The sequence below is a fragment of the Schistocerca americana genome, chromosome 10 (assembly GCF_021461395.2).
Source record: "Schistocerca americana isolate TAMUIC-IGC-003095 chromosome 10, iqSchAmer2.1, whole genome shotgun sequence".
Classification (NCBI taxonomy): domain Eukaryota; kingdom Metazoa; phylum Arthropoda; class Insecta; order Orthoptera; family Acrididae; genus Schistocerca; species Schistocerca americana.
The window spans coordinates 109414598-109486686 of record NC_060128.1 but is presented as its reverse complement, the minus strand read 5'-3'; the positions used below and the strand labels follow the sequence as shown (position 1 = coordinate 109486686).

At 46.4% G+C, this 72089-nt stretch overlaps 2 non-coding genes across 2 annotated transcripts; one reads left to right on the top strand and one right to left on the bottom strand.

Moving 5' to 3' along the window:
- Positions 1-47691: 47691 nt before the first annotated feature.
- On the bottom strand, positions 47692-47766 carry Trnat-ugu. The gene has a single exon. It is a non-coding gene; the product is annotated as a tRNA-Thr (tRNA).
- Positions 47767-52826: 5060 nt separating this feature from the next.
- On the top strand, positions 52827-52899 carry Trnat-agu. The gene has a single exon. It is a non-coding gene; the product is annotated as a tRNA-Thr (tRNA).
- The last annotated feature ends 19190 nt before the right edge of the window (positions 52900-72089 follow it).

Below are 72089 nucleotides of genomic sequence, written 5' to 3'. Positions count from 1 at the left end.
GTTCTAGGCGCTTCAGTCCGGAACCGCGTGACTGCTACGGTCGCAGGTTCGAATCCTGCCTCGGGCATGGATGTGTGTGATGTCCTTAGGTTAGTTAGGTTTAAGTAGCTCTAAGTTCTAGGGGACTGATGACCTCAGATGTTAAGTCCCATAGTGCTCAGAGCCTTTTGAACCATTTTGTTAAAGATTAGTGACCGAGGGCTGTTTTCCTTTAATTGTAACTATTCACGGTCTCTGAACGTGCAGCCATGTACAAAATTTTGTAATGCCTTGTCTCATTTTTTACGTTCCGCTGGGCCCGCAGCATACTATAGACACAATGAAAATGAAATCTCCAATAGTACCTGCAGTAAGGTCACCCATATGTTTTTTACGTGACATCGCTGTTTCACCTTGTTGTCATTATCACGTGACCTGCGAAAATAACACTGATAAGATTCTCTGTCCGCAAATTGTGATTGCTTTACGTGTGCGTTTGTATTGATACTTATGTCTAGTTGGAAGTGACGGCCGCACTGCATCTACACTATTTTCTTTTGTTTCTTTTCTGTCGAATTGCGACAAGTACAATATTTTTTTTTTGTAGTTACATAACGTAAAAAATATGTTTTTTATATAATTTATAGAGTGCAGCAATGCAAAGAACTGTATTCAAAGAACTGTGACTGACGCCCGACAACAGGGACTTACATGCATTGAGAATAAAAAATAGCGCATTAAGAATACCTAGCTAGTAGCCGAAATCTGGATTTGCGTAATAAAATCTAAAAAGGACGACTGATTGCTGCGCTCTATAATTTATAAGTTACATACAGTCGCTGAGTGCATCCGCTTTCCGAATGGAAGGTAACCTAGTAAAAAAAAATGTTTTTCGTAGTTCAATAATTCGACTGTTCTTTACTGCGGTGCTATATGTTTACATTTTACCAGAGGTTACGTCACATCTCTTTGTTATTTTATCTATGGTCTGTGCATGTTTCGTTTTCCATATGACTATCCCTTTATCGTATTCTCTTATATCAGTAAAGTTTTCCATATAGTATTTACGTTTAAATACTGTGTGTTGATTTAGAATTTCTGTGGATATTTTCTTGTGTGAATGTATATTTCCAGTTCTTTGAGAATGTTCGTATTAAGTCCGTATTAAGTTCGTATTAAATTGTTTCAATCGTTACAGGTGAATTTGTATATACCAGAAGTGCGATATTCTGAGATTTTGTTTGTTCTTGAACGTAATTTCCTTATAAGATTGTTATTTGTGCGCAATACCAATTATATTATAACTGCCGTAACGTAATAATTGCGGCAGTTCCCAAAAGATGTTGCTTGCCGATATTTAGTCTAATTTTAAATCACCAAGAACACACGCCACTTGCCTGCTTAAGACTTCTTTATTGACTTTTTTGCTTAGCAGCTATCTCCGAATCATCACATCTTTGCTACCAAAGAATAAACAAAAAATAAATAAAATTTTAAAGATATTACATCATGTTATGAGTAATGAACTATAACCATCAACGGTCTTCGCAACTTCATAAAATACAAAAATTCCATCTAACGCTGTAGAAATGCTGCGACAGTAACTGGCAGGATGTCGACCTTAACTGTAAATATTGTTTCTGTCATCACTCAAATAGTGATGTCGGCTGACAAGATTAGGTGATCTCCATTGAAACACTCATTCTTTGGATGCTCCGACGGAGCTGTCGGTTAAGAAGTGTTTATGAGCTATTGATAATGACTAGTCAGTCGAAAACCGATGTAGGCATTAGGAAATTTATTATTTCTTTTCTAATTTCGATCTACAGAATAATATTGTCAAATACAGTGTCTATTAAGCGATACCTGTGCTACAACTACAGTTCTTTTAATGCCGAAAATAAATTTCTCAGGCAAGTCACAGATATCCATTCAGTTAAAAATAATTACTCGTGTTAGGCCAAAAGTAACTAAGACTTGCCAGTGTGGAGATATTAAGCACACACGCTGTTTACAGAATGAGTGGCCAGTTCGCTGAAAGCTGAAAAACATTAGCCATTAAGTGATACTGACAATGAAGATAGTCACAGTGTGCGATAATTACCTGTTATGTGGGTTGCTAGCCTTGCTGGCGATGAAGTGTACTAAAGAAATGTAATGGACTTGGAAATAGTCAGAATGATAGTTGGCACCAAACAGTTGAACTAGTGGCAGCAATACATAGCGGGGACTACGTTCGCACGTAGCTGATGAAGCAATGGGAGACAGTAGACTCAGAGGGGTAGCGCGCCAACTCGTCACGACCGATTTCATCCACATTTGTGGGACTCACAGAACTGGGAGGTTCAGATGGCCAACTTTGTAGAAAAAGACAGCATTTCTGGTACGGGTGGGATGAGATGTGAGCAACTTATGTTAGGGCGGTTCGGTAGGGTAAGCCGACGGTCTTGACCTTTGCTGAAACTTACTTTCGATTTTTACATTATATCTACTGCAAATAAACCGAAACAGTGCTAAATATATTGTACATTAATATCTTCATGGAAGTCATGAAAAGAAAAAAAGAAAAAGTAAACTCCGTCCGAACAGGCCTTGGAAGACCCAACGGTACCGACCGGCCGCCGTGTCATCCTCAGTCCACAGGCGTCACTGGATGTGGATATGGTGGGGCATGTGGTCAGCACACCGCTCTCCCAGCCGTATGTCAGTTTACGAGACCGGAGCCGCTACTTCTCGATCAGGTAGCTCCTCAGTTTGCCTCACAAGGGCTGAGTGCTCCCCACTTGCCAACAGCACTCGGCAGACCGGATGGTCACCCAACCGAGTTTTTGCCCAGCCCGACAGCGCTTAACTTCGGTGATCTGAGGGGAACCGGTGTTGCCACTGCATAGGAAAATTTGGGAATGCAAACGAAAATCCACGAAAAGATTGAAATTCGTGCTCGAGAACTTCGTATACAGGGTGGTCCATTGATCGTGACCGGGCCAAATATCTCACGAAATAAGCATCAAACGAAGGGGGAAACCGGATGGCGCTATGGTTGGCCCGCTAGATGGCGCTGTCGTAAGTCAAACGGATATCAACTGCGTTTTTTAAATATGAACCCCCATTTTTTATTACATATTCGTGTAGCACGTACAGAAATATGAATGTTTTAATTGGACAATTTTTTTCGCTTTGTGATAGATGGAACTGTAATAGTCACAAACGTATAAGTACGTGCTATCACGTAACATTCCGCCAGTGCGGACGGTATTTGCTTCGTGATACATTACCCGCGTTAAAATGGACCGTTTACCAATTGCGGGAAAGGCCGATATCGTGTTGATGTATGGCTATTGTGATCAAAATGCCCAACGGACGTGTGCTATGTATGCTGCTCGGTATCCTGGACGACATCATCCAAGTGTCCGGACTGTTTGCCGGATAGTTACGTTATTTAAGGAAACAGGAAGTGTTCAGCCACATGTGAAACGTCAGCCACGACCTGCAACAAATGATGAGGCCCAAGTAGGTGTTTTAGCTGCTGTCGCCGCTAATCCGCACATCAGTAGCAGACAAATTGCGCGAGAATTGGGAATCTCAAAAATGTCGGTGCTGAGAATGCTACGTCAACATCGACTGCACCCGTACCATATTTCTATGCACCAGGAATTGCATGGCGACGACTTTGAACGTCGTGTACAGTTCTGCCACTGGGCACAAGAGAAATTACGGGACGATGACAGATTTTTTGCACGCGTTCTATTTAGCGACGAAGCGTCATTCACCAACAACGTAAACACGCATAATATGCACTATTGGGCAACGGAAAATCCACGATGGCTACCACAATTGGAACATCAGCGACATTGGCGGGTTAATGTATGGTGCGGCACTATGGGAGGAAGGATAATTGGCCCCCATTTTATCGATGGCAGTCTAAATGGTACAATGTATGCTGATTTCCTACGTTATGTTCTACCGATGTTACTACAAAATGTTTCACTGCATGACAGAATGGTGATGTACTTCCAACATGATGAATGTCCGGCACATAGCTCGCGTGCGATTGAAGCGGTATTAAACAGCATATTTCATGACAGGTGTATTGATTGTCGAAGCACCATACCATGGCCCGCACGTTCACCGGATCTGACGTCCCCGGATTTCCTTCTGTGGGGAAAGTTGAAGGATATTTGCTATCGTGATCCACCGACAACGCCTGACAACATGCGTCAGCGCATTGTCAATGCATGTGCGAACATTACAGAAGGCGAACTACTCGCTGTTGAGAGGAATGTCGTTACGCGTATTGCCAAATGCATTGAGGCTGACGGACATCATTTTGAGTATTTATTGGTATTAACAGGTAATCACGTTGTAACAGCATGCGTTCTCAGAAATGATTAGTTCAGAAAGGTACATGTATCACATTGGAACAACCGAAATAAAATGTTCAAACGTACCTACGTTCTGTATTTTAATTTAAAAAACCTACCTGTTACCAACTGTTCGTCTAAAATTGTGAGCCATATGTTTGTGACTATTACAGCGCCATCTATCACAAAGCAAAAAAAGTGGTCCATCTAAAACATTCATCTCTCTTTATGTACTACACGAATATGTAATAAAAATGGGGGTTCCTGTTAAATACCGCAGTTGATATGCGTTGGACCTATGGCAGCGCCATCTAGCGGGCCAACCATAGCGTCATCTGGTTTACCACTTCAAGGTAGGCGGATTTCGTTCTTCGTAGTTTTTTTCGTTTGACGTTTATTTCGTGAGATATTTGGCCGGTCACGATCAGTGGACCACACTGTATAAGGTTAGAGACTTTTATTGTTTTACAGTTGATGACTTACAAGTGCTAGGTTGATATTCATCGTAGAAACAGGGAAAGCCATAATTTTTTCGGCATCTTACGCTATAAACGTCGCATTTTTACATTTACATGCTTGTTTTAAAGATTACATACAAAAAGAAACTTAGTCTACATCATCATTATCATCATCATCATCATCATCATCGTTATCATCACACAGTTCGGTTATAACGCATTATTTCGTCGAATATGAACGAGGATAGGTGGCGATCTGCAGGGGAACGTATTATGACGCAGTCTTCTCGGCATGTGCTTACTTTTTTTCTGTCGGTGAGAAGAGTTTTGAAGGCTTTGGGTCAAATTGTGTACCTGACGATGAAACTAGACATCGCAGGATTTCCCCATGCACCGCGGGATTCCATTAGATGCCGAGGGCTCCTCAAATGTCGAAATGAAACTAACGGAACACCAAGTCCTGCAGGCTTTAATTGCTGTGACTTCTTGGGAAATTATTTGCAGAGACCTTCTGGACTGTTCAGGTATAATTCTTTCTCTCAAATCTATTTGTAATCTAAAATTTTCCTTATGTGAAGATGGTATCTGTTCTTCGGGCCATCTTGATATAGATAAGGCTTACCGGCCAATGATCTTCTTCAGTGCGGATGCACCCACATTGCTCAAACTCATACAGGAATTGGTAGATTGGCTGCCGCGAGTAATGAATATAGTGGACGTGGGCACTGCAAATGTAGTGTGTGGACAGTAAGCTGGGAATGTGCGTCTCACGCGGAGGGTCCCAGAGATAAGTCCATGCAGTCGCGCTATGCTCTGTGTCCTCGGTGGCTCAGACGGATAGTTCAGTCAGAGGCCCTCTGTAATAAAAAAATAAAATAAAATAAATAAAATAAAAATAAAATAAAAAAAAACTGAATGGATCAACAAACAACTTCAACGGGTGTCATGGGACGTCCACCCCCAACAAATGCAACGATCAAAATGAGAGTTAAAAATAAAAAAGTGTCCGCCATGTAAGCAGGAGGTCCCGGGTTCGAGTCCCGGTCCGGCCACACATTTTCAACTGTCCCCGTTGATATGTATCAACGCCTGTAAGCAGCTAAAGGTCTGGATTTCATTGTAATTTCAAAATTTTCCTTTGCCTTTCCTATTCAAGCCCGTTATGAAAATATTAATTAATGCAATATATTGAACAGTATTTCGTTTTATTCACAGTGTAAGTAACGTAAAAATTGATGACAAAAAGTTTGAGCATCCGGAGTCGACCACACGACTCTCTGATTTCCGTTCAGCAAATTTCCTTCCGCCGCCTGAAAAGTACGCTAACGTAAACGGCTCGCGCCTCGCCCGAAGCCGCGCTAAAAATGCTGTTTTTTTTTTCTTTTTTTCTCTCTAAACGCTTGGGCACCTGGAGCTGCCACTTCTGTCGCTTTTATTTATGACCCCGCCCTGCACATGGCACAAATATGGAAGAGAGCAGTGACGATGATCAGGCCGTGTCCTCGTTGTTAGACGATGTAATTTGCAGGACAGCAGGGAAACTATTTAGCATAAAAGTAGCGAGGACAGAATAAGAAGGAATGAAGTGTGGTTGGCATTATTTTTTTCCTACTTCGGGGTATAACAGAAGATGCGGGAAACAATGCTCACAATGGAAAGGAACACATGGTGGGTTGCAATGCTTAGAAATGAACAGAGTAAATATTGAAAGGAAAAAAATTGGAATAATGAAAAAAAGAAGCATTTCTGCGTTAGTACGAGGGTTATTCGGAAAGTAAGGAGCGATCGGTCGCGAAGTGGAAACCACAGTGAAAATCCGATGAAGTTTTTGCACAGGTGTGTTGGCAGTGGCTCCAGTATGCAGATGGATCGCGTTACGTCGTTCTTTAGTTCTGAGCACACAGGGAGTACATGAAGATACCTAGAACAGTAGTGTCTCCCGCCAAGTACGCGGGCGTGGTGAGAAATTTCGCCTGAAGCTATGCAGCCAACATTACATAACTGTCGTGCGTTTGCTTCTTCAAGACAACTGTCAGCCGCATTCTGCAGGGGCAATGAAGATGCTCCTACATCGTTTGCAGTTGCAAATTTTTGATTACCCACAATACAGCTCGTAATTGTCTCCCTCTGAGTTTCATCTCTGCTCACATAAACCGCTGGCTATGAAGACAACATTTTGGCACATACCACGAACTGTATGCCAGTGTAGAGAATTGACGGAAAGCACTGGCGGCTGCCTTCTATAACGAGGGTGTTGGAAAGTTGGTACAACGCTACGACAAACGTCCAAGTCAGATAGGCGACTATGGAGATAAGTAGCTGGAAGTTGTAGCTAACTGTTGCAGTTTTTGATTTTCACTGTGGTTTCCATTTCGCGACTTATCGTTCCTTACTTTCTGAATAGCACTCGTATTATACACTCCTGGAAATGGAAAAAAGAACACATTGACACCGGTGTATCAGACCCACCATACTTGCTCCGGACACTGCGAGAGGGCTGTACAAGCAATGATCACACGCATGGCACAGCGGACACACCAGGAACCGCGGTGTTGGCCGTCGAATGGCGCTAGCTGCGCAGCATTTGTGCACCGCCGCCGTCAGTGTCAGCTAGTTTGCCGTGGCATACGGAGCTCCATCGCAGTCTTTAACACTGGTAGCATGCCGCGACAGCGTGGACGTGAACCGTATGTGCAGTTGACGGACTTTGAGCGAGGGCGTATAGTGGGCATGCGGGAGGCCGGGTGGACGTACCGCCGAATTGCTCAACACGTGGGGCGTGAGGTCTCCACAGTACATCGATGTTGCCGCCAGTGGTCGGCGGAAGGTGCACGTGCCCGTCGACCTGGGACCGGACCGCAGCGACGCACGGATGCACGCCAAGACCGTAGGATCCTACGCAGTGCCGTAGGGGACCGCACCGCCACTTCCCAGCAAATTAGGGACACTGTTGCTCCTGGGGTATCGGCGAGGACCATTCGCAACCGTCTCCATGAAGCTGGGCTACGGTCCCGCACACCGTTAGGCCGTCTTCCGCTCACGCCCCAACATCGTGCAGCCCGCCTCCAGTGGTGTCGCGACAGGCGTGAATGGAGGGACGAATGGAGACGTGTCGTCTTCAGCGATGAGAGTCGCTTCTGCCTTGGTGCCAATGATGGTCGTATGCGTGTTTGGCGCCGTGCAGGTGAGCGCCACAATCAGGACTGCATACGACCGAGGCACACAGGGCCAACACCCGGCATCATGGTGTGGGGAGCGATCTCCTACACTGGCCGTGCACCACTGGTGATCGTCGAGGGGACACTGAATAGTGCACGGTACATCCAAACCGTCATCGAACCCATCGTTCTACCATTCCTAGACCGGCAAGGGAACTTGCTGTTCCAACAGGACAATGCACGTCCGCATGTATCCCGTGCCACCCAACGTGCTCTAGAAGGTGTAAGTCAACTACCCTGGCCAGCAAGATCTCCGGATCTGTCCCCCATTGAGCATGTTTGGGACTGGATGAAGCGTCGTCTCACGCGGTCTGCACGTCCAGCACGAACGCTGGCCCAACTGAGGCGCCAGGTGGAAATGGCATGGCAAGCCGTTCCACAGGACTACATCCAGCATCTCTACGATCGTCTCCATGGGAGAATAGCAGCCTGCATTGCTGCGAAAGGTGGATATACACTGTACTAGTGGCGACATTGTGCATGCTCTGTTGCCTGTGTCTATGTGCCTGTGGTTCTGTCAGTGTGATCATGTGATGTATCTGACCCCAGGAATGTGTCAATAAAGTTTCCCCTTCCTGGGACAATGAATTCACGGTGTTCTTATTTCAATTTCCAGGAGTGTATAATGCCACGTGTTTCGAATAAAACCCGCTGGAGCTGCTGTATAATGATTAACCGTCTCACTAGGATCCATACAAATTATAAAAATGGCTGTACATATGTATATATGTCTGTATACAGTGTGTCTCTCCTGTGGGTCGCCAGACGTATTTTCTCTGGTATTTCGGTATATATCTGCGACTTAGTTTTTGCACCATCAGCCTGAACAAGTGCTGCTCTGCGAGTCTTTCGTGCGAGGCCCAATGCTGACGGAAAGACTCGGTCTGCTTCCCGTTACGAGAAACACGATTTTTACAGCGGAATATTACGTTCTCATTCGATGGAGCTGTTCAATATTAGCCTACTTCTATATTCGCCTTATCGGTACGTGTTAACAGGGACGGTAAAATACGGGGAATAGCCAGTACTCCACCAGTGACAGCACTGCCGTGGCCCGCGCTAACTGCTGCCGCCGTGCAGCAGTGCTGCTCAGTCGCTGCTGGAGTACTGTCCCTCTTAACATGTATCGATAAAACCAATATAAAAGTAGGCTATTTTGGTGCGTACAAAAATATATCACTGTAGGACACACAATTCTGGAGATGTGGCACCAAATACTGAATGCGAGGAAAAACTGCCGCATCATGTGCGACGTTTTAATTTATTACTTCTTTGCTAAAAACTCTATTTCCAACACTTTTTCCGTACAGTATCCACATTTGGTGTTGAATGTACCTACAAAAATGTATCATTGTACAACTACACGTTCAGGAGGAATGACATCAAATACAGAGAGAGATGAAAAATTTCCCACATTGTGCATAACGTTTTAATTTATTATTTCTTTTCTACTAACTCTATTTACAACGCATTTCGCAGACGCCACATATAACACTGAACGTACCTGCAAACTTGAATAATTGTACAGCACATTGTTCATAAGATGTCACTTCATAAACATTTAACTGCATGACAAGCTGCAGGGCGAAATTCGCTAGACATATAGATGAAATATGTGTAGAAACACGTGTGAAATATGTTAAATGTATGTGAAATATATTTGACGTGTGTGTATCTGGGCAAAGCCACAGGTAAAAATCTCGTCCTAAGTCCCTGAAACTATTTCAATCAAACTTTGTACACATATTAGTTATAATCTGAAAAAAAAAAAACTTACAGCTAAGAATGCCAGCCTCCTCTTGGAGTGTGATAGTATAGAGAGAGAAGTCGGGAAGGAGGAGATGGAGAGACAATCAGGGCGAAGTGGAGACAGGCACAGATAGGAGGAGGAGGCAAAGGAGGTGGACCGAGGTAGGAGAGAGGAAAAGGGATGGAAAGATGGGAGAGGAAGAGACAGACAGAGAAAGAAAAGAGAAGGAGACGGACAGAGACAGCAGGGTTGTAGGGTCTGAACACTATGGGACTTAACATCTGAGGTCATCAGTCCCCTAGAACTTAGAACTGCTTAAACCTGACTAACCTAAGGACATCACACACATCCATGCCCGAGGCAGGATTCGAACCTGCGACCGTAGTGGTCGCACGGTTTCAGACTAAAGCGCCTAGAACCGTTCGGCCACAACGGCCGGCCAGAGACTGCAGGGTGAAGAGAGAAGCAGGAAGAGGAAGGAATAGGAGATGAGCAGACAGAGGTAGGAGTAAATGGACAGAGAAATGGAAGAGAAGGAGATGGACAATGAGAGAAGATGGGCACAGGGGTGATGAATAGGAAGAGACAGAAGATGTGGACAGAGAGAGAGAGGGAAGTGGAAGTGCAGACAGATAGAGAGAGAGAGAGAGAGAGAGAGAGAGAGTGGGGGGGGGGGGGGGAGGAGGAGGAGGTAGAGAGGTGGGAGATGGATGGAGGAAGAAGAAGCAGATGGACAGAACTGGTGGGAGCAAATTAACAGAGATTGTTGGGAAGGAGAAGGAGGAGGGGATTCACAAAGAAAAGGGGAGGGGCACGTGGACAGAGAGAGGGCAGAGAAGGGCACGTGTATGCAGTTCCCATACACAATAGAGACGTGCGCTTGCTCTTTTCTTTGTTTTCCATTTAGGCAGACTGCGCCGCAGCAGTGTGTGGCCCGGTACAGTTATTCGTCAATAACTGGCTTAGGCCGGTATTACACTATCAAATTTCTTTGTCAAAGATTTGATCAAAGATGTGATCCAATATTCCGTCCAATAAATTTGACAAAGATCTTTGACGGAGCGCTAGAAGGGGTATTACACTGTCATCAAATTTTTCGTCAAAGTTCAAGATGGCTGACAACAACTTGTTATTAACCGCAGCAGTTCTACATATTCCAATTGCATTGTGTGCACATGCGGAAAAGAAGTGGGGGGAAAAAATGGAACCATATATACGAGGTTGACAGTCTTAAAAGTCCTGGGATTACAACTTGATAATAAATTCAGTTGGGAGGAGCACGCCACAGAACTGCAGAAAGGCCTTAACAAATCTGTATTTGCAATTCGAGTGTTAGCAGACATAGGCAACATAAAAATGAAAAAGCTTGCATACTTTCATTCCATAATGTCATATGGGATAATATTTTGGGGGTAAGTCTTGAAGTCAAACAAAAGTTTTCAAGGTCCAAAAGCGTGTAATACATATTATTTGTTGAGTAAATTCACGGACGTCCTGCAGAAACCTCTTCAAAGAACTGGGTATACTAACTACTGCCTCTCAGTATATTTACTCTTAATGAAATTTGTCGTAAATAATATATCTCTTTTTCCAACATCAACTCAGTTCATACATACAATACCAGGAACAAAAATGATCTGCACAAGGACTTAAAAGCACTTACTTTAGTTCAAAAAGGGGTCCACTACTCAGGAACACTCATCTTCAATAATTTGCCAGGAAACATAAAAAATTTAGTTAGAAATAAAGATCAGTTTAAAAGGAGCCTGAAAGACTTACTACTGGCCAACTCCTTCTACTCCATTGGCGAAATTTTTAATAGAAACAAATGATGTATTGTATTTATTCATACTATTAGTATTGTTATTTCAGCTTAAAAAAAATCGACATGTTCCACATCCACGAGGATCTCCTCAGCACGGATCTATGGAACGAAAAACTAATCTAATCTGGGTGAAGCCGTGGGTTTTACGACGACACGATAAAAGCATTCAACAAAACTTGTTACGTGAGCTTACAGTGGAAGACGTCAAGTCGTACATCAATTACTTAAGAATGGATGAGCATACATTTCTGTATGTGCTCAATGAAGTGTATCCTCATATCACAAAGCACAATATTCACTTAAGAACTGCTACATCTTCAGAATACAGGCTCACTATAACACTCCGATTCCTTGCTACAGGAGAGGGTTATGTTAGGTTAGGTTAGGTTAGGTTAGGTTAGGTTAGGTTAGGTCAGGTTAGGTCTCCAATCTTGTTAATCTATTTTTGTATTCAGGGTGCCTCACGTTGTAAAGCGCCTCATCAGCTTCAGACATCTCTATTAATTTTGTAGTTGTCGGCACACACCAATTGTATTTACCGGCAATGGTTATAAAAACACTACAGACGACAGAGCGCTGCAGCGATGCTAGCGCTCCATGTGGTAACATGTTACATTGCAGTGAACAGAAGACAAGCGGTTTCTTTGATCAAATATACAGCGAGGCCCTAGATTTGATCAAATATTGGAAGACATTTGACAAAGTCCCTATTACACTATCAAATATCTTTGACAAAGATATTGGACAAAGATAATGGACAAAGAAATTTGATAGTGTAATACCGGCCTTAGCGCCTGCTGCTTCCTATGGATATAAGTGCAGGTACTGTGATCGCTGGTGGTGTAATATGTACCCACTTCAGTCAGTCGTTTCTTTTTCTCTACATCTACACTGTGTGATCAAAAGTATCCGGACACTTCGTGGCGCCCTACGTCGGTTATGGTGTTGGCCCACTCTTAGTCTTGATGACAGCTTCCACTCTCGCAGGCATACGTTCAATCAGGTGCTGGAAGGTTTCTTCGGGAATGGTAGCCCATTCTTCACGGAGTGCTGCACTGAAGAGAGGTGACGATGTCCGTCGGTGAGGCCTGGCACGGAGTCGGTGATCCAAAACATTCCAAAGGTGTTCTATAGGATTCAGGCCAGGACTCTGTGCAAGCTAGTCCATTACAGGGATGTTATTGTCGCGTAACCGCCCCACCACGGGCTGTGCATTATGACGGATGCCCGATCGTGTTGAAAGATGCATTCAACAGTGGAAAGCAAAAAGATCCCTAAATCTTCAATGTAGGTCTGTGCTGTGATACTGCCACGCAGAACAAGAAGGGGTGCAAGGCCCCTCCATGAAAATCATCTATGACTTTTTCTGTCTGTTTCCTGATTCAGTCCTTTAGCACTGATTTACTTCACCTACAATCTGTTACCTTTCTTTTACTTTTCTCGGTACCTCCTCCACTGACCGCCTGTTATTAGCGTCCAGTAGGCTGTGCACTCGATCGGTTGCAGGCAGTGTGCGCTCGGGCATCTTAACGAGGTGAGGGTTACCAGAAATCGACACCTGCGTGGAGAAAAGAGGTGTCTGCAGCACGCGTCTCCAATTTCACGGTCTCCCCAGGGGGACGCGGTCAAGGCGTGCCTCGCGAAATCGCCCCAGGGCTCAGTTTCAGACGCTGCGCCCGTAACGCTACGAAAGGAATGTCGCAGCAGTTCACGGACGCCTACTGCCCGTGACACGTAAGGAGGGCTATGCGTGAAGCGTTCAGTGAATTCGAAAGTAAAGTGGATTCGAAAGTAAAGTGGATCGAAACAGCATATCCAGACACTCTGGGATGATAATGGCATTGGAACAGAGGATGAAACGCGTAAAGCTGAAATACTACACACCTTTTTCCAAAGCTGTTTCGCAGAGGAAGACCGCACTGCAGTTCCCTCTGTAAATCCTCGCACGAACGAAAAAATGGCTGACATCGAAATAAGTGCCCAAGGAATAGAAAAGCAACTGAAATCACTCAACAGAGGAAAGTCCACTGGACCTGACGGGATACCAATTCGGTTCTACACAGAGTACACGAAAGAACTTGCCCCCCTTCTGACAGCCGTGTAACGCAAGTCTCTAGAGGAACGGAAGGTTCCAAATGATTGGAAAAGAGCACAGGTAGTTCCAGTTTTCAACAAGGGTCGTCGAGAGGGTGCGTTTCTGGATGAGGTATCGAATATATTGCTTCCCCCTACTTATACCTCCCGAAGAGATCACGAATGTAAAATTAGAGAGATTCGAGCGCACACGGAGGCTTTCCGGCAGTCGTTCTTCCCGCGAACCATACGCGACTGGAACAGGAAAGGGAGGTAATGACAGTGGCACGTAAAGTGCCCTCCGCCACACACCGTTGGGCGGCTTGCGGAGTATAAATGTAGATGTAGATGTGGACACGGTTGGACCACCGTTCCCGAGTGAAGTAACGAGCTGGCAGTTGTGGCCGAACGGTTCTAGGCGCTTCAGTCCGGAACCGCGCTGCTGCTACGGTCGAAGGTTCGAATCCTGTCTTGGGCATGGATGTGTGTGATGTCCTTAGGTTAGTTAGGTTTAAGTAGTTCTAAGTCTAGGGGACTGATGACCTCAGATGTTAAGTCCCATAGTACTTAGAGCCATTTGAACCATTTTTGAAGTGACGACTGTGTAGCGGTGTACTTAAAAGTCTCGCCTGCTGCCTTAACGATCCCTGGCCCTCCCTTTAGTGTTCATTCCCGATGTTGGTTTCCAGCAGTACACCATCCCTCTCTTCTGCCTGCCTTCCTCTTCATTTTCGCGCATGTAGTGCATCCCACGTCTTTCACAATCCGCTGCATGTATGACATTCTTGGTCGTCTCCGGCTGTTCTTTCCGTCAACCGCTCCTTCTGGTATTCTTCCAATGACGTCGTGTCTTAAAATGTGCCCTATTGCTTTGTCTGGATGTGCCTCCACAGAGACCTGGCTTCCTGTACCCTTCTCAGCACTTCTTCGCTGGCAGTTCTGTCTCTTCAGCCGAGCTTCATCATCCATCTGCACGACTTCTACCTGCTTCTCTCTTCTTTGACAAGTGTCCAAGCTTCACATCCCCATAGGACTACAATCCGAAAAAGGGCTTTCATTATTCGTTTCCTTATTTCCAGACTTTGTTCTTGCTGGTCCATCCACAACCACCTACTGGATTACTCTGCGATTCACAGTTAACTGCCTGCACTTCAAGGTAATGATCGAAGCAGACGAAATGAATTAAAATCTGTGCTGCGGCCGGGACTCGAACCCGTGTCTTCTTGCTTGCTCGACAGAAATGCTAACCATTACACCACCTCTGTACGGTGGTCAACATTGCTGCACGAACTACTTAAGCTGAGTGCCCTCCCCAACACAAACTTCAGTTCATTTTTCCCTTACATATTGTCACTACTGCCAGGGCTCCCCGATATTGGCAAGCACCCCAGCATTGGACGTAATGGGACGTCCTGTACCATTGGTGAACTTACAGATCTTATAAACAAATGTTTCCCTGAGACTTTTAAGTCTCTTTTTATTGTCTACGATAATGATCGAAACAGGGAAACATTTAATTATAAGATCACCAATGGTACAAAGACGTCCCATTACGTCCAATGCAATATCGGAGAGCCCTGGCAATAGTGACAGTATGTAAGGGAAAAATGAAATTTGTGTTGGGGAGAGCACTCAGCTTAGGTAGTTCGCGCAGGTGTAATGGTTAGCATTTCTGCCTGACAAGTAAGAAGACCTGCGTTCGAGTCCTGGCCGCAGCACAAGTTTCAATTCATTTCGTCTGCTTCGATTATTATCGTAGATAATGAAAAGAAAGTTAAATTTCACAGGGAAACAATTATAACTTCAAGGTGTTTCTCTACCCTTCCACTCTCGAACAGCGCGCGGGATAAACAAACACTTGTCGCGCGGGATTAGCCGAGCGGTCTCGGCGCTGCAGTCATGGACTGTGCGACTGGTCCCGGCGGAGGTTCGACTCCTCCCTCGGGCATGGGTGTGTGTGTTTGTCCTTAGGATAATTTAGGGTAATCAGTGTGTAAGCTTCGGGACTGATGACCTTAGCAGTTAAGTCCCATAGGATTTCACATACATTTGAACATTTTTGAAACAAACACTTGGATCTTTCCGTGCGACCTCCGATTTTACTTTCTTAGTTACAATGATCATTTCCCCCTATGTAGTTTGGCGTCAACAACATATTCTTGAATTCGGAGGGAAACGATGTATATTGAAATTTTACGAGGAGATCCAGAGTCAACGAAAAACTCCTGTGTTTTACTGATTGCCATTCTAACTCGTAAGCCATATCCGTAGAACTCCTTCCCCTATTCCGCGATAATACAAAACGACCCCCTCTCTTTGAAATTTTTCGATGTCCTCCGTCAATCCTATCTGTTACGGATCCCCACACCATACAGTAGTACTCCAGAATAGGTCGGACAAGAGTAATACAGGCAGTCTCTTTAGTAGGCCTGTTTCATCTTCTGTTTTGCCAATCAAATGCAGTCGCTTTCAGTTCGTAATTTTCGTTCCCACGTATCTAGCAGAACTTCCAGCCTTTAGAGTTCTATGATCTATCGTGTAACCTGAATTTCGCGTGTTGCTTTCAGTACGCGTGTGGATGACTTCACGCCTTTTATTGTTTAGAGTGAACGGCCACTTTTCACGCTATACCGAAATCTTGTCTAAGACATTTTGCAATTGGTTTTGATCTTCTGATGGCTTTGCTAGACGGTAAATGACAGGGCCAAAAAAATGATTCAAATGGCTCTGAGAACTATGGGACTTAACATCTGTGGTCATCAGTCCGGCCGGCCGGTGTGGCCGAGCAGTTCTAGGCGCTTCAGTCTGGAACCGCGCGACCGCTACGGTCGCAGGTTCGAATCCTGCCCCGGGCATGGATGTGTGTGATGTCCTTAGGTTAGTTAGATTTAAGTAGTTCTAAGTTCTAGGGGACTGATGACCTCAGAAGTTAAGTCCCATAGTGCTCAGAGCCATTTGAACCATTTTTCTTTTGTCATCAGTCCCCTAGAACTTAGAACTACTTAAACCCAAATAACCTAAGGACATCTATTGATCAATTTTCACACAAGTTCTTTTCACCTGCCATGTGTTTTCCCTCTTTTCCGATAATGTTCCGTTGCAATTTGAAGTCATTCTGAGCAGTGCTGTCATTTCTACATGCAGGATTCGAACCTGCGACCGTAGCGGTCGCTCGGATCCAGACTGTAGCGCCTAGAACCGCACGGCCACTCCGGCCGGCATGATCAATGGACCACCCTGTATGCTGCGCCGTCTATTGATCAATTTTCACACAAGTTCTTTTCACCTGCCATGTGTTTTCCCTCTTTTCCGATAATGTTCCGTTGCAATTTGAAGTCATTCTGAGCAGTGCTGTCATTTCTACAGGCAGGATTCGAACCTGCGACCGTAGCGGTCGCACGGCTCCAGACTGTAGCGCCTAGAACCGCACGGCCACTCCGGCCGGCATGATCAATGGACCACCCTGTATGCAGCGCCATCTATTGATCAATTTTCACACAAGTTCTTTACACCTGCCATGTGTTTTCCCTCTTTTCCGATAATGTTCCGTTGCAATTTGAAGTCATTCTGAGCAGTGCTGTCATTTCTACAGGCAGGATTCGAACCTGCGACCGTAGCGGTCGCTCGGCTCCAGACTGTAGCGCCTAGAACCGCACGGCCACTCCGGCCGGCATGATCAATGGACCACCCTGTGTGCAGCGCCATCTATTGATCAATTTTCACACAAGTTCTTTTCACCTGCCATGTGTTTTCCCTCTTTTCCGATAATGTTCCGTTGCAATTTGAAGTCATTCTGAGCAGTGCTGTCATTTCTACAGGCAGGATTCGATCCTGCGACCGTAGCGGTCGCTCGGCTCCAGACTGTAGCGCCTAGAACCGCACGGCCACTCCGGCCGGCATGATCAATGGACCACCCTGTATGCGGCGCCATCTATTGATCAATTTTCACACAAGTTCTTTTCACCTGCCACGTGTTTTCCCTGTTCTCCGATAATGTTCCGTTGCAATTTGAAGTCATTCTGAGCAGTGCTGTCATTTCTACAGCGTTTTGAACGTTTAACTTTAATCACAATCGCTCTGTGTGTTGGTGCGTCGGCTGTCCCGCCTCCCTCGCTCACCCCCTGCACTCGAAGTCTCCTCGTCCGGGAACGCGTCGGCCACCTGTTAGACAACTCCGGCCTCTCAGGGACCAGGAAGAAGCCGGCACCGCCTTCTGGGTCAGTGCCTATCGCGGCGTTTATTTACGGGTATCTGCGTCCACACTGCGACACGTCACACACGGCCAGATAACCTCCGCCTTCTAGTCGCTCGCACTCTTCCAATAAGAAACACGCGACACAGCCGAAGGCAGTTCTGTATGTTGTTCCGGTCGACGACCGTGTGACGAATCAAAACAGTGAAACCAGAGTGCTTTAATTCCATCTTTGAAATTACAAGAAAATGCGTGTTTTGCCACCAAACGGGTCATCAGTGGTCTGTTGTCAAAGATATTTACGACTTCACTTGCTAGCCGGTTGGGGTGGCCGAGCGGTTCTAGGCGCTACAGTCTGGAACCGCGCGACCGCTACGGTCGCAGGTTCGAATCCTGCCTCGGGCATGGATGTGTGTGATGTCAGGTTAGTTAGGTTTAAGTAGTTCTAAGTTCTAGGGGACTGATGAACTCAGAAGTTAAGTCTCATAGTGGTCAGAGCCATTTGCACCAACTTCACTTACTTTCTAGATCGAAAAAGCAGTTTCGTACAAAAGATGTTGATTCAGTAAACACGTATGACGAAATGCTGAAAAAACTTTTGGACCAAAGAATAATAGTGGTAAAGGCGATAAAATGCACAAAACACAAACGATAGAAAAACGTACAAATAAACCGTAGTACTGCTACTGCATGCTGTGTTCGACAGTAAAAAAAATGCATAGTACTGCAAGGCAGTGTGGGGTTGGGCGAGAATCATCAGAACAAGTAATCCAAAATTGTGTAAGCAGACCCCGTCTCCTGTCGTAGCGAATGAAATATCTTCAGTACTTTAGAAAACATTTCAAGTTATGTTTGAAGACCGTTGCAAGTAGCTCACCGCTCTCATTACCAAGTACTAGATGAGTACAGTAGGGGTCTGTCTTCAGCAAAAATTAGTTTTCCACTCATCTCAATTTTTCTCACGTCATATCTCGTAAACTATGTGTCGTAGAGTGATGTAATTTTGCGGCTATGTTCGATGGTATGTATAGGTACTGTCTGCAAAATGTGCAGCGAATAGAGTAAGTAGTAAAGAAGTAATAAATTATAACGGCACGCATGATGTTAGTTAATTAGTAACGTGTTCCACTGATCAATTTCACGTAACCATTATCATGTGCAACGTCTCAAGTGCATAAGAAATCCACACATGAATCAAGGTTCTTTTTTATTAAGCTTCAAATTTTTATTACTTACACGACTCCCTTGAATGGCAAAAAACGCATATACACACATCAGAAAAAGTCCTGCATCAGCTCGGTTCCCAGAACTCCTGGTTCAAATGGCTCTGAGCACTATGCGCCTTAACTTCTGAAGTCATCAGTCGCCTAGAACTTAGAACTACTTAAACCTAACTAACCTAAGGACATCACACACATCCATGCCCGAGGCAGGATTCGAACCTGCGACCGTAGCGATCGCTCGGTTCCAGACTGCAGTGCCTGGAACCGCACGGCCACTTCGGCCGGCCCAGAACTCCTGAAGAAAGACGTTGACTGTGGATATTGTATCAGAGGCACAGTCCCACTGACTGTTCAGAGATGTCACTAAACCCGCCCAAATATGTCAACAACGATGCATGAGCAGCGCCTATTAGACGAAGGGGGTCCGACAGCCGATCAGTTCCAGTCATTCCACCTGGAAGGAGGTACACGGCTCGTGTTGTTTGTGGTTCAACCATTCCTAGACGGTCAATACTGCGGTTCGATCGCGTCCGTTTGTGCCAGGAAGGGCTCTCTACAAGGGAAGTGTCCAGGCATCCCGGATGAACCAAAGCGATGTTATTCAGACATGGAGGAGATACAGAGAAACAGGAACTGTTGATGACATGCCTCGCTCAGGCCGCCTGAGGGCTACTACTGCAGTGGAGGACCGCTACGTACAGGATTATGGCTCGGAGAAACCCTGACAGTAACGCCACCATGTTGAATAATGCTTTTCGTGCAGCCAGAGGACGTCGTGTTACGACTCAAACTGTGCGCTATAGGCTGCATGATGCGCAACTTCACTCCCGACGTCCATGGCGAGGTCCATCTTTGTAACCTCGACGCCATGCAGCGTGCGACAGATGGGCCCAACAACATGCCGAATGGACAGCTCAGGACTGGCATCACGTTATCTTCACCGATGAGTGTCGCATATGCCTTCAACCAGATAGTCGTGAGAGACGTGTTTGGAGGCAACCTGGTCAGGCTGAACGCCTTAGACACACTGTCCAGCGAGTACTGCAAGGTGGACGTTCCCTACTGTTTTCGTGTAGCATTATGTGGAGCCGACGTACGCCACTGGTGGTCACGGAAGGCGCTGTAACGACTGTACGATACGTGAATGCCATCCTCTGACCGATAGTGCAACCATATTGGCAGCATACTGGCGAGGCATTAGTCTTGACGGATGACAATTGGCGTTCCATCGTGCGCATCTTGTGAATGAGTTTCTTCAGGATAACGACATCGCTCGACTAGAGTGGCCAGCATGTCCTCCAGACACGAACCCTATCGACATGCCTGGGATAGACTGAAATAGGCTGTTTATGGACGACGTGAGCCACCAACCACTCTGAGGGATCTACGCTGAATCGCCGTTGAGGAGCGGGACAATCTGGACCAATAGTGCCTTGATGAACTTGTGGATAGTATGCCACGACGAATACAGTCATGCATCAATGCAACAGGACGTGCTACTGAGTATTAGAAGTACCGGTGTGTACAGCAATCTGCACCACCACCTCTGAAGGTCTCTCTGTATGGTGGTACGACATGGAATGTGTGGTTTTCATGAGCAATAAAAAGGGCGGTAATGATGTTTATGTTGATCTCTATTCCAATTTTCTGTACAGGTTCCGGAACTCTCGGAACCGAAGTGATGCAAAACTTTTTTCGATGTGTGTATTATACACTCCTGGAAATTGAAATGAGAACACCGTGAATTCATTGTCCCAGGAAGGGGAAACTTTATTGACACATTCCTGGGGTCAGATACATCACATGATCACACTGACAGAACCACAGGCACATAGACACAGGCAACAGAGCATGCACAATGTCGGCACTAGTACAGTGTATATCCACCTTTCGCAGCAATGCAGGCTGCTATTCTCCCATGGAGACGATCGTAGAGATGCTGGATGTAGTCCTGTGGAACGGCTTGCCATGCCATTTCCACCTGGCGCCTCAGTTGGACCAGCGTTCGTGCTGGACGTGCAGACCACGTGAGACGACGCTTCATCCAGTCCCAAACATGCTCAATGGGGGACAGATCCGGAGATGTTGCTGGCCAGGGTAGTTGACTTACACCTTCTACATCACGTTGGGTGGCACGGGATACATGCGGACGTGCATTGTCCTGTTGGAACAGCAAGTTCCCTTGCCGGTCTAGGAATGGTAGAACGATGGGTTAGATGACGGTTTGGATGTACCGTGCACTATTCAGTGTCCCCTCGACGATCACCAGTGGTGTACGGCCAGTGTAGGAGATCGCTCCCCACACCATGATGCCGGGTGTTGGCCCTGTGTGCCTCGGTCGTATGCAGTCCTGATTGTGGCGCTCACCTGCACGGCGCCAAACACGCATACGACCATCATTGGCACCAAGGCAGAAGCGACTCTCATAGCTGAAGACGACACGTCTCCATTCGTCCCTCCATTCACGCCTGTCGCGACACCACTGGAGGCGGGCTGCACGATGTTGGGGCGTGAGCGGAAGACGGCCTAACGGTGTGCGGGACCGTAGCCCAGCTTCATGGAGACGGTTGCGAATGGTCCTCGCCGATACCCCAGGAGCAACAGTGTCCCTAATTAGCTGGGAAGTGGCGGTGCGGTCCCCTACGGCACTGCGTAGGATCCTACGGTCTTGGCGTGCATCCGTGCGTCGCTGCGGTCCGGTCCCTGGTCGACGGGCACGTGCACCTTCCGCCGACCACTGGCGACAACATCGATGTACTGTGGAGACCTCACGCCCCACGTGTTGAGCAATTCGGCGGTACGTCCACCCGGCCTCCCGCATGCCCACTATACGCCCTCGCTCAAAGTCCGTCAACTGCACATACGGTTCACGTCCACGCTGTCGCGGCATGCTACCAGTGTTAAAGACTGCGATGGAGCTCCGTATGCCACGGCAAACTGGCTGACACTGACGGCGGCGGTGCACAAATGCTGCGCAGCTAGCGCCATTCGACGGCCAACACCGCGGTTCCTGGTGTGTCCGCTGTGCCGTGCGTGTGATCATTGCTTGTACAGCCCTCTCGCAGTGTCCGGAGCAAGTATGGTGGGTCTGACACACCGGTGTCAATGTGTTCTTTTTTCCATTTCCAGGAGTATATGTACAGATTTATTTATTGCTATTCAAGCATTCATGTGTGGTATAGAAAGAGTTATCAAGGAGATAGGATTTCAATTTATTTTTGAAACTGTTACTACAGTCTGTCAGGCATTTTATTTTATCTGGTAATTTATCGAAAAATTTTACAGCAGCGTGTTTTACCTCTTTCTGTGAGAAAGAGAGGTTAAGTAGAGGATACTGCAGTTTCTCACGCAGCTCAGTGTTTATGACGTCACATTTGCTGAACTATGCATCGTGCGTGAGCAGTTCGACTGCAGGAACAGCGGAAACGCAGTAAGCGGCTCTAAACTTTTGTTCTTTTTGTCATTTTGTACGGGCTTCAGTGAAAAGGAGTTTCAAAAAGTTTTGAATGTACTTGTAAATTGTGAAAGTCGCTAAGTGCACTCAGCGTCAAACACAGGATGAAAATAGTCTGGGTAATTTGAGCGCCGCGACGTACGCAGCCTCTAGAGAGAGATACACTTTCTCGCTGTAATACGAGGTGCATTCAAGTTCTAAGGCCTCCGATTTTTTTTCTAACTAACTACTCACCCGAAATCGATGAAACTGGCGTTACTTCTCGACGTAATCGCCCTGCAGACGTACACATTTTTCACAACGCTGACGCCATGATTCCATGGCAGCGGCGAAGGCTTCTTTAGGAGTCTGTTTTGACCACTGGAAAATCGCTGACGCAATAGCAGCACGGCCGGTGAATTGTTGGAAAAAGCCAAAAGTCACTAGGAGCCAGGTCAGGTGAGCAGGGAGCATGAGTAATCACTTCAAAGTTGTTATCACGAAGAAACTGTTGCGTAACGTTAGCTCGATGTGCGGGTGCGTTGTCTTGGTGAAACAGCACACGCGCTGCCCTTCCCGGACGTTTTTGTTGCAGTGCAGGAAGGAATTTGTTCTTCAAAACATTTTCGTAGGATGCACCTGTTACCGTAGTGCCCTTTGGAACGCAATGGGTAAGGATTACGCCCTCGCTGTCCCAGAACATGGACACCATCATTTTTTCAGCACTGGCGGTGACCCGAAATTTTTTTGGTGGCGGTGAATCTGTGTGCTTCCATTGAGCTGACTGGCGCTTTGTTTCTGGATTGATAAATGGCGTCCACGTCTCATCCATTGTCACAACCGACGAAAAGAAAGTCCCATTCGTGCTGTCGTTGCGCGTCAACATTGCTCGGCAACATGCCACACGGACAACCGTGTGGTCGTCCGTCAGCATTCGTGGCACCCACCTGGATGACACTTTTCGCATTTTCAGGTCGTCATGCAGGATTGTGTGCACAGAACCCACAGAAATGCCAACTCTGGAGGCGATCTATTCAACAGTCATTCGGCGATCCCCCAAAACAATTCTCTCGACTTTCTCGATCACGTCGTCAGACCGGCTTGTGCGAGCCTGAGGTTATTTCGGTTTGTTGTTGTAGTATCGGTAGCTGGACCGACACTGTGAAGTGGATTGCTGAAAAAGAAAGCTTGACTAACGCGGTAGCCGATAGTGCAAGGCATACAGCAGACGGGCGTGAAGTCTGGAACATGAGAACTTATAAATGAATACGAAGAAAAGTATGTAGATGCTTTTTACTTAACTTTTATTTTATCCTTGGAATACATCTCTCTTGAATACTCGTAAGCTATAGGCACTGATACAACTGGCGCCTTGCTAGTTCGTTGCCATTAACTTAGCTGATGGCTATTCTGTCTCTCGGCTAATGAGAGAGAAAGGCTTCGTACAACTGGGCGATAGCTAGGTTCGCGTACAACTGGTCGGTAGCTTGGTTCTCGTACAACTGGGGTCGAGTCCACTCTCGTATCACGAGACCTGCCTTGGTGGTGGCGCTAGGTCTGCGATCACAGTGGCGACACGCGGGTCCGACATGTACTACATGGACCGCGGCCGATTTAAACTACCACCTAGCAAGTGTGGTGTCTGGCGGTGACATCACATTCCTCCCCCGCAAATCGGCGAACGGTCGTGAGATAAGGCTTCCGCCCGCCGTGGGGAGGACCACATGTTGACGTATGCGATGAGGTGGGGAGCCTAACAACAGGCGAGGCTGTGCCACCCGCACCCGGCCATCCGGTCCGAGGGGAGCTAGGAAACGCCTGCAAAACTAGTCCAGGGTGCACGTCAACATGCGGTGTATGCGCCCGTAAAGAAACATGAGGGGCCGAAGTGTCGACCTCCATTGCGTCGGGGTAGCCGACGCGCGATGACGTCACGTGGTCCGGAGCGGGCGGGCGTTCCATGGCGGAGGACAGCTGGTCACGGGAAGCGATCGGCGGCGCGTGACCCTGGGAGGCGCTTGGCGGCTGCAACGAAGCGTCGAATGCGGTCGGCGGCGGCGGCGGCTGCTGCTGCTGCTGCTGCTGCGGCGGCGGCGGCGCGTCGCCATGGGGCAAAATGGAAGGCATCGTCGGTAACACCTGGGGATGAGGCGAGCCAGTAGATGGGTCCCCAGGGCGCTGACCGGACGGCACCGTCGCTGAAAGCAGACGGGGAGCGGCAGAACCCGAGCGACGACAGAGGCGCAGCTGATTGAGATGCCGACGCACCTCACCAGAGGCCCCCAAAACCAAATACATCGCGCGGCCGAGGCAGCGAAGAATGCGCCCTGCGAGCCAACGCCGTGAACCTCGATAGTTGCGATAAAACACAACGTCGCCTGGAGCAAAAGCAGGAGTCTGCCGCTGCGCAGGAACCTGATGCGGCGGATGCAGCAATGACATCAAGGTGCGATGAGGACGACCGTGGAGCAACTCAGCCGGCGAGCGACCATCTCGGGGCTGAGAGCGATACGAAGACAAAAAGAGCAACAATGCGTCCTCCCGAGAATGCGACTCTTTCAATGTCAACATCTGTGACTTGAAAGTCCGGACCAATCGTTCAGCGGCACCGTTGGACTGAGGCGAAAACGGCGCGGATGTCAGATGTTGAATACCATTGGCCTGGCAGAAAGACTGGAATTCTGCGGACATGAATTGTGGGCCATTGTCGGAAACAATAGTCTGCGGAAGACCTTCAACGCAAAAGATAGCAGACAACGCTTGGATGGTGGCGGAGGACGTCGTGGAAGACATCCGGACAACAAAAGGAAAATTACTGAAGGCATCGACCAGAACCAACCATCGAGCATTCCAGAATGGACCAGCAAAATCAATGTGCAAGCGTTGCCAAGGGGAAGTGGCTTTTGGCCACGCAAAGGCTTTCCGCGGCGGTGCGGATTGTTGTTCGGCACACGCCGGGCACGAAGAACACATATTCGTAATCGCAGCATCGATTCCGAACCAAGTACAGTGCTGACGAGCAAGTTGTTTCGTCCGCACTATACCCCAATGTCCTTGGTGAAGAAGCCGTAAAACAGAGGACTGTAACGAACGTGGGACCACGACTCGGGACTGATCATTATCAGAACGCAACAACAAAACACCACGTCGAACAAAAAGTCTCTCCTTGTGAGCAAAAAATCGGCGAACCAACGGATCCTCGATCCGAGACTTTGACAAAGGCCATTGCGTAGCAACAAAACGGAAAACAGTAGCAAGGACAGGGTCAGCAGCTGTGGCTGTAGCGACACGACGAAAATCAATCGGAAACGATTCGACCACTTCATCGGTTTCCGAATCAATGAACATGCAAGCAAGTTCGGAAGAATCGAATGCTTTATCCTCAGCAACAGGCAAACGGGACAACGCATCGGCGTTTCCGTGCTTAGCAGTGGACCGATACAAGATATCGTAGCGGTACTGCGAGAGGAAAATAGACCAGCGAATGAATTTCTGCGCTGTACGTGGAGGTACAGGCTTGTTCGGATGAAAAAGCGATGTCAAAGGTTTGTGGTCCGTGATGATGGTAAAGTGACGACCATACAAGAAATCATGGAACTTAGTAACACCAAACACGAGAGCCAAAGCTTCTTTCTCTATCTGTGAATAATTTCTTTGCGCAGACGAGAGCAATTTGGACGCAAAGGCAATAGGGCGATCATGGGAGCCAACTTTGTGCGCAAGCACAGCACCGATCCCGAAATCCGATGCATCTACCATCAACAAAAGGGGTTTCTGGGGATCGAATGGCGTAAGGCAAGTATTAGAAAGCAACGCCGATTTCAACTGGCGAAAGGCGCGTTCACATTCCGTCGTCCAGACGAACGGAACACCTTTACGGCGTAAGCGATGAAGCGGAGCTGAAATGGAAGAGGCATTGCGCACATATTTATGGTAATAATTAATTTTACCCAACACACTCTGTAGCTGTTTCAGATTTTTAGGGGACGGCAAGTCTTGTATGGCACGGAGGTGCTCTGGACTCGGATGTATGCCTTGGGCATTAATGACATGTCCCAGGTATGGTAAGTCACGAGCAAAAAACACACATTTGTCCTTCCTCAAGCGAAGACCATTTTGCCGCAAGACTTGAAATAATGTTCGTAAATTCGCAAGATGATCTTCTTCTGTCTGTCCGGAGATCACTATATCGTCCAGATAGTTTGCTGCAGTAGGGACCGACGCACAAACAGTTTGTAAATATTGCTGAAACAAGGCAGGGGCGGATGCACACCCGAATGGCAGTCTTTTGAAGCGGTACAATCCAAGATGCGTGTTAACCACCAATACGCGCTGGGATTCGTCGTCCACCGGTATTTGCAAGTACGCATCGGCTAGGTCCAACTTTGAAAAATATTTTCCCGGGCACAGTTTAGCAAAAAGATCTTCCGGGCGGGGCAAAGGAAAAGTAGCAGTCACTAGCTGTGGATTCACTGTGGCCTTGAAGTCCACGCAAAGTCTCAATTTTCCGGAAGGTTTTGGCAAAATTACTAAGGGTGAGGCCCAGAGAGAAGCTTGCACACGTTCAATTACACCCTGTGATTCGAGATCGTGTAACGTTCTTGCGACCTCATCTCGCAATGCGTGGGGAACATTGCGCGCCCTGAAAAATTTCGGTTGCGCGTTTACCTTCAGTTCTAAATGTGCTTCATAGTTTTTAGCGCAACCTAAGCCCGGTGCAAAAATATCTGCAAATTCGTCACACAGCCGAGAAACACTGTCTGTAGGCACAGTCTGATTCACTGATAGGACCTGATTTACAATAGACATGTTAAACAACTTAAATAAATCTAGACCAAATAAGTTCACTGCAGAAGAAGAACGAAGAACGTAAAATGACACAAGTTTTGTTTGTCCCTTGAATGTTGCAAGAAGGCTGCACTGTCCTAACACAGGAATTTTCTGTCCGGAATATGTAGTGAGCTTAACATTTGCGGCACGCAACGGAGGTGCGCCCAGTTGTTTGTATGTGTCGTGATTGAGCAATGAAACTGCAGCTCCGGTATCGAGCTGGAATGGTATCACTTTGCCTTCAAAGTCTAAGTCCACAAAAAGTTTATTGTCCTGCTGACGACAAGAGCGACTGTTTTGTGCAATTGGAACAGACACTGGTACAGAATCACTTGCTAATTGACGTGATTTCCTGCGACGTCGACGCACAGGTTTTGTGGGACGATCACAGTTACTGTTTGAGAAAGTGTCACTGGACGAAGCGGAATTAACGACATGAATGTCCATAGGCGAAGGTCCACGAGCCTGAGCGTCCTTGGTTCGATTCCGGCGCGAAGCAAAGGGCCTGGAATGATTGTGATTGTCTGATCTGAGCTTTTTCTGGCAAACACTTTGAACATGTCCTTTCTTATTGCAGAAAAAGCAAATAGCTTGGCGTGACGGGCAATGTTCACGCGAATGTCTAGTAGCACACCGCGGGCATGATTTCACTGCATTTGTGGGCTGGCGCGGCACACCTGGCTTAGCACGCGGCGGCAGCTGTGCGGACGGCCGCGAGGGCAGTTGACCGGGCCGCGTTGCGCGAGCGCGCCCGGCGGGCCGGTTTATGTTACACACAGCTGGCGAAGTTTCAAAAGATTCCTGAGCACAGTCCAGTGTGTCCTGTCTATCCAATATGTCTATCACTTGTTGAAGGGAGGGATTAACTAGTTTCAAAATTTGCTCCCGTATGCGAACATCAGAAACGTTCTGTGCAATTGCATCACGCACCATTGTATCTGAATAAGAAAGACCACAGTCACATTCAAAGGCACAGTCCCTAGTAAGTCCTTGCAATGTTGCTACCCACTCCCTATTAGTTTGACCGGCCGTACGTTTTGTACGAAAAAACGTATACCGTTTTGCAACCACATTAACTGTTTCTTTGAAATAGGCATCTAATGCAGACAAAATTTCCTCGTATGACAAAGTTGCTACGTCTCGTCGGGGAAACAATTTCACTATCACACGGTATGTGGACACACCGACACAAGAAAGCAAAAACGGCTGCCGCTCATTACCTTGAATTCTGTAGGCAGCCAGGTGAAATGCAAACTGACGAGACCACTCTTGCCAGGTCTCGTCGGCTGCCACGTATGGTCGAAAGGGAGGTGCAACAGCGTTCAGTGGCAGCGGTAGCGAAGAAGCGGCGGCGGCCGCATCGGTTTGAATGGTACGTTGACCCTGGACGAGCTGTCCAAGGGCATCCAGTAACGCCTGCGTCTGCTGATTCTGCAAGCGATAAAATTCGGACAGTACATCTGGAGAATGTGGCGAAGCCATGACACAAATAAATGTAAGCAATCAGAAATAAATGTAAGCAATCAGAAAAAGGTCCTTTTCCCTCGTCGCCAATAATTGTAGTGTCGGTAGCTGGACCGACACTGTGAAGTGGATTGCTGAAAAAGAAAGCTTGACTAACGCGGTAGCCGATAGTGCAAGGCATACAGCAGACGGGCGTGAAGTCTGGAACATGAGAACTTATAAATGAATACGAAGAAAAGTATGTAGATGCTTTTTACTTAACTTTTATTTTATCCTTGGAATACATCTCTCTTGAATACTCGTAAGCTATAGGCACTGATACAACTGGCGCCTTGCTAGTTCGTTGCCATTAACTTAGCTGATGGCTATTCTGTCTCTCGGCTAATGAGAGAGAAAGGCTTCGTACAACTGGGCGATAGCTAGGTTCGCGTACAACTGGTCGGTAGCTTGGTTCTCGTACAACTGGGGTCGAGTCCACTCTCGTATCACGAGACCTGCCTTGGTGGTGGCGCTAGGTCTGCGATCACAGTGGCGACACGCGGGTCCGACATGTACTACATGGACCGCGGCCGATTTAAACTACCACCTAGCAAGTGTGGTGTCTGGCGGTGACATCACAGTTGTCACACAATGTTCTGCCTTCATTAAACTGTCGCACCCATGAACGCACTTTCGACACATCCATAACTCCATCACCACATGTCTCCTTCAACTGTCGATGAATTTCAATTGGTTTCACACCACGTAAATTCAGAAAACGAATGATTTCACGCTGTTCAAGTAAGGGAAACGTCGCCATTTTAAGTATTTAAAACAGTTCTTATTCTCGCCGCTGGCGGTAAAATTCCATCTGCCGTACGGTGCTGCCACCTCTGGGACGTATTGAAAATGAACGCGGCCTCATTTTAAAACAATGCGCATGTTTCTATCTCTTTCCAATCCGGAGAAAAAAAATCGGAGGCCTTAGAACTTGAATGCACCTCGTAGTTCTCCTACTGTGCTGAACATTTAACGCAAGACTATGCCTGTTATGAGTAAATCGGGACAGCGTTTTAAAATTTTAAAATAAGTCGGTCGATAATTAGACGAATTATTGGAAATCAAACTTTTGCTGCCCTGGAAGCCGTTAGATAGGCAACCGGCATTTAGCTCTGCAGTAATAGTCACGAATCACGTCAGCCACTTAATAATATAGTGTGTGTATGTTAATGTTGACTACCGATTACAGAATTATTTCAACCTCTGTTTTTCTTAACCTGCACTGTCTTCTTGGCATTTGACAGAGTTCAACTCCCATCGAAAATAAAAGCAGGCTATGAGATAATTTCCGTTCGCCCTTACGTCCCAAACCCTACGCGTTGCTATCGATGTCAGCGGTTCAATCACACCAGCCTGTCCTGTTCCAATCTGGCCAAATGTGTTACGTGTGGCAAGGATGCCCATGAGGGTGCTTGTCCACCTCCATCCCCCCGCTGCATCAACTGTATGGGTGACCACGCTGCTTCCTCTCGAGATTGCCCCGTTTTTAAGGACGACAAGCTCATCCAGGAAATCAGAATGAAGGAAAAGGTGTCGACCTTTGCTGCTCGAAAATTATTCGCCAGTCGACAGCCCATCGTGCCTCAGACAGGAAAATACAGCACTGTCCTTGCTTCTCCTCGGCCAACAAAGGAGGCGGCCACGCAGACTTGCGACCTCACCTTTAGTGCCACGGTCGTCAGATCGGCCAGCGCAAAGATCGCCCGTTCAACCTCACCACTTTCGCCTGCCCACTCTCTGGCTCACCCTTCGTCGAGTTCTGCTAAATCTCGAGCCCAAAAGTCAGACACCAAGACTTCGAAAAAAGAGCATACTCGTTCCTCCTTCATCTAAACATCATACTTCCGAGAAGGCTACAAAGAAACCCAGTTCCTCTCCGCCTCCGCCAAGGCGTGTCTCATCTACAGCACCACCTGGCGGAAATCGCCCTCGGCCGTCTTCCGTGTCGCCGAGGCGCACTGCTGGCGGTCGATCAACCGGCCGATCGCTGGTGGCAGGAGCTGCTCCTGAACAACCTATGGATCAGGATCTTCTGCCTTCGGCTGAATGCCATCCATGCTGTCGGTCGCAAGCTCTGAGCAGTCGTTGAGTTGACAGCGACCTTGGTCACATTCCTCCATTTTCTGTTCACCCTATGTCCATTATCCACTGGAATATCCGCGGCATTCGAGCCAATCGGGATGAATTGTCGGTCCTCATACGATCCTACTCGCCGGTCATCCTCTGACTTCAGGAAACAAAGCTGCGTCCCCATGACCGCTTTGTTCTCCCTCATTTTCAGTCGGTCCGATATGATCTCCCCTCTGTTGAAGGCACTCCAGCCCATGGAGGACTCATGATTCTTCTCCATGATACTCTCCATTATGACCCAATCCACTTAAACACTTCCTTCCAAGCTGTCGCCGTCCGTCTTTCCCTTTCTGGATACACGTTCTCTCTTTGTACTGTATACATTCCATCGTCCACACCAATGGCACGAGCTGATCTCCTTCATCTTCTTGGTCAGCTTCCACCCCCCTGTTTGCTGGTTGGGGACTTCAATGCCCACCACCCGCTTTGCGGATCTCCACATCCTTGTGCACGTGGCTCACTATTGCTAGACGTCTTCCACCAAGCGGATCTAGTTTGCCTCAACAATGGGGTCCCTAAATTTTTGTCTGCCTCCACGACAAATTTCTCTCACTTGGACCTTTCGGTCCGTACTGTTCCGCTAGCTCGGCGCTTCGAATGGTTCGCCCTTGACGATACACACTCGAGTGACCACTTTCCATGTGTCCTTAGACTGCAGCCTCAACTGCCATATATGCGCCCGCGACGCTGGAAGTTTGCCCAAGCCAATTGGACACTTTTTTCGTCTCTAGCGACATTCGATGACCGTCACTTTCCCAGCGTCGACGATGAGGTCAAACACATTACCGACGTTATTCTTACAGCTGCGGAACGTTCAATACCACGCACCTCCGAATTGCCCCGGCGCCCCCCAGTTCCTTGGTGGAACGAGGCATGCCGTGACGCAATGCGTGAGCGGCGACGTGCTCTCCGCGTTTTCCGCCACCATCCTACTTTGGCCAACTGTATCCGCTATAAGCAGTTCCGTGCGCGATGCCGTCGTGTTATACTCGATAGCAAGAAGGCAAGATGGAAATTCTTTATTAGCTCATTTAACACCTTCACTCCCTCCTCGGAAGTTTGGAGTCAGCTTCGACGGTTCTCAGGCGCGCCTAGTTTCTCCCCGGTCTCTGGGCTCACTGTCGCGCATGATACATTAGTGGACCCCGTCGCAATTTATAACTCATTGGGTCAGCACTTTGCTGAGATTTCGAGCTCTTCAAATTACCCGCCAGCGTTTCTCCCGAAGAAACGTGTAGTGGAAGTGCGACCTCTTGCTTTCTCCTCTCAAAATCGCGAAAGCTACAATACTGTTTTCTCCATGCAGGAACTACAACATGCACTCTCTTCTTCTCGCCTCTCCGCCCCAGGACCGGAGGGTATCCACATCCAAATGTTGCTGCATTTATCAACCCATAGTCTGCGTTACCTCCTTCGCCTTTATAATCGAATTTGGACCGACAGTACTTTTCCCAGACGATGGCGGGAAGCTATCGTCGTTCCTGTTCCGAAACCTGGAAAGGACAAACATCTCCCCTCTAACCATCGCCCCATTTCTCTCACGAGTAGTGTCTGTAAGGTTTTGGAGCGTATGGTGAATTACCGTTTAGCGTGGTGGCTGGAATCCCACAGTCTTTTAACACCTGCCCAATGCGGATTCCGAAAGCATCGTTCTGCAGTTGACCATCTTGTTGCTCTCTCCACTTATATCATGAACAATTTTCTCCGGAAACGCCAAACAGTAGCAATATTTTTTGATCTGGAGAGAGCATACGATACCTGTTGGAGGACAGGCATCCTCCGCACACTGTTCTCTTGGGGCTTTCGAGGTCGGCTGCCCCTTTTTCTTCGCGAATTTATGGCAGAGCGCACATTTAGGGTGCGGATGAACACCACTCTCTCCCGTACTTTCTCCCAAGAAAACGGGGTACCCCAGGGCTCCGTGCTGAGTGTTGTACTGTTTGCCATTGCCATAAATCCAATTATGGATTGTCTCCTTCCTGATGTCTCGGGCTCCCTATTTGTGGACGATTTTGCGATCTACTACAGCTCTCAACGGACCAGCCTTCTTGAACGACATCTTCAAGGATGTCTCGATCGCCTCCACTCTTGGAGCATCGAAACCGGCTTCCGTTTTTCTCCCAGTAAGACCGTTTGTGTTAATTTTTGGCGACGTAAGGCGTTTCTTCCGCCCTCCTTCCATCTAGGTCCTGTCAACCTTCCGTTTTCAGACGTTGCTAAATTCTTGGGTCTTATGTTTGACGGAAAACTGTGCTAGTCCTCCCATGTTTCCTATCTTTCGGCTCGCTGTCTGCGATCCCTCAACACCCTCCGTGTCCTGAATGGTACCTCCTGGGGAGCGGACCGAGTGCTTCTCCGCCTCTATCGCGCCTTAGTGCGCTCGAAATTGGACTATGGAAGCATAGTCTACTCCTCTGCTCGGCCGTCTATTCTTCGGCGTCTCTACTCTATCCACCACCGTGGATTACGCTTAGTGTCTGGAGCTTTTTACACCAGCCCTGTGGAAAGCCTTTATGCTGAGACTGCTGAACCTCCGCTGTCCAATCGGCGAGCAGTCCTTCTGAGTCGTTATGCTTGCCATCTGTCTTCCATGCCTGCTAATCCAGCCCATGACATTTTTTTGACGCCTCCTTTGATGTAGGGTATGAAGGCCGCCCCTCCTCCCTACTACCACCGGGAGTCCGCTTCCGTCAACTGCTCCATTCTCTTTCCTTCCGCTTTCCTAAAACCTTCTTGACGACTTGGGGTACAGCACCGCCTTGGCTCCGTCCCCGGATCTGCTTGCTCCGTGACCTTTGTCGATTTCCCAAGGAAGGTACCCTTTCACTTGTTTATCGTCGGGCATTTGCTGCTCTATGTGCACAAATGACAGAAGCCACATTTATTTACGCCGACGGCATGAAAACATCGTTAGGTGTAGGGAGTGCCTATATTGCTGGCGACACCCCAAATCACTTCGGCTTCCCGACCAGTGTTCAGTTTATACTGCGGAGCGTTACGCTGTTCTCCAGGCTGTCCACTACATCCGCCGCCATCAGCGGATACAGTACGTTATCTGCTCAGATTCTCTCAGCTCTCTCCTCAGTCTCCAAGCTCTTTACCCTGTGCACCCTCTGGTCCACCGGATTCAGGACTGTCTGCGCTTGCTCCACCTGGGGGGCGTCTCGGTGGCGTTCCTCTGGCTCCCAGGACACGTTGGTATCTGTGGGAATGAGGCGGCCGATATTGCGGCCAAGGCTGCAGTCTCTCTTCTTCGGCCAGCTATTCAATCGATTCCCTTCGCCGATCTACGGAGCGTTTTATGTCGTCGTGTTGTTCATTTATGGCACGCACATTGGTCGACACTTCCCCATAATAAATTGCGGGACGTGAAAGCTCTTCCTTGCGCTTGGACCTCTTCCTCCCGAACGCGTCGTCGGGAGGAGGTAATTTTGACTAGACTCCGGATAGGGCACTGTCTTTTTAGCCATCGACATCTTTTAAGCGGCGATCCTCCCCCACTCTGTCCCCACTGCTCTGAGCTGTGGACGGTAAGACGCCTTTTAATTGAGTGCCCCTATTTTAATCAGTTACGCTCCCGTCTACAGCTATCGCTTGATATATCGTCGATTTTAGCAGATGACACGCGCTCAGCCGATCGCGTTCTCGAGTTTATTAGTGCCAGTGAAATGACGTCAGTCATTTGAAGCTTTTTTTGGGGACAACCACCCCTTTCTGTAGTGGATTTTTAAGCCTTCCTTCTGCTTTTCGTTTCTCCAATTTTATGACTTTCGTTCCCATTGCCGCTAGTTTCCATTTTCGGTCTTTTACTGTTTCCTAAGTCACGGACCGGGCGCTAATGACCATGGCAGTTTTGCGCCCTAAAACCAAAACAAACAAAACAAACAAACAAACAAAGGCCTGACTCCTATACAACACCTTTGGGATGTTTTCGAACACCGACTTCGTGACAGGCCTCACAGACCGACACCGATACCTCTCCTCAGTGCAGCAGTCCGGGAACAATAGGCTGGTATTCCCCAAGAAACCCTCCAGCACCTGATTGAACATGTGCCCGCGAGAGTGGAAGCTGTCACCACAGCTAAGACTGGGCCAACACCATACTGAATTTGCAGCATTACAGGTGGAGTGTACTGGGAACTTGTAAGACGTTTTCAGCCAGGTGTCCGGATACTTTTGATCACATGGTGTTCCTTTGTTACCGAGTCACGCGCCCGCAACGCAACCAGGCGGCATACGACGTTGCGATGGACAGTGGTCATAATGTTGCGGGTTATCGCTGTACTTTTCCTTGTCTTCAAAGTACATTTCAATAAATGTGTCAATTTGATGTGATTCCGTAGATTTTTGCGGCGTCTTATACACTACTGGAAATGGAAAAAAGAACACATTGACACCGGTGTGTCAGACCCACCATACTTGCTCCGGACACTGCGAGAGGGCTGTACAAGCAATGATCACACGCACGGCACAGCGGACACACCAGAAACCGCGGTGTTGGCCGTCGAATGGCGCTAGCTGCGCAGCATTTGTGCACCGCCGCCGTCAGTGTCAGCCAGTTTGCCGTGGCATACGGAGCTCCATCGCAGTCTTTAACACTGGTAGCATGCCGCGACAGCGTGGACGTGAACCGTATGTGCAGTTGACGGACTTTGAGCGAGGGCGTATGGTGGGCATGCGGGAGGCCGGGTGGACGTACCGCCGAATTGCTCAACACGTGGGGCGTGAGGTCTCCACAGTACAGCGATGTTGTCGCCAGTGGTCGGCGGAAGGTGCACGTGCCCGTCGACCTGGGACCGGACCGCAGCGACGCACGGATGCACGCCAAGACCGTAGGATCCTACGCAGTGCCGTAGGGGACCGCACCGCCACTTCCCAGCAAATTAGGGACACTGTTGCTCCTGGGGTATCGGCGAAGGACCATTCGCAACCGTCTCCATGAAGCTGGGCTACGGTCCCGCACACTGTTAGGCCGTCTTCCGCTCACGCCCCAACATCGTGCAGCCCGCCTCCAGTGGTGTCGCGACAGGCGTGAATGGAGGGACGAATGGAGACGTGTCGTCTTCAGCGATGAGAGTCGCTTCTGCCTTGGTGCCAATGATGGTCGTATGCGTGTTTGGCGCCGTGCAGGTGAGCGCCACAATCAGGACTGCATACGACCGAGGCACACAGGGCCAACACCCGGCATCATGGTGTGGGGAGCGATCTCCTACACTGGCCGTACACCACTGGTGATCGTTGAGGGGACACTGAATAGTGCACGGTACATCCAAACCGTCATCGAACCCATCGTTCTACCATTCCTAGACCGGCAAGGGAACTTGCTGTTCCAACAGGACAATGCACGTCCGCATGTATCCCGTGCCACCCAACGTGCTCTAGAAGGTGTAAGTCAACTACCCTGGCCAGCAAGATCTCCGGATCTGTCCCCCATTGAGCATGTTTGGGACTGGATGAAGCGTCGTCTCACGCGGTCTGCACGTCCAGCACGAACGCTGGTCCAACTGAGGCGCCAGGTGGAAATGGCATGGCAAGCCGTTCCACAGGACTACATCCAGCATCTCTACGATCGTCTCCATGGGAGAATAGCAGCCTGCATTGCTGCAAAAGGTGGATATACACTGTACTAGTGCCGACATTGTGCATGCTCTGTTGCCTGTGCCTATGTGCCTGTGGTTCTGTCAGTGTGATCATGTGATGTATCTGACCCCAGGAGTGTGTCAATAAAGTTTCCCCTTCCTGGGACAATGAATTCACGGTGTTCTTGTTTCAATGTCCAGGAGTGTATGTTTATTCTCTTCACGGGTATGCTGCTGTATATGATCGTTTTCACTACACGATATTTCGACGATTCATCTGGCCGCCATCTTGATACGCCCTTCCTTGAGACAATGTTCGGTCTGAAAAATCTGACGTAGCCGAACGTTGTTTCAATGAAGGGCATAACATGTCATTTAAAGAGACGCAAATTATTGCTCCGGCTTCTCACTATCTGCTCAAGGAATCCATCGAAATACAATTATCTGATGACATTATTAATAGAGACAAAGGTTTTGCTTTAAGCAAGATGTATAAGCCTATTTTTTATGATACAAAACAACAACGATCTGGTTTTCGCCCCGGTACATCTTAATTTGCGATTTATCACTTTTGCCAGCTTCTGCCGCAGCACCCGTGGCGCTGCAATTCTTCGTTTCGTAGGGGGTGTAGCGTCGATAGTTACGATGCCGCGACGCTCTCGTAAGTTGGCACTACGAGAGAAGACTACGTCGAAAACAGCGCCCTCTGGCCGACACTGTGGAGCTCAGGGAGTGCCGTCTTGATTTTCGGCCCATCTCATCAAGAGCAGACGGCCTGGAAATATCGCTTCTACTACCGACTGGGCTAGCTTGCTATCGAGACTTTGTGTTAGTTACAAGGTGCATTCAAGTTCTAAGGCCTCCGATTTTTTTTCTAATTGACTACTCACCCGAAATCGATGAAACTGGCGTTACTTCTCGACGTAATCGCCCTGCAGACGTACACATTCTTCACAACGCTGACGCCATGATTCCATGGCAGCTTCGAAGGCTTCTTTAGGAGTCTGTTTTGACCACCGGAAAATAGCTGAGGCAATAGCAGCACGGCTGGTGAATGTGCGGCCACGGAGAGTGTCTTTCATTGCTGGAAAAAGCCAAAAGTCACTAGGAGCCAGGTCAGGTGAGTAGGGAGCATGAGGAATCATTTCAAAGTTGTTATAACGAAGAAACTGTTGCGTAACGTTAGCTCGATGTGCGGGTGCGTTGTCATGGTGAAACAGCACACACGCAGCCCTTCCCTGACGTTTTTGTTGCAGTGCAGGAAGGAATTTGTTCTTCAAAACATTTTCGTAGGATGCACCTGTTACCGTAGTGCCATTTGGAACGCAATGGGTAAGAATTACGCCCTCGCTGTCCCAGAACATGGACACCATCATTTTTTCAGCACTGGCGGTTACCCGAAATTTTTTTGGTGGCGGTGAATCTGTGTGCTCCGATTGAACTGACTGGCGCTTTGTTTCTGGATTGAAAAATGGCATCCACGTCTCATCCATTGTCACAACCGACAAAAAGAAAGTCCCATTCATGCCGTCGTTGCGCGTCAACATTGCTCGGCAACATGCCACACGGGCGGCCGTGTGGTCGTCCGTCAGCATTCGTGGCACCCACCTGGATGACACTTTTCGGATTTTCAGGTCGTCATGCAGGATCGTGTGCACAGAACCCACAGAAATGCCAGCTCTGGAGGCGATCTGTTCAACAGTCATTCGGCGATCCCCCAAAACAATTCTCTCCACTTTCTCGATCGTGTCGTCAGACTGGCTTGTGCGAGCCTGAGGTTGTTTCGGTTTGTTGTCACACGATGTTCTGCCTTCATTAAACTGTCGCACCCACGAACGCACTTTCGACACATCCATAACTCCATCACCACATGTCTCCTTCAACTGCCGATGAATTTCAATTGGTTTCACACCACGCAAATTCAGAAAACGAATGATTGCACGCTGTTCAAGTAAGGAAAACGTCGCCATTTTAAGTATTTAAAACAGTTCTTATTCTCGCCGCTGGCGGTAAAATTCCATCTGCCGTACGGTGCTGCCATCTCTGGGACGTATTGACAATGAACGTGGCCTCATTTTAAAACAATGCGCATGTTTCTATCTCTTTCCAGTCCGGAGAAAAAAAATCGGAGGTCTTAGTACTTAAATGCACCTTGTACATTCAGTTAATGTCTGGACAGCAACGAGTAGTTGTTAGTTTAAAGGTTATACAGAACAGTCATCCTTATTTCACATCCTCGCCAAAATTATGTATGCATTTGATATTTAGTTGTGTTTTTGACTCTATTAAGAGTGTTGAAGTTACGTGCAGTACCGAAGTGCTTCACCTCTCCTGTTATTACTCGCTTCCTTTACTCGGCCTATATTACAGAAGCACAGGAGCAGACCCACGCACCGCCTATCCAGGCGGGATACAAAAGGGGGCAGCTCTTCCGCTTGTCGCTCAGGCGTAGTGGCCTGGACCCAGGGTATATTCATTCAGTTCCGGCGTGATTGCGTACACAGCGATCACACCTGAAGATGGCGGCCAGATGGATCGCCGAAATATCGTGTAGTGAATATCCGGCAGCATACCCGTGCAGAACATAAACGATATGCCAATTTGTTTGTCCTTTGTAATCCTATTACTCATTTACCCGCACTCTGCGTTAAGAGTAGCTCGTCTTTTAAAATTACACGGAAAGAGAAGAGAAAGGCTATCCGAAACTTTCTTTCAGACATCTTGTATCAAGTGTAAATGGCAATGATTTCGTGACTAGTGTGGGAGGTGTAGAAAAAAAATGATAGTGTTGTCATGTTGTATCTACGAACGGAGGAGGAGAGAGACTACAAGCAGCCCCTGTGGAGCACCTGTAGTTATTTCCGCTCGCCGCGGTTCGTTAGCAGTTTGAAGTGCGGGTCGCACATCCGGCATTAGAGAGACCTACCCTACAGACAGAGGCGCTCTCTATTTTGCCGCCCCCCTCTCCCCCCCCCCCCCCCCCCCCCCCCCCCCCGCCACCCTGTCACCACCTCTGCCTGGGTCGCAGGGCGGAAGCTCTCTGCGCGCGGCGATATTAAATTTCCTCATCTCGCCGGCCTGCGCCAGTGTACACCAGAAACGCGCTGCCGCCCCTAAAACCTCCCCCCTCCGCCCCTGCCTCCCGCTCGTGCTTCGGCTTTGCTGCCGCCGTAATGAAGTCAACCTGGCTGTCTGGTCCGCGGAAGAGGGCCGGGCCGGTGTAATTTAAAGGCTCTGCTCCAGTGGACGACCAGAACTGCGGTCTGGACCATCCGAGAGGAATGCGCGCAACAGGAGTGTTTGCATTGTGGGCGGTCTAGACCTGAACAGGAAGCCCCCATCTAAATCTGCAGGGCTCGGACAAAAACACACGAAAACATTATTATGGCTAATATTGTATATGGAAATCGTTTGCACTGAAAACAGCTTCCACTTGTCGTGGAATGCATAAATATAGGTCCTGTATGCATTTCAAGAGAATCGTACCAGGGTGCGACAGGATGTGTACGTTACGAGGTGCGACAATATATGTAAATGACCTAGTAGATAGTGTCGGAAGTTCCATGCTGCTTTTCGCGAACGTTGCTGTAGTATACAGAGAAGTTGCAGCATTAGAAAATTGCAGCGAAATGCAGGAAGATCTGCAGCGGATAGGCACTTGGACCAGGGAATGGCAACTGACCCTTAACATAGACAAATGTAATGTATTGCGAATACGTAGAAAGAAGGATCCTTTATTGTATGATTATATGATAGCGGGACAAACACTGGTAGCAGTTACTTCTGTAAACTATCTGGGAGTATGCACACGTAACGATCTGAAGTAGAGTGATCATATTAAATTACTTGTTGGTAAGGCGGGTGCCAGGTTGAGATTCATTGGGAGAGTCCTTAGAAAATGTAGTCCATCAACAAAGGAGGTGGCTGACAAAACACTCGTTCGACCTATACTTGAGTATTGCTCATCGATGTGCGATCCGTGCCGGGTCGGGTTGACAGAGGAGATAGAGAAGATCCAAAGAAGAGCGGCGCGTTTCGTCACAGGGTTATTTGGTAAGCGTGATAGCGTTACGGAGATGTTTAGCAAACTCGAGTGGCAGACTCTGCAAGAGAGGCGTTCTGCATCGCGGTGTAGCTTGCTGTCCAGGTTTCGAGAGGGTGCGTTTCTGGATGAGGTATCGAATATGTTGCTTCCCCCTACTTATACCTCCCGAGGAGATCACGAATGTAAAATTAGAGAGATTAGAGCGCGCACGGAGGCTTTCCGGAAGTCGTTCTTCCCGCGAACCATACGCGACTGGAACAGGAAAGGGAGGTAATGACAGTAGCACGTAAAGTGCCCTCCGCCACACACCGTTGGGTGGATTGCGGAGTATAAATATAGATGTAGACGTAGACAATAAAGTAATGAGACTGATGTGCAAAAAAATGTTGCTTACTGTTTTAGTCAGGTTTAGTGATGTCCCCTTCGAAGTAGTTCCCTTCTGATCGTGCACATTTTTTCCAGCGCTTCTGCCATTGATGGAAGCATTTCTGGAACTCATCTTCTGTAATATCCTCCAAGGCCCTCGTCACAGCTTTTTGGACATCTTGTGTTGCTTGAAAATGGTGTCCCTTGACCGCCGTTTTGGAAATAGAAAAAAGTCGCACAGAGCGATATCTGGTGAATAAGGTGGCTGTGGTAGTACTGAAATTTGTTTTGAGGTTAAAAATTGCTGTACTGACAGAGCAGTATGGGATGGCGCATTATCGTGATGCAGAATACAATTATCAGCAACTTTGGCACGGACACAAAGAACTTTTTTACGAAGTCTTTCTAAAATTCCTATGCAGTAATATTGACTAACTGCTTGTCCAGGAGCCACCCACTCGTTTCAAACAATTCCCTTGGAATCAAAGAAGCACACAAGCATGCATTTCACTTTTGAGTTTGACATGCAAGCTGTTTTTGGTCTCGCAGGTTCGAATCCTGTCTTGGACATGGATGTGTGTGATGTCCTTAGGTTAGTTAGGTTTAAGTAGTTCTAAGTTCTAGGGGACTGATGACCACAGATGTTAAGTCCCATAGTGCTCAGAGCCATTTTTTTTGTTTTTGGTCTGGGTGATTCGTCTGAGCACCACTGCGAACTTTGGCGTTTGGTCTCTGCATCGTACTGAAAAAAAAGCAACTTTCATCACCAGTGATAACACGGCTCACCAATTCTGGACTGATTTCCGTTTGCTCTAACAGATCGGCTACAACATTTTTCCGTGTTTCTCGCTGTTGTGGTGTGAGATTTTTGGGGACCGTTTTTGCGCAAATCTTTCTCATACGGAGATCTTCAGTTATTATTACACAAATCGTCTCTAGATTGATGTTCAGTTCTTTTGCAATCATTTTCACAGATTATCATCGATCAGATTGTACGAGTTCACGCACTCTCGCCAAGTTGACATCCGTCCGTCAGGCTGATGGTCGTCCACTGCGGTCTTAATCTTCAACATTCGCTCTGCCTTCACTAAACATTTTATGCCAAGGAAAAACTTGAGATCTTGACATAACCTCCTCTCCAAAAGCCTTCTGTAGCTCACCATAAGTTGTCGTCACTTTTTCACCCAATTTAACACAAAAAGAATTGGCATACCGTTGCACAATATTATGGAGTTCCATTTCCGTGACGAGACAAACACGTGTTAACTTATTACAGCACAACTCACGACTGAGGATTTGCATCGATGTGCCGCTTGGACTAGAAGCAGCTTATAGACCGAGCTCAAAGATATTGTGCCTACGCAAGCCTGCAGTGTTGCCACATCTTGCAAAGAAAATCAGTCTCATTACTTTATTGTCGCACCTCGTATACGTTCCAAAACGCGAGACTCTATGGTGCTCGTACCTCGGGTTCTGCTGCCAATAAAAAGGTAGGGTCAGGTCTTCTGGATACCCTCGGGCTACGGAGTACTTATACAGGGTTATTACAAATGATTGAAGCGATTTCACAGCTGTACAATAACTTTATTATATGAGATATTTTCACACATGCTTTGCACACACATACAAAAACTCAAAAAGTTTTTTTAGGAATTCACAAATGTTCGATATGTGCCCCTTTATTGATTCGGCAGACGTCAAGCCGATAATCAAGTTCCTCCCACACTCGGCGCAGCATGTCCCCATCAATGAGTTCGAAAGCATCGTTGATGCGAGCTCGCAGTTCTGGCACGTTTCTTGGTAGAGGAGGTTTAAACACTGAATCTTTCACATAACCCCACAGAAAGAAATCGCATGGGGTTAAGTCGGGAGAGCGTGGAGGCCATGACATGAATTGTTGATCATGATCTCCACCACGACCGATCCATCGGTTTTCCAATCTCCTGTTTAAGAAATGCTTCTGCTTTAGCCTTTTCCGTAAGATTTTCCAAACCGTCGGCTGTGGTACGTTTAGCTCCCTGCTTGCTTTATTCGTCGACTTCTGCGGGCTAGGCGTGAAACTTGCCCGCACGCGTTCAACCATTTCTTCGCTCACTGCAGGCCGACCCGTTGATTTCACCTTACAGAGGCATCCAGAAGCTTTAAACTGCGCATACCATCGCCGAATGGAGTTAGCAGTTGGTGGATCTTTGTTGAACTTCGTCCTGAAGTGTCGTTGCACTGTTATGACTGACTGATGTGAGTGCATTTCAAGCACGACATACACTTTCTCGGCTCCTGTCGCCATTTTGTCTCACTGCGCTCTCGAGCGCTCTGGCGGCAGAAACCTGAAGTGCGGCTTCAGCCGAACAAAACTTTATGAGTTTTTCTACGTATCTGTAGTGTGTCGTGACCATATGTCAATGAATGGAGCTACAGGGAATTTATGAAATCGCTTCAATCATCTGTAATAACCCTGTATAATCAACACAAGCATTTCTTTGAGTCACTATACTACGAGGTTCATTCAAATGAAACCTGGTCAGTGCGTCTACCTGTGCCTTACACGTAAGGTGGCACCACGAACTGCGGGTATGGTGGCGCCATCTGTTAATAGAGAGAGTGACGCGTGCGCACCATCTGATGTTGCATAGCGCCAGTGAGGTTTCACGCTGAAGAGAAAGTGGTCACACGAGTTATCGTCCACTGCCGAACATGCAGGCGTGTAAGAAGGAACAAAGAGGAGTGATTCGATTTTTGGCGGCGGACGGATTTGGAGGCCGTGAAATGTATCGACGGATGAAGGCTGTGTACGGTGAGTACAGTCTGAGTCGTTCAGGTGCGGTGGAATGACGCAAACGATTCCTTGAGGGGCGCGAGTTACTGGAAGACGACATTCCAGCAATTTCGGTGGGGAACGCTGGAACCTGCACTGTACAGTCGCGACCTTTCACCATGTGACTTTCACGGGACCTCCGGCTATTCGCAATCGATTTGCAACGGACGACGAAATGTGTGACTGAATCCAGGCCCGGATCCGACAGCTTGTTCCAGGATCGAATCGACCGGCTAGTGTCGCAATGGGATAAATGTGCCAACAGTTCTGGCGACTATTTTTGAGTATGCGTACTGTGTATAACTACATTTTCGAGTTAATTAAATCGTTACCGTTACTTTACACTAGTGACCGGGTTGCATTTGAATGCCTCATATTGTAGTACTGAAGCACATGTATTTCTTTTCTTTTTTGCTTGTACAATCCCGTGTAAGGTGTAAAATTACTTTTGTGTTATTCAAGTTTCACGCATGTAAAGTACGACGGTCATTCAGTAACAAAAGAAACAAATTGGTTTATAGGAAAAAACATTAATTTTTACAAAACAGTACTTATCCTACTTTTCGACATAATCCTCTTGAACATTCATGCACTTGTTCCAATGGGCTACAACCGTTTTTATTCCGGCTGCAAAGAACTCTTTATCTCGATGTTTGAACCAATTTCCCACAAACTTCTTCACGTCCTCATTGTCCTGTAACCTCTTCCCACGTAATGCCTCCTTCAGTGCACCAAACAAATGGTAATCACTAGGTGCTAAATCAGGACTGTAAGGGGGATGAGGCAGTACTTCCCAGCCCATTTTGGTGATGGTTTCACGGGTAGTTGAGCTATATGAGGACGTGCGTTATCTTGCTGGAGAATCACACCTCTCCTCTGAGATCCACGACGTCTCTCTCTCATGGCTGGCTTCACCTTGTTTAAAAGCAAATCCAAGCAGTATTGGCTGTTCATTGTACGCAGCTCTTAGAGATAATCACAAAAAACTGGGCCTTCAGCATCCCAAAACAACGTCAACATGAATTTTCCTGCTCATGCTTGGGATTTGAATTTTTTCTTGACAGGTGAATTGGTGTGCTTCCACTCGATGCTTTGTCTTTTTGATTCTGGCTCGTAACAGTGAACCCAAGTTTCATCAGAAGTTAAAATTTTTTTTAGCAAGTGCTCACCTTCTGTTTCATAACGTTCCTTTAGCTCTGTGCAGACTCTCAAACTTCTTTCCTTTTGCAGCCGCGTCAGTTCCTTTAGGACCCATCTTGCCCATGTTTTGCGGTACTTCAGCTTGTTACAGATAATCTTATGAACTGTACCAGTACTAACTTGAACCTTATCGACTATCATTTCCACAGTCACATGGTGGTCGGCACGAATAATGTCATCAGTTCTACTTTCAAGTGAGTCAGTTGAAAAATGGTTCAAATGGCTCTGAGCACTATGGGACTTAACATCTGTGGTCATCAGTCCCCTAGAACTTAGAACTACTTAAACCTAACTAACCTAAGTGTTGTGACTTGGCAAGACAGCCAAGCCACTATGAGAGGAAGCCGAAAGGCACGCGTTTAAGCTCACGCAGGCTGGCGTGAGGTCTGGAACAGTTAAGGGAATTTATAGTAGCAAAGAACGTAAATAACTGCTGGAATACTTAACTTTAATTCATAATTGGTGAACATCGGTCTGACGGTACATGCATCACAAGATAAACAGCAAATGATAATGGCGCCTTGCTAGGTCGTAGCAAATGACGTAGCTGAAGGCTATGCTAACTATCGTCTCGGCAAATGAGAGCGTAATTTGTCAGTGAACCATCTCTAGCAAAGTCGTCTGTACAACTGGGCGAGTGCTAGGAAGTGTCTCTAGACCTGCCGTGTGGCGGCGCTCGGTCTGCAATCACTGACAGTGGCGACACGCGGGTCCGACGTATACTAACGGACCGCGGTCGGTTTAAAGGCTACCACCTAGCAAGTGTGGTGTCTGGCGGTGACACCACACTAAGGACATCACACACATCCATGCCCGAGGCAGGATTCGAACCTGCGACCGAGCGAGTTGAAACTGCAACTGGTCGGCCAGAACGGTTTTCGTCAGTCACTGAGTCGCCACCATTTTTGAACTGCTCTACTCATTTATAAAAAGTTGCACGATTCATACAACCATGGCCGCGCGGTGTAGCCGCGCGTTCTTAGGCGTCTTGTCACGGTCCGCGCGGCTCCCACAGTCGGAGGTTCGAGTCCTCCCTCGGGGATGTGTGTGTGTTGTCGTTAGCGTAAGTTAGTTGAAGTTAGATTAAGTAGTGTGTAAGCTTAGGGACCGATAACCTCAGCAGTTTGGTCCCATAGGAACTTAAGAAAAAAAATTACACAATGGTAACATGTATCCATGTATACCTGTTGGACATCGAGTACATGTGAAACAAAGCTATGAAAACCTAGAAGTAGTGCTAAATAAAATAGGCCATTCTGGTCATAGTTGGATGATATGTGGGGATCTAAAAGTAACACGCATGCTCCTTGGTCAGCAAGGTGGCTTTAGCAAATCTCCATGTTTCGTGTGTGAATGTGTAAGTAGGTTGTTTAGGTTTTTATGTTGGTAACGCCATGTAGCGCTCTATATGAAAATCACTGGCTGTGCTGTGTGGAGTCTGTGGCTGGTTTGCATTGTTTTTTGCTATTGTAGTGTTGGGCAGCTGGATGTTAACAGCGGGGTAGCGTTGCGCAAGTTGGAGGTGAGCCGCCAGCAGCGGTGGATGTGGGGAGAGAAATGGCGGAGTTTTGAGAGCGGATGATCTGGACGTGTGTCCATCAGAGACAGTAAATTTATAAGACTGGATGTCATGAACTGCTATATATATATATATTATGACTTTTGAACACTATTAAGGTAAATACATTGATTGTTCTTTATCAAAATCTTTCATTTGCTATGCCTATCGGTAGTTAGTGACTTCAGTAGTTTGAATCTTTTATTTAGCTGGCAGTATTGGCGCTCGCTGTATTGCAGTAATTTGAGTAACGAAGATTTTTGTGAGGTAAGTGGTTTATGAAGGGTATAGGTTATTGTTAGTCAGGGCCATTCTTTTGTAGGGATTATTAAAAGTCAGATTGCGTTGCGCTAAAAATATTGTGTGTCAGTTTAGTGTTGATCAGAATAGGTAAAGAGCGAAATGTCTGAGTACGTTCAGTTCTGCACAGCTGTTTGAAAATCAGATAACGTAAGGGGTTTATCAGCCCAGTAATTAATTAATTTTTCTAAGGGGACGTTTCAAATGATCCAAAAAACCTACTCCTACCAGCTCTACATATAAAGTTAGGTGTAATGAAACAGTTTATAAAGTCTTTACCCAAAGATGGACCATGTTTTAAGTATCTCTGCCAAAAGTTTCCACACGTTTCAGAAGCTAAACTAAAAGAAGGCGTCTTTGTCAGACCTGACATTCGAAAATTGATGTTTGATGTTAACTTTGAATCCACAATGACCTTAAATGAGAAAGAAGCATGGCTGTCGTACAAACAAGTCGTTACAAAGTCCTTAGGACATGAAAAAGGCCTAGAATATGTTTTTATTATAGCTACAATGTTAAAGAAGTTTAAAACTTTAGGATGTTTAAGGAGCCTGAAAGTACACTTTTGGAACAGTCACCTTGATTACTTCCCTGACAATATGCGAGACGTTAATGAGGAGCGAGGAGAGAGTTTTCACCAGGACATTAAAGTGATGGAAAAACGCTACCAAGGCAGCTGGAACACCAACATGATGGGGGACTACTATTGGCCTATATGAAGGTAGTACCTGTTCCCGAAAGAACAGATACCATTTATGACCGTGCAGCTTCACTAGAATAAAATGATAGTGAAATCGAAACCCTACCTGCAATCAGGCGTTGATATACTTCATTGGGGACAGTTGAAAATGTGTGCCCCGACCGGGACTCGAACCCGGGACCTCCTGCTTACATGGCAGACGCTCTATCCACTTGAGCCACCGAGTGCACAGAGGATAGTGCCCCTTCAGGGACTTATCCCTTGCACGCTCCCCGTGAGACCCACATTCCCAACATGTCCACACCACTACATTCGTAGTGCTCCTTAGAGATGTTTAACCATCACATTCATTACTCGTGGCAGCTTAATCTACCAACTCCCGTTGGGGCATAGCGTGTGCGTTCGCACAAGAAGGTCAATGGCCAAGTGGCCATATTTTAACTATATATGACGGTAGTATCTGTTCCCGAAAGAACAGATACCATTGATGACCGTGCAGATTCTCTAGAATGAAATGATAATTAAATCGACACCCTAGCTGGAAACAGGCGTTGTTATACATCATTGGAGACATTTTTAAAATGTGTGTCCCGATCGGGACTCGAACCCAGGATCTCCTGCTTACGTTTTCAACATGTCCCCAATGATGTATATGAACGCCTGTTTGCAGGTAGGGTGTCGATTTAATTATTATTTCACTACTGTTGGTCACTTCACCGAGAAGTTCAGGAAGCGACTCATCGTAGAAAAAGTTACACAGAAAGCTTCAAAGAGAAAAGAGAAAGAAAAAACAAACCAATTCCAGCTGGCAAGTGAAACATCTATTAACATATATCATTGTTTTAAGTAGCTTACTGTAAATACAAGTCATGCTTACGTTGTAAGAAAGCATTTCATTAATTTCCCCGTTTACCGTATAGCATTGGATTTTTATACTATATAGTAAAAAGCATATTGCTCGAAAACTATGAGTGATACAAAAACACTGAGGCTGTAATTGGATTCAGCCAGATAAACTAACAAGGTAAAGAAAGTTTTTTTAAAAAAGAATTTTCGTTGGCCAGTGATTAATTGCACAATCTAACACGAATTATTAAATTTATTTTTGCATTCATTTACAAAATAATGATACATTTTAGCGAAGATTCTTCTTTAGTCAAGAAAGTTTGTAAACTCTTTTCCTTCGTAAGCTCTTTGGAACATTGCGAATACCGCAGAATGTTAATACTAGTGGACAGGCCTCTGATGGAAGCAGACGAGTTTCTAATCTTGTCAGCAAAAATGTGAATTTATGTCCTGAAAACGACTGTGAAGTCGGTGTGATTTAGAAGAATGTGATAAAATAAAAGAAATTCATAGCAACAGATAATTCTTCATCAGTTATTAAGTCATCAGAAACCCACAGCGTCAAATCAAATTTTCAGCCGAAAGAATGTACCCCTAGACACAATAAGTGGAGCCAACAACAGCAAGTGGAGAAAATGAAGACAAGTAAAAAGTGTTTATTTAGTGTGTCTTACGCCTCTCGAAGTTTTTGAAACTAATGAAGACACTAAGACAAGTTTAATGGTGATGTGTGGGAGGGTAAGATTGCACCACGTTCGAATGCGCCAACGACCGACATAATGCAGTCGAAAGCTACGCAGAAAACTGTACCAACCACCACGGACATTTACACACTTGCAACGTACTGAGTACATTGCGTTGAACGTTCGTGGTCAGATAGAACAGGTAAGCCTGCAGGCGTGGCTAGCATCTGCTTTTACACTGAGCTGATACAGGGTGTTTCAAAAATGACCGGTATATTTGAAACGGCAATAAAAACTAAACGAGCAGCGATAGAAATACACCGTTTGTTGCAATATGCTTGGGACAACAGTACATTTTCAGGCGGACAAACTTTCGAAATTACATTAGTTACAATTTTCAACAACAGATGGCGCTGCAAGTGATGTGAAAGATATAGAAGACAACGTAGTCTGTGGGTGCGCCATTCTGTACGTCGTCTTTCTGCTGTAAGCGTGTGCTGTTCACAACGTGCAAGTGTGCTGTGGACAACATGGTTTATTCCTTAGAACAGAGGATTTTTCTGGTGTTGGAATTCCACCGCCTAGAACACAGTGTTGCTGCAACAAGACGAAGTTTTCAACGGAGGTTTAATGTAACCAAAGGACCTAAAAGCGATACAATAAAGGATCTGTTTGAAAAATTTCAACGGACTGGGAACGTGACGGATGAACGTGCTGGAAAGGTAGGGCGACCGCGTACGGCAACCACAGAGGGCAACGCGCAGTTAGTGCAGCAGGTGATCCAACAGCGGCCTCGGGTTTCCGTTCGCCGTGTTGCAGCTGCGGTCCAAATGACGCCAACGTCCACGTATCGTCTCATGCGCCAGAGTTTACACCTCTATCCATACAAAATTCAAACGCGGCAACCCCTCAGCGCCGCTACCATTGCTGCACGAGAGACATTCGCTAACGATATAGTGCACAGGATTGATGACGGCGATATGCATGTGGGCAGCATTTGGTTTACTGACGAAGCTTAGTTTTACCTGGACGGCTTCGTCAATAAACAGAACTGGCGCATATGGGGACCCGAAAAGCCCCATGTTGCAGTCCCATCGTCCCTGCATCCTCAAAAAGTACTGGTCTGGGCCGCCATTTCTTCCAAAGGAATCATTGGCCCATTTTTCAGATCCGAAACGATTACTGCATCACGCTATCTGGACATTCTTCGTGAATTTGTGGCGGTACAAACTGCCTTAGACGACACTGCGAACACCTCGTGGCTTATGCAAGATGGTGCCCGGCCACATCGCACGGCCGACGTCTTTAATTTCCTGAATGAATATTTCGATGATCGTGTGATTGCTTTGGGCTATCTGAAACATACAGGAGGCGGCGTGGATTGGCCTCCCTATTCGCCAGAAATGAACCCCTGTGACTTCTTTCTGTGGGGACACTTGAAAGACCAGGTGTACCGCCAGAATCCAGAAACAATTGAACAGCTGAAGCAGTACATCTCATCTGCATGTGAAGCCATTCCGCCAGACACGTTGTCAAAGGTTTCGGGTAATTTCATTCAGAGACTACGCCATATTATTGCTACGCATGGTGGATATGTGGAAAATATCGTACTATAGAGTTTCCCAGACCGCAGCGCCATCTGTTGTTGAAAATTGTAACTACTGTAATTTCGAAAGTTTGTCTGCCTGAAAATGTACTGTTGTCCCAAGCACATTGCAACAAACGGTGTATTTCTATCGCTGCTCGTTTAGTTTTTATTATCGTTTCAAATATACCGGTCATTTTTGAAACACCCTGTAAAAGTCACTGGGTACTCTCCTAATTTCGTGTCGGAGCTCCTTTTGCCCGCCGTAGTTCATCAACTCGACGTGGCAGGGACTAAAGAAGTCGTTGGACGTCCGCTGCAGGAATACTGAGCCATGTTGCTCTATAGCTCCCCATGATTCCGAAAGTGTTCCCAGTGCAGGATTTCTTGCATGAACTGATCTGATTATATAGATCTTAAATTAAATTTTCCCTGAGACATTTAAGTCTATGATAATGTTGAAAACTGAAGAAGTGAATTAAAACTTTTGCTGTGGTTGGGACTCGAACCCAGATCGTCCGCTTACTAGGCAGACATGCTGACCATTACACCACTGCACCATAACATTCACCTGTAATGCATCACTTCCCTATTATTTCCAATGGTGGGGTGCTATTCCAATGTCAGAGACCCCTGTTAATAAGGGGAGATGTGAATTGGAGTTCGTGTTGGGGAGGATATTTGACTTCGGTAGTTCATGCACATTCCATTAGAACTACTGATGGCCTTGGGAGAGCCAGTCATGACAAAACTCTACCATCTGGTGAGCAAGATGTATGAGACAGGCGAAATACCCACAGACTTCAAGAAGAATATAATAATTCCAATCCCAAAGAAAGCAGGTGTTGACAGATGTGAAAATTACCGAACTATCAGTTTAATAAGTCACAGCTGCAAAATACTAACGTGAATTCTTTACAGACGAATGGAAAAACTGGTAGAAGCGGACCTCGGGGAAGATCAGTTTGGATTCCGTAGAAATGTTGGAACACGTGAGGCAATACTAACCTTACGACTTATCTTAGAAGAAAGATTAAGAAAAGGCAAATCTACGTTTCTAGCATTTGTAGACTTAGAGAAAGCTTTTGACAATGTTAACTGGAATACTCTCTTTCAAATTCTGAAGGCGGCAGGGGTAAAATACAGGGAGCGAAAGGCTACTTACAATTTGTACAGAAACCAGATGGCAGTTATAAGAGTCGAGGGGCATGAAAGGGAAGCAGTGGTTGGGAAAGGAGTGAGACAGGGTTGTAGTCTGTCCCCGAAGTTATTCAATCTGTATATTGAGCAAGCAGTAACGGAAACAAAAGAAAAATTCGGAGTAGGTATTAAAATTCATGGAGAAGAAGTAAAAACTTTGAGGTTCGCCGATGACATTGTAATTCTGTCAGAGACAGCAAAGGACTTGGAAGAGCAGTTGAATGGAATGGACAGTGTCTTGAAAGGAGGATATAAGATGAACATCAAGAAAAGCAAAACAAGGATAATGGAATGTAGTCAAATTAAATCGGGCGATGCTGAGGGAATTAAATTAGGAAATGAGACACTTAAAGTAGTAAAGGAATTTTGCTATTTAGGGAGTAAAATAACTGATGATGGTCGAAGTAGAGAGGATATAAAATGTAGACTGGCAATGGCAAGGAAATCGTTTCTGAAGAAGAGAAATTTGTTAATATCGAGTATAGATTTAAGTGCCAGGAAGTCGTTTCTGAAAATATTTGTATGGAGTGTAGCCATGTATGGAAGTGAAACATGGACGATAACTAGTTTGGACAAGAAGAGAATAGAAGCTTTCGAAATGTGGTGCTACAGAAGAATGCTGAAGATAAGGTGGGTAGATCACGTAACTAATGAGGAGGTATTGAATAGGATTGGGGAGAAGAGAAGTTTGTGGCACAACTTGACTAGAAGAAGGGGTCGGTTGGTAGGACATGTTTTGAGGCATCAAGGAATCACAAATTTAGCATTGGAGGGCAGCTTGGAGGGTAAAAATCGTAGAGGGAGACCAAGAGATGACTACACTAAGCAGATTCAGAAGGATGTAGGTTGCAGTAGGTACTGGGAGATGAAGAAGCTTGCGCAGGATAGAGTAGCATGGAGAGCTGCATCAAACCAGTCTCAGGACTGAAGACCACAACAACAACAACAGTTCATGCAGCTCTGTTGACCATAATGCTGCGGTAGTGTAATGGTCAGCATGATTGCCCAGTAAGCAAGAAGACCTGGGTTCGAGCCCCAACTGCAGTACAAATTTTAATTCACTTCTTCAGCTTCCAACCTTATCGTGATCTGATTATGTCCAATAAACGTTCGGGTATTCATGTTGGGCGATTCGGGTGGCCAGGTAATTCCCTCGGAAAGTCCAGAATGTTCTTCAAACCAATCACGAACGATTGTGGCGCAGTTAGATGGCGCATCGCCATCCATAAAAATTCTTTCGTTGTTTGGGAACATCAAGTCCATGAACAGCTGCTAATGGCCTGAAAGTAGCTGAACGTAGCAGTTTCCAATCAATGATCGATTCACTTGGACCAGAGAACTCAGTCAGCATGTAAAAACAGCCCACATTACGAGCTGGAATCCAAAATTTTGGGGACTGGTGCTGCCATCTGGAAAGTAGGACTAGTAGATCTTTGCACCGCTAGGTGGCGAGAGCTGCATATCTGATGAGTCAGTGTGCGGAGTGGCATTCAGCTGGGAGGACGAGTTGCGTGTCCACAGTGATTTCCACAATGCTCTGTGTTTGGTGCATAGCGATTTTACGATGGATCCGCGAACATAACAGCGCGTGTGTATCAAATTCTGTGCGAATCTCGGGAAAAGTGCTACGGGGACCCTTGCAATGATTTAACAAGTGTTTGGGGGACAGAGCATGAGCTGTATGCGTGTGTATGAGTGGCATGCTCGGTTCAGGGCCGGCTGTACAGAGGTCGAAGATGATGCTCACACCCGAAGGCCCGTGAGCTGCACAAAGCCAGACATTGTTGCCAAACTTCAACAATTGGTTCGTGAGGATTGATGTCGAATCATTCAAGACCATGTGGATGAAGTGGGTATTGGTTATGAGACACATATCAACAAATGTTGTCTGATGAATTGGGCATGCATCTTGTCCATGAAAAATTTGTGCCAAGGATCTTGACTGCTGATCAAAAGTATTGAAGTGTGCACGGGCCTTCGTCAGACTGCATCTGATGATCCAACCTTCTTGTCACGGGTTATCACCGGCGATGAGAGCTGGTTTATAGTTATGACCCTGAGAGGAAGCAACAATCGTCCCAGTGGAAGAGCCCAGGCTCTCCAAGACCCAAAAAAGCGAGACAGGTGGAGAGCGAAGTGAAGAGCATGATCATCGTTTTCCTTGATACCAAGGGAATTGTGCACAAAGAATTTGTCCCACCCAACCAGACAGTGAATTCCGCGTACTACTGTGACTTTTGCGATGGCTCTGTGAAAACGTGCGGCGACGACAGCCGGAACGTTGGTGTCAAGGAAACTGGCTGCTGCATCACGACAACACGCCGTGTCACACGTCCTTGCTCACCAGGACCTTTTTGGAAAAAAACAACATGGCGGTTGTACCCCACCCAGCCGGCCGGAGTGGCCGACCGGTTCTAGGAGCTACACTCTGGAACCGCGCGACCGCTACGGTCGCAGTTTCGAATCCTGCTTCGTGCATGTATGTGTGTGAAGTCCTTAGGTTACTTAGGTTTAAGTAGTTCTCAGTTCTAGGGGACTGATGACCTCAGATGTAAAGTCCCATAGTGCTCAGAGCCATTTTTGAATACATCCAGCAAATAAATGAGGACTTAGGTTGCAAGTGCTACTCTGAGATGAAGAGGTTGCCACAGGAGAGGAATTCGTGGCGATGAAACCAGTCAGAAGACTGATGACCAAAAAAAAATTAAAGCGATACTACTCCTATATGTAAATATGAACATATCGCTAATCCACGATTTATGTCAGCTCAGTGTATCTTCAAGAACGAAGTGCGCGTCGATATCCGCATCCAGTGACTTCCACCAGCTAAGGATGACACGGCGGTCGGTCGGTGCCTTTTGGCTTTCCGGGAGGATGACACAGCGGTCGGTGGGAGCCTTTTGGCTTTCCGGGACACAGAGGTACAGTGTTTCTTCACGAACGCATTTCTCTAAGTGTTTCCATATTTCTGTGCAACTACTGTGGCTACATGTATGATGTACGCGGCTCGGGGTTAGTCCAACCTCGCAGGCCAGAGAACTGGAAGCAGATGTTCGGCCGATTACCGGAGGGCGGTCAGTCGTGTACACAGCGCAGCTCGCGGTCGATGGCTGGAGCTGTTTGCCCTCAAAGTCTGCCGGGAGATGCAGACGCGGCGGGCCGGAACATTTGTTTGGCCTGCGGTCTGCCGCGAGCAAAAGTCAACATCATCATCAGTCTCCGGTCCGGCGGGGCGATTCGCGAACCAGCCAGCCCTCACCCGCGCACCGGCCGCGATTAACTTCCCCCGGGAAAAACGGCAGGAGCACCAACACGAGAACAACACAAAGCCGACGCGACCTCATATCTCTGCATCGCGTTGTTACACTAAAATTGCTACACCACGAAGGTGACGTACTACAGACGCGAAATTTAACCGACAGGAAGAAGATGCTGTGATATACAAATGATTAGCTTTCCAGAGCATTCACGCAAGGTTGGCGCCAGTGGCGACACCTACAACGTGCTGACATGAAGAAAGTTTCCAAGCGATTTCTCAAACAGAAACAGCAGTTGACCGGCGTTGCCTGGTGAAACGTTGTTGTGATGCCTCGTGTAAGGAGGAGAAATGCGTACCATCACGTTTCCGACGTTGATAAAGGTCGGATTGTAACCTATCGCGATTGCGGTTTATCGTATCGCGACGTTGCTGTTCGCGTTGGTCGATTTCCAATGACTGATAGCAGAATATGGAATTGGTGGGTTCAGGAGCGTAATACGGAACGCCGTGCTGGATCCCAACGGCCTCGCATCACTAGCAGTCGAGATGACAGGCATCTTATCTGCCCGTCTGTAACGGATCGTGCAGCCACGCCTCGATCCCTGAGTCAACAAATGGGGACTGCAAGACGACAACCATCTGCACGAACAGTTCGACGACGTTTGCACCAGCACGGACTATCAGCTTGGAGACCGTGGCTGCGGTTACCCTTGACGCTGCATGACAGACAGGAGCGCCTGCGATGGTGTACTCGACGACGAACATGGGTGCACGAATGGCAAAACGTCATTTTTTCGGCTGAATCCAGGTTCTGTTTACAGGAACGTGATGGTGGCATCCATGTTTGGCGACATTGTGGTGAACACACATTGGATGCGTGTATTCGTCATCACCATACTGGCGTATCACCTGGCGTGATGGTGTGGGGTGCCACTCGCTACACGTCTCGATCACCTCTTGTTTGCATTGACGACACTTTGAACAGTGGACGATACATTTGAGATGTGTTACGACCCGTGACTGTACCCTTCATTCGATCCCTGCGATACCCTACATTTCAACAGGATAATGCACGACCGCATGTTGCAGGTGATGTACGGGCCTTTCTGGATACAGAAAATATTCGACTGCTGCCCTGGCCAGCACATTCTCCAGATCTCTCACCAATTGAAAACGTCTGGTCAATGGTGGCCGAGCAACTGGCTCGTCACAATACCGCAGTCACTACTCTTGATGAACTGTGGTATCGTGTTGAAGCTGCATGGGCAGCTGTACCTGTACACGCCATCCTAGCTCTGTTTGACTCAATGCCTAGGCGTATGAAGGCCGTTATTATGTCCAGAGGTGGTTGTTCTGGGTACTGATTTCTCAGGATCTATGCACCCAAACTGCTTGAAAATGTAATCACATGTCAGTTCTAGTATAATATATTTGTCCAATGAATACCCGTTTATCATCTGCATTTCTTCTTGGTGTAGCAATTTTTTTGACCAGTAGTGTATACTGTTGACTACACTGATGTCCAAAACTAAAGTGGGTGTTAAGCCCCCCTTACACGATGCGCGTAAACCGTATATTTATGCACCAGCGCCCCAAGCGTGAGTATCTGTAACCAGAGGCTGGTCCACGTAGATGTATTACACCAACCACGCGGAATAAACCAGGGTGAGTCAAATGGAAACTTTAAATATTTTTAAAATATAATTTATATTGCAGAAGTGGTACAAAGCCGTATCACTTTTCAACATCATTCCCCCCCCCCCTCTCCCCCCGCGCTCAATACAAGTCCTCCAGCGCTTACAAAGCTCATAAATTCGTCTAGAAAAAATTCTTTTGGTAGTCCGCGCAACCACTGATGCACCGCGTGGCGTACCTCTTCATCAGAACGGAACTGGTTTCCTCCCATTGCGTCTTTGAGTGGTCCAGACATATGGAAATTACTTGGGGTAAGGTCTGGTGAGTATGGTGAATGAGGAAGACACTCAAAATGCAGGTCTGTGATTGTTGCAACTGTGGTACGGGCAGTGTGGATCCTTGGATTGTCATGTTGCAAAAGGACACCTGCTGACAGCAATCCACGTCGCAGGCCGCAGATGATTTTTTAGGAGATCTGTGTGTGACGCACTGTTGACAGTGGTCCCTCTAGGCATGTAATGCTCCAAAATGACGCCATTTTCGCCCCGAAAGAGATTCAGCACAACCTTCCCTGCTGATGGTTCTGTTCGAAACTTCTTTCGATTTGGTGATGAGGAATGGCGCCATTCCTTGCTCGCTCTCTTCGTTTCCCGTTGGTGGAAGTGAACCCAGGTTTCGTCCCCAGTAACGATTCTTGCAAGGAAGCCATCACCTTCTCGTTCAAAGCGCCGAAGAAGTTCTTCACAAGCATCAACACGTCGTTCTCTCATTTCAGGACTCAGCTGCCGTGGCACCCATCTTGCAGACAGTGTGTGTCAATGGAGCACATCATGCACAGTGTGGTGTGCTGACCCACGGCTAATCTGTAAACATGCTGCAATGTCATTCAGTGTCACTCGGCGGTTTTCCTTCACTATGGCTTCAACTGCTGCAATGTTCTGTGGAGTCACAACTCGTTGTGCCTGACCTGGACGAGGAGCATCTTCCACTGAAGTCACACCATTTGCGAACTTCCTACTCCATTCGCAGACTTGCCGCTGTGACAAACATGCATCAGCGTACTGAACCTTCACTCGTCGATGAGTTTCAATAGGTTTCACACCTTCACTACGCAAAAACCGAACAACAGAACGATGTTCTTCCCTGGTGCAAGTCGCAAGTGGGGCGGCCATCTTTATACTGATACTGCGAAGGTATGTGTGCATCTGCACTATGCTGCCACCTACAGGCCATTCTGGACGCTGTTTGTAGCACGCTTACCAACATACAGAATAACAGCGCGAAATTTCGTTTTGTTATTACAAATTTAAGGTTTTCATTTGACTCACCCTCGTACCTGGCGCACATGCGCAGTAAACGGAAACGACTGGCGGAGCGCAAATAGAACCATCTGATATTTTGTAAAGTCGTTCGTTCTACTGCGCGAAACACAAGGGGGAACGTGTGACGTACTCGAACGTCATTCGTTAAAATTATTTTTGCGAGCTCGAGGTTCCTATATAATAACTAATTGTTGTTTATCAATATTTATTCGTTGTTATTCCGCTGTGTAGATTACTATTGTTCTGAATTACAGAGTCAACAGTTGGTTTTAAATTACGACACTTGATCATGCAGGTATATGTATATCTAAATTCAAATTTGCACACCATTTTGCACATGAAGGATCAACTTGTTTTTGGAGCAGTGACAGAACGACGATGAAAACAAAAAGACAGACGTTGTTTGAGTTCCAATCTGGCTGAAAAGAAGGGACAAAGGCAGCGGACTATATTCATTGCTTATGAAAGAACTAAGCCTCGAAGATCCGCTAGAATTTCAGAGTTTCGTGAGGATAGACATGGCCTGTTTCTTGACTTCCGCAAGGCGTTTGATACAGTTTCCCACAGCCGTTTAATGAAGAAAGTAAGAGCATATGGATTATCTGACCAATTGTGTGATTGGATTGAAGAGTTCCTAGATAACAGAACGCAGCATGTCATTCTCAATGGAGGGAAGTCTTCCGAAGTAAAAGTGATTTCATTCAGGTGTGCCGCAGGGGAGTGTCGTACGACCGTTGCTATTCACAATATATATAAAGTACCTTGTGGATAACATCGAAAGTTCACTGAGGCTTTTTGCAGATGATGCTGTAGTATATCGAGAGGTTGTAACAATGGAAAATTGTACTGAAATGCAGGAGGGTCTGCAACGAATTGACGCATGGTGCAGGGAATGGCAACTGAATCTCAATGTAGACAAGTGTAATGTGCTGCGAGTACATAGAAAGAAAGATCCTTTATAATTTAGCTACAATATAGCAGGTCAGCAACTGGAAGCAGTTAATTCCATAGAATATCTGGGAGTACGCATTAGGAGTGATTTGAAATGGAATGATCATATAAAGTTGATCGTCGGTAAAGCAGATGCCAGACTGAGATTCATTGGAAGAATCCTAAGGAAATGCAATCCGAAAACAAAGGAAGTAGGTTTCATTATACTTGTTCGCCCACTGCTTGAATATTGCTCACTGGTGTGGGATCCGTACCAGATAGGGTTGATAGAAGAGATAGAGAAGATCCGACGGAGAGCAGCGCGCTTCGTTACAGGATCATTTAGTAATCGCGATAACGTTACGGAGATGATAGATAAACTCCAGTGGAAGACTTTGCAAGAGAGACGCTCAGTAGCTCTGTACGGGCTTTTGTTGACATTTCGAGAACATACCTTCACCGACGAGTCAAGCAGTATATTGCTCCCACCTACGTATATCTCGCGAAGAAACCATAAGGATAAAATCAGAGAGATTAGAGCCCACACAAAGACATACCGACAATCTTTATTTCTACGAACAATACGAGACTGTAATAGAAAGGAGAACCAATAGGGGTACTCAAAGTACCCTCCTCCACACACCGTCAGGTGGCTTGCGGAGTATGGATGTAGATGTAATTGCAGAAGGTGCTATCTAAGGTAGAAGATGGAATTAACAAGTGTGACACAGTCATGAGGGAGGCCGTATCACATTCTCGAAAGTAACAACTAAGTATACAGGGAGAGTCACCTAACGTTACCGCTGGATATTTTTCGTAAACCACATCAAATACTGACGAACCGATTACACAGACCGAACGTGAGGAGAGGGGCTAGTATAATTGGTTAATATAAACCATAAAAAAATGCACGGAAGTATGTTTTTTAACACAAACCTAGGTTTTTTTAAATGGAACCCCGTTAGTTTTGTTAGCACGTCTGAACATAGAAACAAATACGTAATCAGTACCGTTTGTTGCATTGTAAAATGTTAATTACATCCGGAGATATTGTAACCTAGAGTTGACGCTTGAGTGCCACTCCTCTGCTGTTCGATCGTGTGTATCGGAGAGCACCGAATTACGTAGGGATCCAAATGGAACGGTGATGGACCTTAGGTACAGAAGAGACTGGAACAGCACATTACGTCCACATGCTAACACCTTTTTATTGGTCTTTTTCACTGACGCACATGTACATTACCATGAGGGGTGAGGTACACGTACACACGTGGTTTCCGTTTTCAATTACGTTCGACGTACTGAAAAAATGCGAAAAATCACCAACACGTAAATATGATCATCGAAACCGGACGTATGCCACGTGACTGTGAGAGCTGATCCCTTTGCTGCGAGTTACCAGTAGGATACCAGTCGTGATATGCATGAGGCATACGTCCACATGCCCATACAGGGCCTCTCAATTACGGGGCAATCTTGTGTCACACAGCTGGTACGAGGAGGTTTCATAAAGTAAATTACACGTTATTATGGAAGGCTAAGTAATGTTTATTGAATACTGCACTACACTTCGAAGTGAGACGGGTGCTCGACACTATTTTTCAACATGCAGGGTGTTTTGTTTTAACCTGAGTCAACTAAGTATCTCGAAATCGACGTATCTTTCGAAAAAATGTTCCAGGTGGAAAGTTAAGATTAGTGAAGGCGACATCTGCCTTTGCTACTACCGGCCACCTCGTAACAATCCCCCATGGACGGGGTCAACTTTGTATTTGTGTCTACTGCATCCTCTAAACGACAAATATCAAGTGGGCCTGTTTTTGTAATTAAAAACTGACACATTTCATTCTGCACTTCATCTACGATGTAAACCTTCGTGTTCTGACATCCATGTTCAAAATTTACTTTACTGTTTAGAGTAAACAGATTTGTTCCCGCATGATAAGACCAGTTTTGTGCGAAATATGTAATGCGTCACTATCACAAGGCATATTTAAAGACAGACTACAATATGCCGTTGTTAAACCCCGCTTTCAGAAATGTGATAAGTGAGACGTCAGTAAATACTGACCTATTTAACTGGTGACATCATTTTCCAAAATTTTTGAGAAGGTGATGTATTCTAGAAGAGTATCTCACCTAGGCAACAAAAACATCCTCAGCAAATCACAGTTTGGGTTTCAGAAGCGTTGCTCTACTGAGAATGCCGTTTACATGTTCACACACCAAGCATTAAATAACAAAATAGCACTGGTAGGTATTTTCTCTGACCTATGCAAGGTATTTGATTGTGTGAATCATAGTATACTCCTACATACATTGAAGTTTTATGGGATTGATGGCATATCTAACCAAAAGAATGCAGAAAGTTGTACATAGTAGTAATTCAACCAGGAGATTCCAGAGATATAATTCTGACTAGGGAGAAACCACGCATGGGGTTCCCCAAGGCTCAATCTTAGGTCCACTACTGTTTCTCATACTGTATATGTAAGGATCTACCGTTTAATGTACAACAAGCAGAATTAGTTGTTTTTGCAGATGACGCTAGTATTGCAATCACCTTCAGCATACATACAGAAATGGGAGAAGTTGTGAACAAAATTCTCAGAAGTATCATTGACTGGCTTTCTGCGAATAGTCTCACCCTGAATTTCACAAAGACACATGATATTCAATTCTGCACCTCTAGGGGTACTGCACCAGTGATAGGTGATGAAATAATTCAAAATTCTTAGGTGTCCATATTGATGAGAATTCAAACCGGAAAAAATACATTTTGGAACTCCTAAAACAATTTAGTTCAACCACATTTGCACTTAGAATCATAGCAAATTTTGTGGAGAGAGAAATCAGTAATAGTTTGTTTATTTTCATTCAGTAATGTCATAAGGAATAATGACCTGGGGTAACTCATCCTTAAGAAAGAAGGTCTTCATTGCCCAAAAACGTGCTGTAAGAGTAATATGTGGTGCTCATTGCCCTTGCGCCTCCGATCTCTGCACAAACCATGCCATCCTAACGCAATACTACTAGAGAACATGGCGCCACCTATATAACGCGCAACGGTTCACGAAACTTTCCGATTCATAAACAGGGGTTTTTCTCTTTTTGCCTCGAGGAAATTTACTTTATTTGAACTCGGAATAAGTTCAAGCATTCCGCAGGTAACCGCTGTTAGGGATATTGGTCTGAAGTCTCGCGGGCGCATTCTTTTACCCTTATTATACACAAAAGTCGCTTTCGCTTTTTTCCAGTCGCTTGGGATTTTGCGCCGGCCGAGAGATAAAAGCGAGCTAAGTAATGGCCCGGGATTCCATATGGACCTGGCCGCTTATATGTTTTCAACTCCTCCAGTTGCTTCTCTACACCAGGGTTGGCTATTACTACACTGATCAGCCAGGACATCACAACCACCTACCTAATAGACTGCATGTTCACCCTAGGCTCGGGTAACAACTGTGACGCGTCATGGCACGGAAACAATGATGCCTCGGTAGATCTCTGGAGGGATTTGGCCCCACATCTACACACACACACATTACCTAACTCACGTAAATTCCTGTAAGGGGGCAAAGAGCTCCGATGCCACGTTCCATCACATCCCAGATGTATTCTGTTTCATTCAGATATGACGAGTTTAGGGGCCATTACAGAACAAGAAAAAAGAGAAACGCAACTCCCGTGTTAAAAGTGGGAAACACAGACAGACAGCAGCGCCTCGAATGGTATGGAGATGAACCAAAATATGAAAACATTGCGGGTTGCATCCCCCCCCCCTAATTATGTTGTAGGTTTTTATTTTTCTTTTAATTCTATTACCTTATTTTTCTGGGCGTACTTTGTAATTGTTTAGGCTGGCATCATAATAAAATAATTTAAATGCAGCTATAGCACACTGTACTACAGCAGAGAGAAACCTATTCAGTAATACACTCCTGGAAATTGAAATAAGAACACCGTGAATTCATTGTCCCAGGAAGGGGAAACATTATTGACACATTCCTGGGGTCAGATACATCACATGATCACACTGACAGAACCACAGGCACATAGACACAGGCAACAGAGCATGCACAATGTCGGCTCTAGTACAGTGTATATCCGCCTTTCGCAGCAATGCAGGCTGCTATTCTCCCATGGAGACGATCGTAGAGATGCTGGATGTAGTCCTGTGGAACGGCTTGCCATGCCATTTCCACCTGGCGCCTCAGTTGGACCAGCGTTCGTGCTGGACGTGCAGACCGCGTGAGACGACGCTTCATCCAGTCCCAAACATGCTCAATGGGGGACAGATCCGGAGATCTTGCTGGCCAGGGTAGTTGACTTACACCTTCTAGAGCACGTTGGGTGGCACGGGATACATGCGGACGTGCATTGTCCTGTTGGAACAGCAAGTTCCCTTGCCGGTCTGAGAATGGTAGAACGATGGGTTCGATGACGGTTTGGATGTACCGTGCACTATTTAGTGTCCCCTCGACGATCACCAGTGGTGTACGGCCAGTGTAGGAGATCGCTCCCCACACCATGATGCCGGGTGTTGGCCCTGTGTGCCTCGGTCGTATGCAGTCCTGATTGTGGCGCTCACCTGCACGGCGCCAAACACGCATACGACCATCATTGGCACCAAGGCAGAAGCGACTCTCATCGCTGAAGACGACACGTCTCCATCCGTCCCTCCATTCACGCCTCCATTCACCACTGGAGGCGGGCTGCACGATGAGCGTGAGCGGAAGACGGCCTAACGGTGTGCGGGACAGTAGCCCAGCTTCATGGAGACGGTTGCGAATGGTCCTCGCCGATACCCCAGGAGCAACAGTGTCCCTCATTTGCTAGGAAGTGACGGTGCGGTCCCCTACGGCACTGCGTAGGATCCTACGGTCTTGGCGTGCATCCGTGCGTCGCTGCGGTCCGGTCCCAGGTCGACGGGCACGTGCACCTTCCGCCGACCACTGGCGACAACATCGATGTACTGTGGAGACCTCACGCCCCACGTGTTGAGCAATTCGGCGGTACGTCCACCCGGCCTCCCGCATGCCCACTATACGCCCTCGCTCAAAGTCCGTCAGCTGCACATACGGTTCACGTCCACGCTGTCGCGGCATGCTACCAGTGTTAAAGACTGCGATGGAGCTCCGTATGCCACGGCAAACTGGCTGACACTGACGGCGGCGGTGCACAAATGCTGCGCAGCTAGCGCCATTCGACGGCCAACACCGCGGTTCCTGGTGTGTCCGCTGTGCCGTGCGTGTGATCATTGCTTCAACAGCCCTCTCGCAGTGTCCGGAGCAAGTATGGTGGGTCTGACACACCGGTGTCAATGTGTTCTTTTTTCCATTTCCAGGAGTGTATTTTCAGTCTATTTTTGACGTTTGCGTCTGACAGACAAGAAAACATGACAGGAGCAGCGACTATCAGGCGCAAACGTCAAAAATAGACTTTTAAATTGACATGCTTATATTGTTATCTATCAACGTGTAAAAGCTCCAGCATGTTTTATGGCTCATAAGAACTAGATGCAACACTTGAAACTGAGAGTAAGTCGAAACAAGCTTGTAGTGTAAATAATTGAAGCAAAAGAAAAATAACATTGTAGCAGCTAAACTGGACTACAAATATTCCTGAATAATGTCATAATTTTTACCTCATACAAGCTGCTGGATCAATGGACAAAAAAAAGCCTATTATTAAGAGAGTAAGGAGCAGTTAAAGAGGTTCAATTAAGAAATATTTATCACAGTATTAATTAATGAAGAATTCTAAAATTTGTTACAACTATGTTTCAAGACTAGTAAGTTTCAGGAGTAGTAACTTCTGAGTAACTGCCCAGCAAACTTGCACTACTGACCATTAATTTCTTAAAAAGGTTTCTACATCTTACTACTGTAAATGCTTCAACACAAAAAAGAAAACATCAATATCAAGTACCAAAAGCAGGAAGGGTGGATAAAAACAGTGAAATGAAAACCAAACTTACTTTTTATTTATTTCTCAAGCACACAAAAAAAATTTTCTTTTAACTGTTATAAAGCTTTAAACCGTTTTTCACAAGGAACACCTGTCACATGTTTTGGAAACACACCGCTCTTTAGCCTATGCCTACTTTTATTCATAAAATCTTCTTCGAAAAAATTATCTTCACGAACAAAATGAGAAGAACAGTTCATATCTAGTGACAGTTTACAAACACTCTTCCACTTTAGGAGCAACTCTTGATGCTGTTTTGGAAACCTGTAGAAATGCAAATTTCCTCCGTTGAACCCCCCTAATAGCCAGATGAACAGCCGGGGAACTTGCAGGAGTATTTCAATGTCAATCTGTTGTGTTGAAGATTCTGAAAAAAACCTTAAAATCTTCATTAATTAAAACTAATACAGACATATCAAAGTTATTTAAATAAACAAACGGAAACCACACTGTTTAATTCACGACAGAAGAGAATACATTTCATTTATAGGTTACGAGATTATTTAATGAAAAGTTAAAGGTCTTACCTTACAATTAATTGTGGACATTTTTCAGCAGGAAATCTCTTCAATTCCACGGTGAACTTTATGAATTTAAAGTAAAAAATCTGTTTATAATGAAGATGAGTAGTATGTAAATATGAAACAAATACAAAGACGACTGTAACCGAGGACCACAGATTTCAGTGCAGAGCAAGACGATAGAATACTTCAAAACAGCCACCATTGGAGTTTAGACAGCTCTCATTGGTCAATTCCAGTTTCGTTTGCCCCCTAGCGCTTGTAGTGGTCTGGAATGGAACTACGTGGCTTGTTGCCTCTTCGCCCTTGTAGCTTTCACCCCCGTGGGGGCCACCACATCGGCTGGCACTCAGCTCTGTGTTCCTCAAACCACTCCATCCAACTCCTGGCCTCGTGACATGGCGCAGCATGGTACCTCGCCCGAGCTCCACTGGACCTATAGATTCCCACATGAATGTTCTGCAGAGCATCCTGGAACTGCTGCCAGCTTGTCTCTGCCCCACAGTACACGTGTCAAGGAGCTGCTCCCCTGGAGGACGAACGATTCGCACCCTCGCATCAGCATGATGAAGAAGGTACCGGAATTTGTCAGATCGTGCAACACTCTTCCACTGCACCAACATCCAGTGCCGATGGTCACATGCCTGTTTTAGTCATAGTAGCCGATGTCGTGGTGTTGAACATTGGCACATGCGCGGGGCGTCGGCTGCGGAGGCCCGTCGTTACGCTACGGTCGCAGGTTCGGATCCTGCCTCGGGCATGGATGTGTGTGATGTCCTTAGGTTAGTTAGGTTCAAGCAGTTCTAAGTTCTAGGGGACTGATGACCTCAGATGTTAAGTCCCATAGTGCTCAGAGCTATTTGAACCATTTTTGAACATCAAGGATAATATGAACTTAATGGCGCCGTAGTCCCGTGGTTAGCGTGAGCAGCTGCGGAACGAGAGGTCCTTGGTTCAAGTCTTCCTTCGATTGAAAATTTTACTTTCTTTATTTTCGAGAAGTTATGATCTGTCCGTTCATTCATTGACGTCTCTGTTCACTGTCATAAATTTAGTGTCTGTGTTTTGCGACCGCACCGCAAAACCGTGCGATTAGTAGACGAAAGGACGTGCCTCTCGAATGGGAACCGAAAACATTTGATTGCAAGGTCATAGATCAACCGATTCCTCCACAAGAAAACACGTCTTATATATTCTATGCGACAATGGTGACGGCATGTGCGTCACATGACAGGAATATGTTGTCGACCCACCTAACTTGTGCACTTGGCGAATAGGTAAAAGATTCTTCTACCTTGCCCGATTTAGGTTTTCTTGTGGATGTGATAATCACTCGCAAAAAAGTGATGAAAACATAAGAGTTTGTCACATAAACTGCAACAAATGAATGCAACAGTTTCACAGTCGCACAGTTTTCCCTGTGGTCTGTCAAAACACGTTTTTAACGTGTTCAAATTTTTTCCGTTTAGGTGTAGCGTCCCCATACTACGGCGCAGTTACCTCGTATCGGACTGACGGATGGACAGATAATAATTGTCTGAAAATAAAAAATTAAACTTTTCACTAGAGGGAATACTTGAACCAAGGACCTCTCGCTCCGGAGCTGCCCACTCTAACCACGGGACCACGGCGCCCCTGTGCTCACAATTTCCTTGATGTTGCCTATCTTGCGCATGGACTACTCAGTTTGCATATTTTGCTTGTTTTTTCCATAGTCCCACACAACTTCTTCCTGTTTTCTCGATCGATCTGTGTTCAGTTTTTCAAGGCCTATCCACTGTACCAACTTGCAACTAAATCTGAGGGGGGTGCGATGGGGAGGTTCCCTTGTAAGCAACGTATCAACAAGCTGACTATGCAATGATTAATATTTGTCATATCCCGACAATCGCTTCTCGCTCGCTTTAAGCATCAAGATGATTACTATGCCGCTCATATAAGTCATTGATAGTTATTATCAAGTTAATGCCCGTAAATTGCGGTTCAAATGGCTCTGAGCACTATGGGACTTAACTACTGTGGTCATCAGTCCCCTAGAACTTAGAACTACTTAAACCTAACTAACCTAAGGACATCACACACATCCATGCCCGAGGCAGGATTCGAACCTGCGACCGTAGCGGTCACGCGGTTCCAGACTGAAGCGCCTAGAGTCGCACGGCCACACCGGTCGGCGTAAATTGCGGTTAATGTTACTGAATCACACACGCGACGATAACGCCCGATATCCAGCCGCGTATCTTAAACTCCGCGCCGATATTTGAGAATTGGAGCGCTATTTGTTTCCACCAAGTCGTGCCGTGGTTCCCTAGAGTAATTTTTAAGTCAACTGCGGGTTGTAAATTAACAATTCTATGCCCATTCATGAAAGCTACAGCAGATCCGCACTCGACGAACTCTTGATCGCGCACTCGAGCAACACGGAAGTTTTTTTCCTTACAAAGAGAAAACATATATGCAACAAGGTTATATGCTACGTCAAGACATATTTATATCTACGTCATTAAAACTCATTACCTATTAAATGTTGTACATAATTGAATTTTTTACTCTGCAAATAATCTGTTGTGACTTGGCAAGACAGCCAAGCCACTATAAGAGGAAGCCTGGCGTGACGCGTTAAGCTCATGCAGGATGGCGTGAGGTCTGGAACAGGTCAAGGTCTTATAGTAGCAAAAATAGTACGTAGCTTCTGGAATACTTAACTTTAATCCATAATTGGTGAACATCGGTCTGACGGTATATGCATCACAAGATAAATAGCAATTGATAATGGCGCTAGGTCGTAGCAAATGACGTAGCTGAAGGCTATGCTAAACTGTCGTCTCGGCAAATGAGAGCGTATTTTGTCAGTGAACCATCTCTAGCAAAGTCGGCTTTACAACTGGGGCGAGTGCTAGGGTGTCTCTCTAGACCTGCCGTGTGGCGGTGCTCGGTCTGCTATCACTGACAGTGGCGACACGCGGGTCCGACGTATACTAACGGACCGCGGCCGATTTAAAGGCTACCACCTAGCAAGTGTGGTGTCTGTCGGTGACACCACATAATCAATAAAATTTAGACATGAATTACATGTATAAAAAAAATCTCAAGTTGATATGACGTCATGGGCCACTATTTGTTTCGACTCCCCTGCACTCACGTGACGCAAAGTAGATCCGACTTTGTTGGACATATCTATTGTTACAGTGTTCAAACATACTTGTACTCTGCCCGGTATTAAAATCTGATGTTAGTTCTGCCACAGTTCACCGCCTGCACTGTTTTCTCTGTCGGCCGAGCCTACGACGTCCGATATCTGTAATGAGGGGGTGGCCACCCAACCCATGTCGTCTGGACGTGGTTTCACCTCGCTTTCATCACCTGTTAAGACATTCACCACAGCAGTCCTCAAACACCCGGCAAGCGCCATAGTTTCTGGGCCGTCACAATCTGCCGGCGGTCAAATTCAGATAGATCGCGTTCCTTCCCCATTCCACACATGGACAGCACACTCATTGATACTACAATGTAACGTTGTTGCTTTAATTTGCTATGAAAGCGGTACTGATAGACAATAAAAGCGGTTTAAAAGCTGTGAGCTATCTGAGGAAGTTAACCTTGCATTACTGCGCAACTGTTTCACCAGGCATCCAGTCTAGCTTACCAAATTCCCAACCAGACTAACATTAATTATAATCTTTTAATAGTCATACGACATATATATATATATATATATATATATATATATATATATATATAAGAGAATTTAAATAAAATCAGTTTATATTTGGAAATTTATTTTAACATTGATCATTGAATTTTCAGCATATTAAATTTGATTCATAACTAACCGGTGCCTTATTTAGGATTGTGAAAATGTGAGATTGTAATCTTACGGAACACATCAAATATGGAGGCAAGATTGGGAGACTGCATACAACACTGCATTCATAAAACAACACACGAAGAACGTTGAAACATATGCAAGAGGAAATTAACCACAACCAACCGATTGAATTTTCACCCAAAGAAGTTACGTTCGTAGCGCAATCCTATCCGTCATGAAAGTACCACACACCGGTATGCTAAATTCATACTGACTCTCTGTGAAATCTTCCCGAAAAGAATAGCTGAGGGCTACTTTGATGATTACACCACATGCTTCACGTGGTCAACTTGGTTTACACAAAGAGCGTAACTCCACAATAATTTTGATAATTAAAATAAATTAGATCGAAAAGCAATTTACAAAAGAAAAACCTCGAACTGGTTACTATCGTCTTACTATTAACCTGATGGGTCAAACAATTGTATAAGAACGTGGTACTGGTCTCACAAAGTACACCCCACGTGGGTTGAACATAAAGAAAAGTTGCTATATTGAAAAATATTGTCAAGACGAGACGTATTAATCTCACGCACGTTCGCATTTAAGATTGATGAACTTAGAGTTACTAATCAACACGTAATTCCACTTTACTCAGAAAGTAGTGACAAAGCAACTACCGGAATATATTCTGAACTTCACACGAGAATTTCACTGCGCTGCAATTTAAGATAACATTAGATATTTTAGAGCTAAACCTGAAATAAAGGTGATTAAATTTTCAGTTAGGCTGAACTTTAGAAATCCATTGTCCTACGGGCTTAGCAGAGACGCGCTTAGCCGGAGATCTTACCACTTCAGACGCTCGCCACGGACAGACTGCCCTGGTCCCTTCCTGAGGGTGGCTCACAAATACAAACGGAAGTGGCCAGAGGGGCAGCTTCCTATACCAACATGACAAGGGACGGACAGGACCATACTAAGGATAGAAACCTCTTTGCTTTTAGAAAGCGTAGCTACCTGTTCTGACGTTGGTCCTACTGTTCTCTAGCAGACAGGCTTGTCTGCTACCCTCAAGCATGCAACTAGAAACACATTTGCTCATTCATCCTCTCACACAGAAGGGAAGGGGGATGACGTTATCTTATCGTATACAGTATATAAAAGAAAGCGGATGTAGGTTCCGTATAAGACTGTGTGACATGAATTACATATAAACTGTGTTTTAAAGTGTAGTAGTGTGACAGATCGTTCTTGTTTATGTGTAAAAGTAACACGTTCCACTACGCAGTCTCCTCCCAGATAGTCAGAAACGCCACAGTAAATTTAGACAAGGAATTTATGCCGTAAATGACAACAGATTTAAGAAATTAACATGAAAGGAATCCAACAGAGACCTTTCAACATGCACCGTGCGTGTGTCTGACTAGCAACTCATTCCTCGCCAGATGACGCTGCTATCGCGTGGACGAGCTACCGAGCGAGGTGGCGCAGTGGTTAGACACTGGACTCGCATTCGGGAGGACGACGGTTCAATCACGCGTCCGGCCATCCTGATTTAGGTTTTCCGTGATTTCCCTAAATCGCTCCAGGCAAATGCCGCGATGGTTCCTGTGAAAGGGCACAGCCGACTTCCTTCCCCGTCCTTCCGTAATCCGATGAGACCGATGACCTCGCTGTTTGGTCTCATCCCCCAAACAACCCAACCCTGGACGAGCTTATATGGATAGTGTAGGTCGGTTGTCATAACTGATCAGTGTATGTTCTCCATATAGTAGTCCGTGCGACAGAGTACGATCCTACTGCTAGAATGATTTCCTAACATCTCTTATCGTGTTTGAGATAGTTTAGTATTTAAGACAGTTTAGATGTTTACTTTTAGGGGTGTCTGATTATATACACTTTGTTTTCAGATTTACCACGTTGTATAGCTTTCTAGTACACGTACTGATTGTACGACGGTGGCTTACATCATACTTGACACGGGTTGTAGTTATGGAGATGTGGCTCACTGCTTTATGCATACCACGAGTGGTACTTTACTCGTGCCTAGCAGTACAGCAACCGTGTCACCCGTCATGTTACATATAGGTTCTCTTGTTCGGGTCGTCACATTTTTTGTATTTTCTCATACTTATTAATGTTTTTACGGTGTGTTGTGATGCTCTTGTCATCTTTACGTGTGACAACTCCCTTTGTGTCTTAACGCTAACTTTTTAGTATGTATGTAGACTATTGGCGATGTTTTCACTGAAGCTGACTTCAATGCGACATCCTTTTCAATAGCTTCCACAGCGAAACTCTGTCTCGAAATCTGACGGAAAATCGAAAGAGTTTCTGGACGTACATAAAGCACACCAGCGGCAAGCCACAATCAATACATCCACTGCACGATACCAGTGGTAATAGAACCAATCACAGCGCCAATGCTACTGTCGCAGGTTCGAGTCCTGCCTCTGGCATGGATGTGTGTGATGTCCTTAGGTTAGTAAGGTTTAAGTAGTTCTAAGTTCTAGGGGACTGATGACCTCCGAAGTTAAGTCCCATAGTGCTCAGAGCCATTTGAACCATTTGAACAGCGCCAATAACGCCCAGTTGTTAAGGGGCTCCGGAATGCCCTATACTTGCAATGTTAAAATAACGCTTATAAATTACATCTTTCCTCACAAGGTATTTGAGGTAGGAAGTTGAACTTTTTATAGATTATTTATTGGAATGTGGGCTACAACTTAACACAGGGATTTTACAAAATTTAGTTCAGTTATTAAAGATGATTTTTTTTCATTTGTAATGAA